Source organism: Canis lupus, chromosome 24, assembly GCF_011100685.1.
Source record: "Canis lupus familiaris isolate Mischka breed German Shepherd chromosome 24, alternate assembly UU_Cfam_GSD_1.0, whole genome shotgun sequence".
NCBI lineage: Eukaryota > Metazoa > Chordata > Mammalia > Carnivora > Canidae > Canis > Canis lupus.
The window spans coordinates 41,074,077-41,146,165 of NC_049245.1; the positions used below are offsets into that span (position 1 = coordinate 41,074,077).

Here is a 72,089-nt window from a genome sequence, read left to right on the forward strand (position 1 = left end):
TTCAGAGAGATTGGAAGCAAGAGGAGGAATGCATACGCTCTTGCTGGCTTGGGAGAAGGAGGAGGCTATGAGTCAAGGAATATGTGCAGAAGCTTCTAGAAGCTGAGAAATATCCCAGCCCAACAGTCAGCAAGGAAACAGGGACCTCAGTCATACAAACACGGGGGACTGAGCTCTGCCAGCAACCTGAATGAGCCTGGTGATGGACTGTCCCCCTCAGAGCCTCCAGATAATATCCCCATCTGGCTGAAGCTTAACTTGGAACCCTGAGCAGAGAAGCCAGTTGAGGCTGCCCAGACTTCTTACTTACAAAACTGTGGGATGATAATGTGAGTTGCGTTAGGCCCTGACTTTGTGGTAATTGGTTACAGTAGAAATCCCACACTGATATGAGGTTAGTGAGGGTGGATAGATGAAGTGAATATGCCATTAGTGATGCCCTTGCTTCCACTTATGACTCCTGAATAACTATCACATTTACACATTTTCCTTGTCTTTCCAACTGAATGTTTCAATCCCACAATGTATTGGTTGCTTACATCTCTAATGAAGCCCATGGTGTCTACAAAGTGTGGTGCAGAAGGGACAGCGCCAGTGTCTATCTTGGTTAGCTCGAGCTGATAGTTTTCTTACCCTGTTTTTCCCTTTTGAAGGAAACTTAAAAGAAATTTGTTTCTAAGAAAGAGCAGGGACATGTCTATGCAGATTCCTGCAAATGAAGAAAGAGAAAACAGAGATGAGGGGAATGAAAGACACAAAGAGAGCTGATTGGATAGTCCTGAAAAGAGGAAGAAGGGCAGAATTTGAACCCAAATGATCTAGTTTTCACCCCATTTCCTTCCACTTGCTAGTGGTATGACGTTAGGCAAACAACCTCATTACCTTGTCTTTGTTTCTTCTTCTGTAAAATGTGTAGCGAAGTGTTTTCCATGTTGTTTTAAGCTGATCTGTGTAAAGTGCCTGTTATGGAACAAATTGTTTCCTTCCCCCCACCTTTTACCGCCCCCCAAAGTCATAGGTTGAAGCCCTGAGCTCCCATGTTAATGAGGTCATAAGGTGGGGCCCTCATCTAACAGGGCAGGTGTCCTGATGGGGAGAAAAAGAGACACCAGGAGTGCATGCGCTCAGAGAAAACACCATGTAAGGGCACAGCACCTGCCAGCCAAGGAGAGAGGCCTCCTCGGAAACAGACCCTGTTGGCACTTTGACCTTGGACTTTCAGTTTCCCAAACTGTGAGAAAATGGATTTCTATTTTTTAAGTCGCCAGTCTGTGATATTTTATTGTGACAGCCCCAGCTGACCAATACAGCCCCTAATGAGCACATTTTTATGTTTTAGCTCACTTAACTCTTTGTAGCATCCTTGAAGGTGTTTCTATTCACTGCCACTTTAGAGATAGGTTGGCCAAGTCTAAGGGGACACAGCACAGTATAATGCAGGGTTGGGAAGCAAATGGGGGTCTCTATGAGCCCAGAAACCATGTAATGAACTGTTGCATGTTCTCTTTCCCATATGGAGGAGTTGTGGAATGAAACACCTAGAAGACCAGTCAGCTGATGGCCAATAGGGCTGCACATCAGAATGAAGGAAGCCACCACTGGGCTACAGCTGACTACTGTCTTTGGGAGTGTAGGAACCAGCTTGCCCTATCTTTTAATTTTTCAACAGCAGCTGAAAATTTGGATTTTCATGTGGGATTTTCTAACATTTACAACGAGCTATTATAAGTGATGTATAGTAAAGCTATTGATTACATATCAAGGTGCAGTTCAAGCCAATGTGCCTTCCAGATGGAAGGATCAAAGATGAGGATTAGCGGACACAACAGATATGCTTTACAGAGGTAAAGGAAACCTCTTAATATTGTCTTCAAAATTCATGCTCTTCTTACTTCATGAGGATGTTCTTACCATACCGTGAGCTCCCCAGTCTAGGTGGGCCAGAATGTAAAGATACAAATTACACTATAACATGAAAGCTGATTACTCTTTCCACTAGAGCAGATAATTGAAGACTGCTGCATTAGATAGCATGCATTCTATTTCCACATCAGAGCTTGTGATGGTATGGTCCACCAGGGCTGAGGTGGCTCCTGAGATATAATTCCTTGCCCTAGGTCTATAAGGGGGACTGATAGGTCCAAGTCACATTTGATGTTTTCATTACTTATTTATGTAAGTTTTCATATGGGAAAAAAAGGAGTCCAGGTCCAGAAGGCAAATGAAAAATGTTAATTGAATTAACCTGAAATTATATTCATACTGTATTTCCTTCCTGGTATTGGTCTCGAAGTATCAATGGTAGAGTAAGCACATGTTCCTCACATGGATTTCACTGGGGCTTGGGAAAAAAATGGCTGCCACGGCATGCTGATGCACTAATAACTTGTTATGAGCTCCCAAATGGGAATAAGCTTCAGAAATGCCTTCTGATGGCTGCATAATGACGGAATAATGTGTAATCAATCATCCAATATTCCACTTACTGATGGCAATGTACATTTATACACTTTAGGGAAATAAAATTTTTCCCATATTCTAAGTGGTTATCAGTTGTCTTGCCAGTGTTCAAGTGAGAAAATATATCTGGGGGACATTTTTACATATTAAATGGCATAACTGGTTTCCTGCTTTTAATCATGCCATGCAAATCTGCTGACTCATCTTACCAAGTTATCTTTGTACAAAATCAACTGTGATACATCATCCGCTTATAAAACCAAAACCAAAATGAGCAAACAAAAAAACTAAACACTGGTTCTTTGTTGCATAAAGCTTCTTTGAAGACCTATACAGCCTTGTGTGTCCTGGCCTCATCCTACTACCGGCCTTGTCTCCTTCATCTCTCCATTATCCACACCTTACATGCAACCTGAATGAGCCTGGAGATGGACTGTCCCCCTCAGAGCCTCCAGATAATAGCTCTCCATTATCCACACCTTACATGCCTACTCAGGTTCCTAGACACACTTTAAGGCATCTCTACTACTTCCTCTATACTCCAACAATACTATGTATTTAAATTTATCTACATTTGTATATATATTTGTATTTTAATTGTTGCCCATGTTTAAAGCACCAACTAAGCTGAGAAGTCTTTGACAATTAGATCATGTATAATTCTTTGTATATCCAATGCCCCATTTGGGGCATGCATTATAATAAATGATGAATGGATGGGTAGATGGCTCGTTGATCAAGTGGATCATAATCAAGTTTGTCTTGGGCACTCTAGCCTTACAGTAAGCCTTGAAGTCAAGTGATAGAAGCTCTCTAACTTGGTTAATTTTCTTTTTTTTTTTTTTTAAAGATTTTATTTATTTATTCATGGGAATACACATACACACACACACACACACACACACAGAGGCAGAGACACAGGCAGAGGGAGAAGCAGGATCCCAGGTCTCCAGGATCACGCCCTGGACTGACGGCAGTGCTAAACCCCTGAGCCACCCCGGCTGCCCTAACTTGGTTAATTTTCAAGACTTCTTTGGATATTCTAAATTTTTTGAATTTCCTATAAATTTTAGACTCAGCTCAATTTCTACAAAAAACCCCCACAAAAAACCCACAAAAGCAAAAACCAATAGAATTATGATTGGGGTTGTTGTTATACTGTTGTGTGATTCAACAAATAATAGTGGTATATATACCAATTTATCTAGTTCTTACTTGATTTCTCTCAGTAATCTTTTTTAGTGTTTAATGTAACCATCTTACATTATTTTACTCCCCTCCTTGATTTCAGTTCCTTTTGATGATATAATTCATTTAACCCTTGACTTCTTTCCTTCCCTTTCTCTCTTCCCACCTCTCTTTCTCCCTCTACCACTTTTCCTCTCCATCTTCCATCAGGCAAATATATAAGTTGTAAAGTTCAGCGTGCACATCGTGTGATTTCATGTTTGTTAGTGGAGTTTTTCCAGGGTCTTCTCCTAGCATATCCCAAGCAATAACTCTTTCACGGAAGGAGAATAGCTTTGTGAGGCTTCTTAAAACTACAGAAACTCGATGTACTCTCTTACAGAAATTTCTAGAGATTCTGGGTATTTGGATGACAAACTATCATTTCCAATTCTGAAGCTGCCTTTTGTTTCATGGGCTATTTCTGTGGGAGATCTTGCTGGATGATTGGTGATTGTCATTAGAATACATCCTTATCTGAAAGCCTGTCATCACTTTTTTTTTTTAAAGATTTCATTTATTTTTTCATGAGACACACACAGAGAGAGGCAGAGACATAGGCAGAGGGAGAAGCAGGCTCCCTCTGGGGAGCCTGATGTGGGACTTAATCCTAGAACCATGGGATCATGACTTGATCCAAAGGCAGAGACTCAACCACTGAGCCACCCAGGTGTCCCTGTTATTACTTTTTTAGGATATGTTTCAAAGAGTCTAAACAGGGGCCTCCAATTAAACTTAAATCTTTCTAATTTTTAAAAACTATTATATGGAAAAAAATGAACTGATAGGAGTCTGTATAATACTAATAAATGAAGAAACTGGTAGCAAGTAGAGCTTCCAAAGTTGTTCTTTGGTTAAAAAAATCTATATATGCTGTCACCGGGATTTTTCACTTCAAGCTCCATTCAAAATGATTTTAGGTTTGAGTGTATTTCATACTTGGGTCTTTCTAAAACATTAGGTTTGAGCATCAAATTATAGTTGTAATGATTAAAAATTGTCAAATACCAGTAATTTTCATATGTTCAACTAATAGTTGAGATTTTTGCTCTGTATACCTGTTAGTGAATGTATCATACATCTACTTATAATAGATACATTTTTACAAAGGAAAAAGGAAGCCTTATTATTAATTTTTTCCAGAATGTTGTTCAAAACAGATGATACATTCCTCAGATGGGCAGCTAGGTGACTCTTTTTCTCAGGAATAACTTGAGAATCTGGATCAATTTCCCCTCAAATGCCTTCTTTCTTCTTGCCATGAAAAAATATATTTGCAATCTGGAAGAAGTCTCTTATCAGAATGCATTTTCTCATGTTCTTACACTGAGAGATAAAGATTATATTCCTAACAAATACATTTTGGTTTTTAAAATTTCCACGTTAGCAAATCCTGAGCAGGCATTTTCCTTACTTTTTTTTTTTTTTTAATATCTTGAGGCTATAGAACTTTAGTGAACCAGACGTGTAATTCAAAAACTTTGCAACTTTCAATAAATACTATCAGTCCCTACACAGAAGGAAAGGACTAAATTCTGGTTTTGAAAGAGGGATTTCTGTTTCTCAGACTGTGAGATTAACCCAGGGCTTCCAGACTTTAACCGGTCTCTTAATCTCCTACTCAATCAGAGGTCTAAGATCACAATGGGCTGGGGGCTAAGTGAATAGCACGTTCGACTTTTAGCAATGTCTATGATGTCTGAAGAATTAGAGTGGAGGGCTGGTGTCACCTAAGTTCAATTCCCATATTTGCCTATACAAAATCAGATTTAAAAAGAGTAGAAATAAAATCACTTGAAAAGAGATTCTAAAACATACTGTCACTGAAAGAAGATAACCAGTTATTTAGATTTAATATATAATTACCTGGTCATGTGGGAAAGAAAGAACTGAAGAAGCCAATGTGTGTGGGCAGGTAGATTTCTGAAGTGTTCAGGAACATGAGCAGAGGAGGGAAGTAGTCACAGTTCTATAGGAAGAGGTTTAGGAAGACTAAGGTTGTGATGCATTAAACCTTGTAGAAATATTATCTAAAGGGGAAAATGCTTCATAGTGATGTGTCAGGCAAGAAAAATTGGAAGTGGCACATCTGCTTCGGGCATAGTGGGAAGTGAAATGATGGCACAGCCATTCATTCATTTTGTCTTCATCTTCTTTACCAAGAAATCTGACTTTCAATCTAAAAGTGTCAAGCAGGCATCATTAAGGGGAAGATTAAAGACATATTACAACATTAAAATAAGTCAAGGATTGGCAAAGTTTTTTTTGGAAAGGCCTAGAACCTTTAAATAGTTTTAGCTTTGGGAGCCTTGTCTCTGGCAACTACTTAACTCTGCTGTCACAGCACAAAGGCTGCCTATATGATATGTAAATCAGTAAGGTGGCTGTGTTCTAGTAGAACTTAATTTAGAGAAACTGAAATTTGAATTTCATGTAATTTTCACATGTCATGCAATGTCATTCTATTCTTAAATTCTTCAACATTTTAGAAATATTTAAAAAAAAAGGTTTTGTTGTTGTGCACTATAAAAATATGTGTTGGGCTAGAGTTGGCCCATGGGCCATAGTTTCCTGACCCCAAAAGAAGAGATCACTTGGTCACTTTAAATGTGAGATGACATTCTCTACTATTAAATTATAATAACATACTGAAAAACTTGGACACGTGGCTCAGGGATCACTCTGCCATCCATCTATAACAGATGGTATTGGCTGAGTGAAGGATCAAATTTGGAGACAGACGTGTAGTAATTTTCTAAAAGGTGGTAAATTGCCACTTCTGGGAACCATACACCAGAATGTTTGAGATCAATCACCGGAATATATTGGAATGCATTATTAAACAAGCAGGCATACTAAGAATTGATTACTCCCTAGTGTGAGTTAACAAAAATAAATGTCAAACTAAAAAAAAAAATGGTAAATCAAATTATTAAAACAGATGAGTGGCATAGATAGAAGATATATTGAGATTGAAGGAAATATTTGGCAAAGATTTTTCAACATATATTACTGGACAGAAGGAAGAAATCAGCTACATGATAGTACAATTATGTAGGATGTGATTATATTAACAATGGCCAGTGTATATTAACTGATGAGTCCACATTGGGTTGTTGGTATGAGATAACTTCTATTATCTTATGATACTACGTGCTAAATTAGATGCTTAAATGCCAGATCAGCATTCCAAATTGCCTTTTTACCTGAATGTCAACTTGAATTCTAAAGCCATGCTTCTCTCATTTTTAAATGACCCAAGTTTAGCAAGGGCTTCCAATGGAATCACATTGAAAAATACCTCAGATTATAAAATGATAGGTCAAAATCAAAGACAACATGAAATAGGCATAAAAGCAAAAGTTCAATTAGGTTAAAGCAAATCCCGTTATTAACACGTATAGATGACCAAGTTCTTAGCACAACTGCTTTTGTTTTCTCTTTGGTGTGTGGGTATGTGTGTGTGTGTTATTTTTCAAAACATGGTGAGGAGATCTTGGTTAATCACCAACCCACAAGAAGCCAACAGGTTGACATTTCTGCTTGAAGATGTGTCGTACATCTCCTTTTCTCTTTACAGTTCCTTGTGCTGCAATTTAGGAAACTACAGAGTAAAGGAAGAATTGAGTTCATTTGTAGTTTGGGAATTCCCTTATCAAGATGATAACTTGGAAACATTCTTGGTAGCCATTTTGTCTAGTGAGGTCATATTTTGGATGGCTTGGCTGGGTTAAATTTTCATAACGTGGTTGTTCATAATGGGCCATCTGCAGTTGTAAATGTTCAGTTGATTACATTTTTGATCCAACTCTCTATTAAATGTACCAGACCATCAATGTAGGAGGTAACACAGCTTGTCAGCAAATGCTCTACTGATGATGGTAAGAATATCATGAAACTTAGGATCTCATAAGAGAGTTTCTAGCCATTCACTTTGAAGTGTCATGAAAATTATTTAACATTTTTAAAGATAAGGGCTTCAATTTCTTTAGCTTTAACAGAAATATCTAAGTAGGATGAGGTGGAGCTGTCACTTCCCTGTATTCACAACTATAGTTTTTCTTCTTGAACCTTTGTGCAATAAGGATACATATATATACACACACACACACATATATCTTGGTCTAGTCTCCACCACCCTTCACCCCCCCCCACCCAGTTTCTGACACAGGTTCTTAAAATCCTTATAATCTGAGTGATAGGGCAACCCAGGTGGCTCAGCGGTTTAGCACTGCCTTTGGCTCAGGGTGTGATCCTGGAGACCCGGGATCGAGTCCCACGTCGGGCTCCCTACATGGAGCCTGTTTCTCCCTCTGCCTGTGTCTCTGCCTCTCTCTCTGTGTCTCTCATGAATAAATAAATAAAATCTTAAAAAAAAAATCTGAGTGATAGAGGTATGCTAGAAGCTTCTTTTGTTATTTGGTCTTTGACCATAGTTCCTGACACAGAGTTTCTAAAAGCCTTATAAATGTCTTGAGTGACAGAAGTCTTTTGTTTTAATTAGGTGATTCCTGGATAGCTTTAAGATGGAGCTGTTCATCAGAAAGACCAAGCATGATTAGAAGCTTGGAACTTTCAGCCTCTCTCCTCCTCCATCCTCCAGAATGGGAAAAGGGGCCAGAGACTGAGTTAATAATCGGTTATGCCTCCATGAATATCCCTGAAGTGCAGAGTTCAGAGAGTTTCCAGGTTGGCAAACACATCCAGCTGCTGGTAAGGTGATGCACCCCAATTCGACAGGGACAGAATTTGAAATGGGTACCCTTCTGGACCTTGCCCTATATATCTTTTTGTCTGTTCATCTGTAATCTTTATGATTTCCTGTATTATATAATATGCTGGTAAATATAACTGTTTCCTTTAGGTGTTTTTGAGCCATTACAGCAACCTGAGGAGGGGATGCTGGGGACTTCCAATTTATAGCTAGCTGGTCAGAAGCATGGGAGGCTCCACCTTGTAATTAACATCTGAAATAGAGGCAATCTTTTGTGACTAAGCCCTTAGCTTGAGATCTGGTGCTAACTCCAGGTAGATAATGTTGGAATTGAATTGGCACCCAGCTGGTGTTGAAGAATTGGTCAGAGGAAGAAAAAAAAATATGTTTGATATCAGAAGTGGTGTGAGGAAAGGAAAGCCAGCTCTTTTTCCATTTAGCCTCAGAATCCCTCTTAACACAGATAATGACTTGGAACTAGATCTGACATGGAATTTGAAGAATATCTCTCATGCCCAGGTGAGTAGAGTTTGTACTTTACTTTTGTAGAGTTCCTTCCCACATGAGTGGGATTTGTAGAGTTCCTTCCCACCTAAGTTTGTAGATGATTGCCAAAATCTGGTGTTTGATTCTGTTCTCGTTGCTCTTTTGTTTTTGGACATCGGTCCACCTGTCACTCTTTATCAAATATTAGATAGTAAATCCTTATGGTTTGCTAATGTTTTAGTATTATTATTTTTAAAAGATACTTCTAGACTTGCTAGCTTAAACTTTGGGAGTGTTGCAAAATATCCCTCAGAATCTTATCTTGTAACAGCCATTCTAAAATCTAAAGGCTGATATCTAGAAAGTTGTTGTTATCAATGCCATATGAAAATCTGTAATACAGAATTCCTCTTCCCAAAAGATGTTAGGGTCAATCAACATATCTAGGAGATGAGGGAAATTCTGTTATCTTAGAATGACAAATTGGAACATTAAATTTCTACTCTAAATTCAAACTAACTTTCTATCCAATATCCAATACCTCTGCAATTCAATATGGCAGTCATTCATTAATTTCAACTCAGTAGAGCGTGAGTCTCTGATCTGGAGGCATGCCAAACAACACTTAATAAAGCAAACTGATGACGCTGCCATTTTCCATTCATATCCTTTTCTCAGTCCTTCTGTTCTCCACATACTTCTTTTACATCTGCTCTCTTGTTTCTCTTCTTTCTTGCCCCCACTGTTTTGTGTTCCCTTCACTTCATATTCACCTGAGCCTCTTGGTGGCATATATCATTGTGGTGCACTTGTGGAAGTAAAGACGTATGCTGTGGCTCTCTGCCCAGATGCGTGCGGATGTGTGTATATAATATACGAGAGATGTTTAGTGATAGTTTGAAATTAGACAGTAGCTTTGATTTTTGGTTCTTGGTCCTACTCCAAAGAGGGTTTCCCTCCTCCATATATATTGGCTACTGGAGGACCTTCTTTTCTCCCTGGCAACATACTTGTGGTGTAGGGTGTATGTTTTATCTCCTTGTGTGCCTACAGAATTGTGCTGGAGGACAGGCCCAATGTCATTCTTAATTTTAATGTTTAAAACTCTCCCAAGTCAAATGACATTAACATCATTTGCGGATAATGAAACCAGTCGTTGGGGTTCACAGAGGTGACTGCATGAAGTGGAGAGATGGGGTAATCATATATATAGTCTGGTTGGAGGGAGCCATTGCAAGTGCATCCCCACTTTTAAGGAATATGATGTGTTCAACTGGGGAGTTTATGTGAACTGAGTTACTCTGAGTGCTCTAACCATCCACTTTGCTTGGTGTGGATTCTTTCTCTTCTCTCAGTCCTCCCCAGATCTATCTTCTTCTTCTTCCCCAAAAATCAGTCAGGTTTTGATTTGGGCCAATAAACTGTATCACATACAAGTCCCCCTCTGCTAATCAGACTATCCATATATTATATTTACTGACTGCTTGGAATTTCTTCCTTGGGAAGAAGTTATTCATTGGAAGGCATCTGTGTGATGCTGAAAATCATCTTTTACAATTTAGGCACCCAGTGGAAAGATTGACAATGTATTTTATTTTTGACTCCTTCCAGCTGCCTGGAGCAAACATTCATCTTCTGCTTCCTTTAATAGGATCTGACTTGTGACATCATGCTCTGAAAGGCTGCAGTTTAATGGGTGTGTTTTCTCTCTCACACACATATATTATGCAGAGACTACAGGCTTTCGTTTTTATTTTATTCTGTTTTACTTTTAAGTCTGTAGAGACCAACTGCTTTGGGGTTTCCTTCTCCTCGAGACCAGCAATGCCAAGGTAGCATTCTGGCTGGGTTGCAGTGCATCATAAATAAACATCCTCCCATAATGTACACTCAGGGCTTGGCTCATACAAGAATGGCTTGTCCTGCCACCTGAGTGCAACACTGAGTTGCTAACAATGACATTTATCTTCATTAAATTTCCAAAGCAACAGGCTAGATATGTGTGTACAATGTTGCATATTCATTTTTCCGGCAGGTATCCTTGATCTTGTAGTTGCTGGAATGGTAGCTTCAATATGTTTGAAGCCTTTTGCCCAAAATGTTGACCTCAGATAAGAGGATAACATGATGCTATGTTTTGTAGAGAACTGTAGTCTATTATAAACACTCAAGGAAGAATTGCAGAATCAATGACCATTTGAGGGGGGGCAAAATGGTCCTCAGAATGCCTCACATCTTGAGACATGGATGTGTTCAAGTCTGGTAAGTGAGATCCTTGTTATTTACTAGAGAGATGGCAATTTTGATCTGACATGGCTTCAAATAATTCAAGGTGATTTTTCAATGCACTTTAGCAACATTCCTAATGCCTAAACTTGTTTCATGACATGAATGTGTCATTATACAAATTTTTTTTTATCTTTTTTTAAATTTTTATTTATGATAGTCACAGAGAGAGAGGGAGAGAGAGGCAGAGACACAGGCAGAGGGAGAAGCAGGCTCCATGCACCGGGAGCCCGACGTGGGATTCGATCCCAGGTCTCCAGGATCGCGCCGTGGGCCAAAGGCAGGCGCTAAACCGCTGCGCCACCCAGGGATCCCTGAATGTGTCATTATTTTTTTCCTCGTTTCTAAGAAAGAGGGTGTCAGTGCAACAACTCAAAGTTTAACATCTCCATAATGTATGGTACCTATTAGATTGGTTAGAACTTTTTTCAGCTTTAAGAGAAAAATAACAACTCAAATTCACTTTGAGAATCATGTTACTTCCAGGCATGTTGCCAGATTCAGCATTCACATGATGTCAGTAGAACTTTCACTTGATCTCTCAGTATTTCATTCAGTAGGACTGAAATTATGGCCAGTGTCCATGGGGTGTACCATGCTGCCCACTACCCCATTCCAGGAACTCACTTAGTGATGGCAAGTTGGCTTCTGCACAACCTCATAGATTAAAGTCTACCCAGAAACAGCAAGCCTCTACTCATCCCTACAGAACTGCTGGGATCCACTCTGATTGGATTCATGTCTGAACCCATTACTGTGGCCTGCAGAACAAGGTGTGCTGAAGCCAGTGTGGGACCTCTACTCAATCCAGGTAGACCCAGCGGGGACAAACTGGACTCCAAACAAGAATCCATTCTTTCGCTACTAACAGGAGGCCAATGATGTGTTTGATGCTTATTTCATACCTACCCATTATGGGCTGAATTGTTGTCTCTCTCCCTCCACTTAAATCTAGATGTTGTAGACCTAACCCCCAGTACATCAGAATGTGACTGTACTTAAAACAGGGATTAAGTTAAAATGAGATCATTAGGTGGGTCCTAATCCAATCTGACTGGTACCCTTTTACAAGAGGAAATTTGGACACACAAAGAGAGAAATAAATAGGCAAGTAGTTAAGCCATTGCTATCTTGGGTGTTTTTTTTTTTTTCCACAAATTTAAGATCATCACCTCTGCAGCAATCATCACCTCCTTAAGTATCTTGACTTCCATATTAAGATTTTTGACATCCTCTTCAATTTCCCTCTAAATGATATTATTAGCTTGAGTTTTTCAAGGCCTATAGGATGAGCACAGAGGACTGCATCTCAAAGTAAAAAAAAACGGTCGAAAGTTTTTCTAATTCTTATTTGCTTTCCTTTCATTAGGACTTAGATCATGCAAATGTAGCACGGAGTACAATCTTTAGGTGCGATTTTGAAAGCTAGACACCATAATCAGATTTCTCTGTTCCCCTCTATCTTTGATTCTGTGAAGGATCATTTCTGTTGTAGTGCTTGTTGTTTTACCAGCAGTAAGAAGAAAATTTTTTTAGCTGACACAATAAAAAAAATACACCATTTAAAAAATAAATAATGCATAGTGTTTTCAATACTTCTTTCCAGACACATAAAAATACCCTATTTCAATTATTTTAGCAGCTCTTTTAGCTGCTGAATACCTGCTTCCAGGAGTTGTCTAATCTCCCCCCTCTTAGAAATTTGTCTGGTATGTGAAATTCATTCCTGGTATATGTGAACATTGCTATTGTGTTCTAGTAAGTGTAGGATATCATTATAGTATGTGTCAGTCACAAGAAAAAAATTAACTTCAAGACTCTATATATGTGTACGCAAGCTTAATAAATTCTAGACTACAGATGTAGCTGCCAGTTTCTCCTTCTGCCACTTTCCCCAGTTCAATAAAAAAGTACAGATGGTTATGTTCGCTCTGGTCTCTTGAATCTTGGCGTGCAGGCACTGACTTTGTTGATCTTTCTCTGGAAACTTCCTTTGACCCAAAGGACCATGACAAGCTAAGTACTGAACAAGACTGCCTTGCATGGCCATTTGGAATCCTGAAGCCTTTAACGGTTGAAGAGCCGCTCGGAGTACCTCTCGACATTCTGCATAGAGAGACTGTCAAGTTACATCTTCTCCTCTGCTTTTGATTTCTTATGTGCATGGCCTGGAGAAGCCTAGGGCTAGGAGAAAGGTCATCTGGATCTTAGCTGTGCCTTAGGAAGAGCCAGAGCTAATCCATCAGGAAAGCAAGAGAATCGAGGCATGGTTTCTCCTTTTTCAGCTCAACCCAGAGAAACGAGACAATTTATTTTTGGTGTTAACACAAATGTTTAAGGGTGTTAAAAACCAAATAAAAGGTCCTAACGTATATATGCTACCAGATAAACGCAGGTTTGGTTCTTCTCTATAGAAAATGCTTGTTCTTGGAGGCCTGGTATCAGTGGTTTGTACTACTCATGGGTTCATAGAAAGGAGTCTGTGACATGTTGAGAATCTGTTATGCCGGCATGGTCCTTATCCACAAAACACCTGGCAGGGTTCCTAGGTCATAGCCAGATTTTGAGCGGAGGGACTATGACACCCAGCCCTCTCTACCTGGATTGGAGGTTGATGTTTGATCCAAAAGTAAATGTAACATGGGCATAGGTAAGATGCCCAAAATGACACATGGTCAAAATTATGCCAGTATTGAGGGAGAAAGAGGCTTCACTAATACTACGCTGTGACAAGCCTCGACAACCTGTTCAGGTATAGGACAGAGCCTATACTACCTGAACATGCTACTGAATACCTCCCCATGTATCATTTCTTTTATTTATTTATTTTTTAAAGATTTTACTTAATCATGAGAGACAGAGAGAGAGTCAGAGACACAGGCAGGGGCAGAAGCAGGCTCCATGCAGGGAGCTGACGTGGGACTCCATCCCGGGTCTCCAGGATCACACCCCGGGCTGAAGGCCGGGGCTAGACCGCTGAGCCACCCGGGCTGCCCCCCATGTATCATTTCATTGAAAACATACGCTGTGATAACTCCTGGAGGTTAAGGAACTTCCTAAGGCCACGTACACCCGGAAGCGGCCCAGTCCCTAGAGAGGCCGGGAGCTGGAGGGGTCCTGCTGGGGAGGATGCTCTGCGTCTGGGGGAGCTGGTGACTGGTCCCATCAGATTTTCTCTCAGAAGATCTAGCAGGGCAGAGGCGTGCAGAGAATACAGGTGGGGCTAGAATCGCAGCTGAGGCCCCTGGCAAGAAGGCGCACGGACGAGCTTGGGAAAAGGGGAGAGAGCGTCGCAGGGGAGAGTCATGAGAACATGAGCCGCCGCAGCATCTTCTCAGGGGGTGGGGGCCACAGCGGTCCCGGGGTGCAGGCGCTCTGCTTTCCGGCTAGGAGAGTCCCAGCTTCCCTTCCTCCCCAGGGGCCTCTGCTTCACTTGGTGTAACCGGATGTTGGCTCCACCCGCGGGATTGTGGTGACGTCAGAAACCAGCCATGGACCCCCCCAGGCGAAAGGTAGGAGGAGGCCGCATCACCTGCGCCGCCAGGGAACGTGCACGCGAGGCCGGTGTTGGGCCAGAGAGCAGATCTCAGCTCCTCCCTGACCCCCTCAGCATTAAAGAGTTTCTAGAGGCTTCCACGGGGCCCAGCCACGAGCACTGAACAGGGGGCCACACCCCCGGGGAGCTCACTCCAGGCTTGCGATCGGGGAAAATGGCTGCAAAGACCGGAAGCCGCGAGCGCGCACTCCCCGGATGGGGCGGGGCCAACACGGAGGGGCCGTGACCTCTTAGCCCCGCCCAGCACACCGCTTCCGGGCCGGTGAAGAGGCCTGGTTGGTACGGGGAGCTGTCACCGCACCGGGGCCTGGTGCGCCTCCGGGGCTGCTTCCGGGAGGCGGGACCTGCGCTTGGACGGACCGCGGCCTGCGGTGGTCGGAGGGAGCCCGGCGTCCGGAGGGCCTGCGGGTTCGCGGGCTGTGCTGGCCTCGGTGCGGTGGTCGTGGGCTTGCAGCCGCGCAGTGCCCGGGGCTTGGACTTTCTGGAACATGGCCAGCCCGTGTTCAACCCCGGGTACACTCCTAAGCCCTGATGTCTTTGACCCGGGGCGGGGAGGGGGGTAGGAGGAGAGGGGAGATGGGGAGGGGGAGAGGGGGTATCAGGAGGAGGAATGGGGAGGGGGTGGAGGGGGGATAGGGAAGGAGCTAGGGAGGGGGATGGGGAGCGGGGAGGGGGTATCAGGAGGAGGGATGGGGAGGGGGGAGGGGGTATCAGGAGGAGGGATGGGGAGGGGGGAGGGGGGTATCAGGAGGAGGGATGGGGAGGGGGGAGGGGGGTATCAGGAGGGATGGGGAGGGATGGGGAGGGGGGTGGAGGGAGGGGGGATGGGGAGAGATGGGGAGGGGGGTGGAGGGAGGGGGGATAAGGGGGAATGGGGTAGAGGGGGAGGGGAGGAGGATGGAGGGAGGGGGGATAAGAAGAAGGGATAGGGTGGAGGAAGGAGGGAGTGGGGGGGAGGAGGAGGGAATGGGGGGTGCGGGAGGCACGTGCTCTGTGCTGATTGCTATTCTTGAAAATGGGGTTCAGGGAGGTCTCCTGGTTTACACCTGCCCAATAGCAAAGATTCCTGCCATGAGTGGTAATATTTTTTTGTCAGTGCTGCTAAGGGGGTATTGTGAAAACTTGCTGTTTTTTTAATTTAATTTTGATTTTAATATTTTTAAATTTTTTTAGATTTTTATTTTTTAAGATTTTATTTTTAAGCAACCTCTACGACCAATTGTGGGGCTCGAACTTATAAGGCGAGGTTAAGAGTCCCTTTGCTCTACTGACTGAGCCAGCCTGGCAGCCCCCCTACCCCCCATATTTTATTTTTAAAACTTGCCTAAAATGGTTTGAAAACACCAGTGAAAGTGAGTGAAGCTGCCAAGGGAACTCTTTAGTTAGGAATCTTGACTTTGGGGCCAGAGCACCTGGCTCAGATGCTGCCCGGGTGCTTTTTTTTTTTTTAACCTGTGTGGTATGGCAAGTGGCTTGGTGTTCTTTGTGATTCAGCTCCTCATCTGGGAAATGGGCACGGTAATAACACCTGAGTCACCCAGCTGTGTAGGACGCAAATGAACTTAAGTAGGTAAGGCCCTTGGAACAGGCTGGTGCAGGGAGACACCAGGTCAGTGTCAGGTCTTATTGTTACTGCGGCTGCTGCTGTGCAGAGCTCAGAATTAACCTGACATCTCATTCACCCACGTGAACTCTTTGTCAATCCATCATTCATTTGGAAAGTTTGCAGCTCTGCCCTGGCCCTGTCCATATGGTACTGTATATAGTATTAGTTACTGGTGCAAGGGCAGGAGATAACAAGAAGTGTATAGCATCTAGCAGAATGCCATCATCTCATTTCGGGGGTGTTTCCTGTTTGTTTCTCATTTGATAGTAACATATGGTATGTACTGTGTTCTGTCATTCTCTTTTAATTTTTTTAATTCCGATATAATTAACATACGGCGTTATATTAGTTTCAGGTGTATAATATACTGATGCAACAATGCTATACATTACTCAGTGCTGGTCACGATGAGTGTACTCAAAAATTTGAAAAGCTTCATGAGTTTGAGGTCATTCCTACTCAGGGGGTGTGCTAAATCTTCTCTGTATCATAGTATATGCATTACTGAAGTGAGCACTGTAATTTTCCCGTTTTGAATTATATATTTATTGAATACACTATATATTCTATATATCTTTTATATGTAAAGTATCTTTCATAAGTATCTCTGTTTTGTATGTACAAATACATGAACATTTGCAATATAGTAATAGTTTTATATAAACATACATATCATTAGAGATACATGTATTTTATATATGTATATATTACATAAAATCATTTTTATCTCACAAATAGATAAAAATACAGATAATAGTAAAATAGTATAATACCTATGTATAACCCAGATATAATAAATATTAACTTTTTAAATGTTTAATTTTTTAAAGAAACAAAACACTACAGATGCAATTATCTCTACACTATTCCATTTCCTCTCCTATCAGCCTCTTTTCCCCACCTCTAGTTAGTGCTATTTTGAAGCTGCTGTGTATCTACATCACTGATTTTAATATTTTAACATAAATGTATGGTCCACAGGACAATATTTAAAATGTAGTATCATATTTTTGTTGTTAAGTAAGGTAAATAATATTTTGCTAAATATATCTTTCTGCAACATCCTCTGATCATTTCCTTTTTTCACTGAACTTTTTTTTTTAGATTTATTCAGGCTGATAAATTATCCCTATTTCATTTATTTAATCACTGTGCAGTAATCCTCTTGTAAGAATATATCCCAATGGATTTATCTTTCAATTGATGTATATATAAGTTGTTTACAGTTTTCATTCTTGCAAAGACTGGTACAGTGTGTATGGTTGCGCACATCTCCTTAGGCAAATGTGTGAGAGCTGCTCCAGGGCACACATGTAAGAATGGAATCGTTGGACTATACTTCCTTGTCTCACTTTTATATTTATTTTTACATCAAGCATTTATTATTCAACCAGAAGAAGGAAGAGTGCTGGAAACAATAGGGAAAGCAATTTCTGAGTAATCATTTATTATTCTTAATTTTCAACTTTGAAACAAATATTACGACCTCATTCTCATGCTTTTGAATGAGTCGACTGAAGACTAAAGTTTGAAAGGAAATTGGAAAATGCTTAGCATTTGGATTTGCTTATCTGTATAAACCAGGAATGACTTGATACTGTAGGGTATGCAATGCAAAAACCAAAAATAAATTGGATGATGAGAATCATAGGAGACTAGAGCCTACTATTTCTTCCTTTTTTTTTTTTATACTTTAAAAAAAACTAATTAATTCATTTATTTAGAGAGAGAGCAGGGAGAGGGGCAGAAGGAAGGAGGAAGAGAGAATCTGAGCATGGAGCCTGATGAGGGGCTCACTCTCACAACCCCAAAAATCACACCCCTAGTTGAAATCAAGAGTCAGACTCAACCAGCTGAGCCACCCAGGCACACCTAGAGCTACCTTTCCTAATCACCAATGTGAATGTGTTGTGCTCTTCAAAGCCATTGCATTACATATAACATACTTAACTCTTTTACTTTAAATGTGTCTATACTAGATTTTTATTTTGATAATCCATGATTATACTTGAAAAGCGTAAAAAGGAAGAGGACTTCATATCTCCTCCACTCAATTTTAATCTACGATAGCCACTACTTGTAACAGTTTGATATTTCCTAAGTATTTATAAGAGAGTGTGTATGCGTACTTTCTAATAAATGGTATTTTAGTATATCTTCAAACTGTAATTTAATAATTTGAATCTGCATTTCACTCTGAGTTTATAAGTAAAATAATGTAACTAGTTGAAGGGCAGTAACTAGATTTATACCGTTAAGTACTGCATTATTGTTTTGCATATTGAGGCTTTGATTAAATTGTAAAGTGAGTGCAGAATCTAAGGTCTTAGTGTCAAGATTTCCTGATTACTTCAAGGATACAAGTGATCACCAAGTGTCAGCAAAGCAAGGAGAAGCCAAGGACTGTCAGTGAGGCTCCCCAGGTCCTTTCTTGCTATATTTGGACATGCTTCAGCCAAATTTAACATGCAAGGTGTGTAAGAAGTGTATGCAGGTACATGACTTGTACAAACATCTCCATTTTACACTCAGGATAGCTAATAGCTCATTCGGCATTTTTCAGAGAACCATGCCCCATAGAGCCTTTGAGTCCAGATTGAGTCAGACCACTGACTACCCCCAAACAGACCAGGTACACTCTACTGAAAGCATTTTATCGATAAGGATTCTTCTACTAGTGAATGTCAATCATGGATTTGCTGGTTGATCCATCTTTAGTGTATTTTCAAGGAGATTTGACTGAGGTGCTTTACTTTGTTTTCTAGACATCCACAATAAAGGCAAGAAAAGATTGCAGGCTTGCTATGCCACGGACACTTGACAATGACCATGAAATAATCCGAGGCCCATGGATAAAGCCACTTTAAAAATCTTGGCCTATAGTTTCTGTAGCAATAGCAATAAAGCTACATCTTTGGTACATACTTTTCATTTTCTTTATGTTTGAGATAAAGTTTCTGTTTTCCTTTAAACATTCCAGGCAAGCTTTAGTCCTAGCTTCCAGATCCTTTTCCTCCTAGAGCTTGTCACCAATCCTAAATTCTGACCTTCAGTGAAACCACTAAGTGGCAAGTTGGATTTCCTCTATTTAATCCAACAAGAAATCAAAGCTAATATTTTTTAAAGATGTACCTTAGTAAGGGTCATAGCATATGCTGGTTCCTGGATGTAACTCTGCATTTGTTCATTTTCTGCATAAACATAAACTGCTCTAAATGGAAGGAGAACTTTGTTGATGGCCACATAGAAATGGAGGTGAGAGGTGGGACATGTTACATCATTGGGCCATTTGCTTTTCAGATATGGAATTCTTCCACTGGAGCTCTACCCTGCTCCTGTTGGTCCATCTGTTCCCCTCTAGAGTTTCCCACCTCACAGAAGGCCACCTGTGATTAAACAGTTGGAGGCAGATGATTACTAAATGGTAGGAATGGAGATGGTATTCATATTTATATAGTGTCCAAGCAGAGGAGTTTGCACATTAAGAATGCATATTGCACTGTGCCAAACCCAAGAAAGGAATTGTGTTTTGAAACAGTATGGGAAGAGAAAGCAAATAGTTAATTGGAAAGAGATAAAGCAAATGAGCTTCAGAATAGATCTCTGAAATGATTATCACTGGTTTCATTTAGAAAATATCCTCTCCTGGACCACACATTTCACTTTAATTAGGGAATGTGCTGGAGTGTAAAGCAGCAAAATGTCACTGTGTACCTGCCACATGACCTCACACCTGGTTTTCAGAGTAACAGTGGAAACTATACAAGTATTAACCACAAGACATGAGTGAATGATACAGGGAAATGCAGGAAAGCTGTCTTGTAAAGTTTGAACATGGTCAACAGCATTTGGAGGCTACAGTCTCTAAAATTATGTATTTTCTCTGCTCTGGGAGTTACTGCCCTAAGGTCAGTTTTGTAGGTCCCAAGGGCAACTTGAACCAAGTGTCAGTATTGTCTCTTAAAAAGCTGAGTGGTTTTAGGTTTCCTGCTTTCAGGTCTCAAACATTACACCCCATAAAACCAGCATGTTTTCCTAATCAGTTGCTTAAGAAATAACAATGACCCGTCAGTAACTTTAAGGGCAAGAGGCATTCTCAAAAGGAGACACAAGAAAGCCCATTTAGTTCCACATCAAGTCCTCTAGAATTTCTCGGTGGTATGAGAGTACATTGTTAGGAATCCAGGATTTGAGGGGGTAAGAAATAAGATATGTATGAAAAGGGAGCTCAGAAATGAGAGCCTTTGGTCTTAAATGTTTAGATCACAAATAAGCATGACTATAAGTGTTAAATTAATTGTAAACACTGTGGGTAAGTGGATACGAGTGGATTCACAGCAGGAGAGGGACACACTTTACTACCTGAATCTAACAGCTACCATGAAGAGTTGGATGTGCTGGGGGGGGTTCCTAACAGGGCCGATGGTGATGATGACTCACATTTATGAGTGCGTACTCTCTGCTGGGGGGCTTCTCCAGGAACTTTCAAAACATTATCACATATGATCTTTATAACAACCTTATGAAAGGAAAATTATTCTGTTCATTCATTCTATTCATTTACCTCCATGAGCCTCATGCTCAGAGTAGGTAAGCAACTTAGTCAAGGTCCTACAGCCCTAAAGGAGCAGCGTGATCAGTCTCTCATCCATCTGGTGCCAGAGAACTATGTTCTTACCTTCACAGCAGTTGTGGTTACCTTAGATTTTTTGAGCACATTATCTAATATGGAAGTAAGTATTCAGTCAAGAATCTGGACCATTTAGGGACGCTGGGGGTTGAGCCTCTGCTTTTGGCTCAGGGTGTGATCCTGAGCCCAGACTCCTGGGATCAAGTCCCACATCAGGCTCCCTGCATGGAGCCTGCTTCTTCCTCTGTCTGTGTCTCTGCCTCTCTCTCTCTGTGTTTCTCATGAATAAATAAATAAAATCTTTAAAAAATCTGAACCATTTAATGACTGAAAGAGCAGTGTAGGCTGCTAAGACAACTTTGCATTTTCGCTAGGGAAACCACGTCTCTCCTGTGATGTCCCTATAACATCATAGGGACCAGAGACAGGGTCTCACAGGGCAGTGGGCCATAGGACTTTTGTGGCAACGTGGATCCCACATTTCAGATTGCTGACTTATTGGGTCTTGATGCTATAAATTTTATGACTCTTACATGGTCAGCTAGACCCAGTGTCACCTCTTAGTCCTAATCTATGACTCTGAGGCTACCCAAACACTTCTGTCTCAGTGGACCAATGCAAGCAGACATAAAATTGGTCTATTTTATGAAAGAAGGGTCATTAAGAGGTATGGCCAATTTAGATACCAAAGTAAATTGTAGGGTGTTTGATTTTTTTTATGTTATCTTTGTTGACTGAATTGCCAGTATAGATATGTTAGCATTTTATTTATGATGAGTAGCCTCCACTGAGCGATTAGCCTCATTGCTATTTTTGTTATAATAACTTTGATTCTTGCTTTCTGTAATTTTTGGTTCCAACAGAAACCTCATGCAACTTGATTAAGTTCCAGAAACAAAAAATATTTGCACGTGTTTGTGTATGTATAACTATGTTGGGAGGATCAGAGTGTATTAAGATCTCAGGGGGAGAAAATATACACAGATTTGAGAGAATGGAACCAAAAACTATAAAGTTAAAAATTAAAGTTAATCTTTTTATCTTTCATGACTCAAATGGAATCTCTGCTTGTCTGTGTAGATATAATTTGTTCTCTGTCTCTGTAGCTAAGCCATCCCAACCTACCAGTACATAGCTTTTCAAGTTCAGAGCCCAAGTGAATCTTTTAAATACAGTTTGAAAATTTCTGGGGTAGAGATCCTCAAGGGCCTAACTGGGGTTGTTGGTGATTGTGGGGCAGTGAGATCGGACAAGACTGCCTACTTGTCAGGGCTTGTTGGGGATAAGCCTTTGAGAGGATGGAAAAGGTTCTCCCCATGGGGAGTGAGGAAGCGGGGGCAGTTATTAGTGCAGGAGATTATGGCAGCCTCTAATCCATCTGTCTGGATGTTACTTTGCATGAATTTGCTTTTTAGTCATCTGATGTACTACCAAGACTCACCTTCCACATGATTCCCTATTGTTTGATGAATAATGCTATTTGGAATTTTCTTATGTATTTGAATTAAGGAATTTAATATATGGAATGTAAGTATTGTACTTAAGGGTGTGAATTTTACGTTCAAAATGCCTGCATTTGCAGCCCAACACCAGAGTTTACCAGCAGTGAGAACTTGAGAGAGTGACTTAGCCTCTCTGTGCCTCTTTATTCAATTTTATACAACAAAGGTAGTAGTAGTAACTACCCATGAGAGTTTTATAAGAAGTAATTGAATACATGGGTGCTTTTAAAATAGTTCTTGTAGAGTTTTTTTATTTGGTACAAGATTTTATAAATTACGAGATTTTTGTATGCTTAGGGATTTTTATACACATTAATTGATTGAAATAAAAGGAAATTTAAGGAGAATGTACATGCTGAGAGAAAAATGAGCAAGGTGGAAAAGGAGAGACTGCAAAGTCATTACAGTCTTGTGATAACAAGGTTTGGGGGCACTTGGGTGGCTCAGTTGGTTGAGCGTCTGCCTTTGGCTCAGGTCGTGATCCCAGGGTCCTGGGATGGGGTCCTGCATCAGGCTTCCTGTGCTTCTCCCTCTACCTGTGTCTCTGCCCCTCTCTGTATGTCTCATGAATAAATAATAAAATCTTAAAAAAAAAAAAAAAACGAGTGTGTTTGGCCGAGTGGAATGGTCCAGTTAAGCTGAGCCTGTGTAGCCCATTCCTTGTTTGTTTCCATTATGGGATGCCCCTCCACCAGCCCTTTATGCCAGGATGGTTCAGAGAAGAGCTACATGCAAATTAAATAAATTAAATTGTAATTGGGTAGAGCAGAGGGCATTTTGGCTCCAATGGTGGTGGAGGAAATCTGGGAGAAGTTTGAGTAGATGACACAGGATGAGATCCAGAGGGAACGGGTTTAGTTTTAAATATAAGAGTGAGATCCTCTATTGCAGCAAGGGTGGGGTGGAGTGGGGTGGGGGCGGGGGGGGCGCTTTCTTATGTGGGGGAAATCCTGGTGTGGAAGGTGGTGTGCTTTTGTATCTTGGTGGCTTTTCAGGTTGGTCTGAGCCCTTTGCACCATGGCCACTTCTAGCTTAATTGATTGCTCCCAAGGAGAGCTAAGCCTTCCTAAAAAATATAGAAAATCCAACTATAGTAATTGCAAAAATGGTAGATCATCTTTAAGTAAAAATGGAAGCTAAAGATGTTACATTTTTTATGCAAAGACATGGCCAACATTTTTGATCTGTCAAGCAGTTTCGTTGTAAGGTGGAATAATAGCTGTTGAGCCTGGGATAGGGCAGGGGTTTCTAACATGTTGGTCTTCCCAATCTCCCCCTCCAGAACACCCAGCCCAGTTATATACCACATGCAGGCTGGGGAGCAAGGTGAAGTATCTGAAATGTGAGCATTTCTATTCTGAATCAGAGCAGACCATATCATGCTTTCCCCTGGGGTTGACTTCTCCAATTTGATAAAAAAATTATTTAAGATGGACTGATTACTGATCCTTCTAGAAGCAAGTGATGTATGCTTTCTACCATTCTGTTACTTTTGTGCTTTCAACACTGTGGATTGACCCAATGATATTGAAACCCTCAGTTCGAATGACTCACTGAACAATAATTGTAGGTTTTTTTCTTTGAATATTTTATTTATTTATTTATTCATGAGAGACACACAATGAAAGGCAGAGACGTAGGCATAGGGTGAATCAGGCTTCCTGCAGGGAGCCCGATGCAGGTCTTGATCCCAGGACCTAAGAGTCCTGACCTGAGGCAAAGACAGACACTCAACCACTGAGCTACCCAGGTGCCCAATAACTGTGTAGGTTTTATTTTTAAATAAGTACTTGAAAAAAATTTTTTAACTAGCTGTAGAATTGAACTTTGAATTATTTCTGTGAAATCAAATAATGGGCAAAATCACCTTCAGATGTCCTGTTTCTTAGTAAAAGTTAATTCAAATATCAAGTTTTTTTTTTTTTTTTCAGTCTGATGAAAGCACCTAAAAATGTTTTTGTTCACTTGGCTTTAATGATTTTGAGAAGATAAGCTTTGATAACAGAGTATGTTTCGTTTTTGTGGTTATTAAAGCTTTGCTTAAAATGCAGCTAAGCAACTCTTTACTTTTTGAATTGATCAATATTATTGCACTGTTGTTATATGGGTAATATATTACAGTGGTTTTTACTGACAGTCTTTCTGAAAGAGAAGAAACCGTAGACATAAAATGTACCATCACCCATCATGGCAGAAGTTTTTAAAGAATACAGTGTTAAAGAGAATCTTTAAGAAAACAGGCATTGTATCTTCTTCATGTCCATATCACGAATACCTAGCATATTGCCTTGCACATAGTAGATCCTCAACAAATCTGTCTGGTGTTGAATTGAATGGAATTGGAACTTACATCTTCCAATATACTGGAACAGAAACATAAAATTGAAATATGCAGGTACAATGACAAATTAGAGGAGCTATATTTTAGGGAAGACTGTAGTAGGCTTATTAATGATGACCATAAATATAACAGAAGTAACAACAGTAGCAAATACACACCGGATCTTTCTACATGCCAGCTGCAAAGCTTATAATTTTACCTGAATGCCCTTATTTTGTCCTTATGGCAAGGCCCTGGCCTGTCCCCTTTACAGATGAGAGATCTGAGATCAGGTGAGCTCTAGTACTTTGCTGAAGATCTCCCTTGTGGGAAGTGTCAGAATTGGAATTTAAATTCAGGCACTTTGGTCTTAAAAAATGCCTTCTTAGTCACTGCTACTTTTCTTTCCTTTCCATCATATATTGGCCTCTACTAAAGGTCCAGTTAAAATTGATTAACTAAGATCCAGCAGATTCTAGAGCCTGCCTCTTAAAGAAGACCACAGGACATAAGACTAATTGGAAATAGGAACCAGATTCCTAACAGATTTTCAGGCACAGGATTTTGTTCTTCTTTCATTTATAATTCCTTGTTGGGTCGCCCAAACCTCACTTAAGAAGTACTTGTTTCCTGGACTTACAAGTCCATGTTTTTTCAGTTGAACTGTGAAACTAGTTTCTCTGGGGGCAGCCACTCCCTGAAGGACTGAGGGAAAATAAATATTCAGTGAGGTGTGTGTGTGTGTGTGTGTGTGTACTTTATTTTAGAAAACTTAGAACTTCTAAGCCTTTGGTTGGATTTGGGAACATGTGCTTTGAATTATTGATCTTACTGTTTCATGATATTGAAAGGTACTTTCAGACAATGGGGATGCATGCTTTTTCTGCATGAATATTAGTTGGTTATGAATCCCAAGTTCATTCTACCATTTTGAGTAACAGAAGACACAAAATACAAGATAGGATACCAATGGTGACTTTTTAAAATTTTTATAAAAAATTTATTTATTTGAGAGAGAGTGTAAGCAGGAGCAAGGCCCGAGGGAGAGGGTGAGAAACAGACTTCCCACTGAGCAGGGAGCCCAACTTGGGGGCTCGATCCCAGGATGCTGAGATCATGACCTGAGTCAAAGACACTTAACCAACTGAACCACCCAAGTGCCCCAGGATACCAATGGTGACTTTTATAAGTGTGGTGATAGACTAGAGAAAAAAAATGCTTTTGAAGAATTAGAAGCTAATAAGGGCTTATCATTCATTGGAAGGCTAGTTTTGTGATTTTTGAGCACTTTGATTGTAATTTATAATGAGATACATTTTGTAATGTGACTTACTATATCCAGATGTGTGTATAGATGTGCATGTATGTATGTGCATACATGTGTACCTATGAAGGATAGACCCATGTCTATTCTGTATAAAACATTTTTTGAAAAGATTTTATGTATTTATTCATGAGAGACACACACACACAGAGGCAGAGACATAGGCAGAGGGAGAAGCAGGCTCCCCATAGGGAGCCCGATGTGGGACTTGATCCCAGGACCAGGATTACACCTTGAGCCAAAGGCAGGCACTCAACTGCTGAGCCACACAGGTGTCCCTATATAAAACATTTGTATATGAGATAACATCCACCTTACTATATACTGTACCTTCTGATACTTTCAGTTATATTTTCTTTCCTAACATATTACAATTTATAATTTTGTATTAATATAATTAGCAGAAAATTGAAAAGAAATTATAGTATATGTAAATATATATATGACTTACACAAATATGCCAATCTCTCATTACCACTAAAAACAAATGCTAGAGAGTCATTGGAATCCATGGATCAAAAATATGGAAATATCTAAAACATTTTTGGTTCCAAGGGGAAGATAATTCACTTCTCTAGAAGTTCCAATTTATTTTACTAATTCTTTGAAGAAACTTGTTAAATACCTGCTATATGCCAGGACCATTAGTTTGTTGTAAAACAAACATTTTCTTTGGCCTTATAGCTTAAAGACCAGTGAGCAAACAAACATTGAAAGATGTATACACTAACTAAATAATGAAAGATTATGGGAAATGTAAAGAATATGTGGCAAGTCCAATTAACATTTACATGAGCAGTTTTAATTGTTTTAGTAATGCCAAAGAACAATTCTAAATAAATTAACTGTAAGCCAAGATTGTAGGAGGAATTGGAATTGTCCAGGTGAAAGAGATTAAGGAGAATAAAGTAAACAGGCCTGAGTCTGGAAGGAACTCATTTCAGAAAATGAGAAAAAACAGTCAGTAAGGCAGTAGGGGGAGTCTAGGCAGATGAAGAGAATAGGTGGGCATGAATTAGAATGTGAATCATCTGCTAGACCAAGTTAAGGGTTTTTATGTTATCCCAAGCATAGTGGGGAAATGTTGGAGATTTTTCAATTTTTCAATTGTTGTATTGTTCTATTTATTTCACCTAAGGTATCTCTGCTGATGAAGGAAAAATGGGCTGTAGGGAGCCAAAGTGGAATGAAGCCATTGAGCTAGATGGTCCCAGAGGCCATTGAGGCTTAGACAATCTATGACTCTTATAACCTTTGTATCACCAAAGATCTGTATGATTACCCCCAGACAGCTGGTTTCTTTTTAAATTTTTCTCATCATTTGGCTTTCAATGGTTGGCTTGGTTGACTAGAGAAAACCAATGGCAGATCCTTTTCGACAACCTCAGGTGACTGGTGCTACGTCGTCTTCCAATTTCTTTTTCACCAAAATAGATAGGATACTAGCCACTCTAACTTTTGGGAAGTTAGGCCATGGAAAGAAGCATTCTTCTCAGATGACAAATCAGGTTAGATGTAAGCCAACCTTGCCAAAGTAGAAGATAGGCTTTCAAGATCTAATAAAATTGCCTCTGTCTCTACCAATCAGAAAAGTCATTTATCAATTACATATATATTACAAATAAACATTTTTTAATGCTTCCTTTGATTTTTCAAGAAAAAGGAAAATAAATGAGTACCAGCTACTTCTTTTATAATCCCTTACTTCCAGGGTGGCTTCAGAGCCAAAACTTACTATAGCCAGTCTCTTCCCCTGATAAGATTGAAATTGGATGTTCAGCCTAAGACCCTAACTTAGCAAGAAAGCTTATGATACCTTCCTGTATTTATTATGGCAGGAAAATAGAACTCTTCATTTTAAAAATAGCCTTTAAAAGAAAGATAAAAGCTAAGATTATTTTTAGAGTTATTAATCAGAACTTTTCTGCTTATAAGTGAATAGAATTCCTCCTTAATCTAGCCCAGGAAGAAAAAAAGAAACAAGGAAAATTCATTATCTTATAACTTATGAGGCCCTGAGATAGACACAACTTAAGCTGGATCTATGGGATCAAATAGCATTATAGGAATTTTTCTACTTCTCTTTACTCTGTGTGTGTTGGATTCTTCTCTCTCAGGCACTTTCTTTCCTTATAGTGGTAAGATGGTTACCAGCTGCTCCAGGATTTAGCAGCCATGCTTTCAAATTTCCAGAAAAAAGTTCTGAAATAAGTCTCATTTGCCCCACTTGGGTCATAGCCCATCTTGGAGTTCATCAATATGGCTAGTGGAATGGATGGTGCCAATTGGCCAGGACTGAGTCATGTGTTTCATCCTTTTTTTACACACTACCCTTCTTCAGCAGCCAGGATTGGGCCAGATTAACCCAAATCATGTGGACTCCGGCAGAGCAGTGGTTCCTCAAATGACAGTTTTCATTAATGAGAAGATGATGTAAAGGGGATTGGTGTATATACAGGAGATACCCTCAAGCATGCCATCTCCCTGTGAACAGAAAACTTGCGGTTTTTCCTTACACAGCATCTGGCACATGCTTTGGCACTTTTTTAACAATAAATTTAACGCATGAGATTCCTCTTACATAAAATACAGTTTCTTCCTTTCCCAAATCATTTTATTTAATTGAAACTTGATTATAGCAGACATTGGATGGGAAGTAGTATTGAATCTTTGAGTCCTTAGGCCTAACATGAAGAATTTTATCTGAAGAACCACAATGTTAAACAAATAGTGGGAGTGATTAGTGAAAGAGCAAAGAGCAGTGAGCCAAATAGTCTCAACTACAGGGTGGTCAGAGCCCATGACTCAGTGCCATTGACCTTCTCAGGCTTTAGTAAATCCAGTTGGAAATTCTGGTAAAGATCAGGATGTCACCATCAAGAAGACATTGAGCTTGAAATGACCTTTTTTGAATAAATAGGTTAGAAAAGACAACAAAATTAAGCAGCAACTTTGAAACAGCCAACATAGAAATCTGCAGGGTAGATGACATGACCTTCAGGCTTCTGGCCTTTATCGTTCTCTGGCCACTAGAGATTTTTCCATCTTCTGTTTCTCTGCTTTGCAAGGACTCCAAACTTCAATCGTATTTGAGGATGTAAGTGATTTAGTTTAACTTTAACTGATCCTACTGAGCATTTCCGGCTTGTGATTGTTAGTGCTGTAGTGTCCATGGATCTGGAAATGGCAAAGAATGTGGAAGAAGCTGGGCATTGAAGTCAGGCATACCTGGGTTCATGCCAAGCCTCTGCTACTTTCTCACTATGTCTTTGGATGAGGGACTTAATATTTTTGAGTATGTTTCTCCACTTGTAAAAGGAGGATACCGACAGTTCCTACCTTACAGTGTTACATAACACAATTCATTTTATCAATGCTTAGCAAAGTGTCTACCACATAGTTAATTCTCAGAAAATGAAAGTTGTTTTAATTCGCCTACAATGTGTTCTTCTAGTTAAGGTCATCATCAGTTTGTCTTCCATTAGAATCACTAGATGGACAAGCCAACTACTGATTAATTTGTGAACTATAAACTCATATCATCAAATGAGATGCATCTTCTTTTGCTCTTATTTTCTGTGGGAAAGAGGTGAGGAGAAATAGGAGTCAGAAATGGTATGATTTCTCTAATTAGATGATAAATAAAGACAGAATGACAAATTGGATTTATGAACATCACAGACCGAGACGTTTCCTCTGGATATACAAATACTTTCTCAACACTCTTTTCTAAATGAATACCTAGGGTGAAAAGGGCAGATGTGAGAATCAAGCACTTTGTTCCTCCTTTTTCATATAGACTCAAGTATAAAGTGAAGATAAAATGTAATTTTCATTTATCTATGCCAATGGATGGCAGCTCAGAGGCTTATATTATCTACTGTAGTCGATACTTGGTCTTGGAATGCATTATTTAGTTTGGCTGTGTTTTGTTTCAGCAGACTCACCTAATTATGGTTTGCTGAGGCTCATGCTGAAACCACTGTGAATTTTCTAAGTATATCCCAATCAGCAGTGGGGAAAATTGGCCTAGAAAACTCTTCTTGGCAGAAGGATAATGGCAGACTGGGATAACGAACACATTGGAAATTATTTGCATATGGATATTTGAGTCTTGACTGTAAGCAACAGTCATTTATGTTCTTTTGCTGGAATGCTCAAACAGTTAGTCATTTTACCAAACAAAAAAGAGATCAGTAAAATCTCTGGGGGAATACCATCCCCCACAAAAGGACAAAATTATTGCTTGATGAGGTCTATAGATGGCAGCCGGTTATTTGAATTGTTCTCTTTTTGCCTGGGAGATTTAAAGCATTACTGAAGATTTTTGATATGACTAATATATGTAACCTATTTCAAAATTTTCTGAAATTTAAATAAATTTATATGTGATTATATCTATAGACATGAATATTGATGAGCGCTTAAATTAGAATTTTGTAAGTTCTGTTGCCATTTTATTTCCCTTTTAGCACTAACCAAGACCATTTTTATGGTTTTTCTTGTTTATGATACTATACTCATTTTCTGATGTGCTTTTCTTTTTTCTGAAATAGTACTTTTAGTGATGTCTGGTCTGAAGTTCTATGATTTGGTCCCAAACTTTGACCTGGCTTATTTTTAGGATTGTAATACTATATTGCAGGTATAGCATATACCAGTCTCTCTCTCTTTCTCTATCTGTGGCAGTTAGATAGACAGCTGTACATTTGGATATCTACCTGTCTCTCTATATATGTCTTTCTCTTTATATATTTATCTACCTATGTCTCTATATAGATATATCTGTATATATGTGTATATTGACATTAAATGATACAGATGTAAATTTACATTTAGATATCTCTATCTCTCTGTTTCTCTTCTCATATGTACAGTTGATCCTTGAACAACACAAAGGTTAGAGGTGCCTTTCCCTTCCTTACCTCCCCCAACAGTCAAAAATCCATGTATAACTTGACTTCCCCAAAACTTGACTGGAAGCCTTACTGATAACATAAACAGTTAACACATGCTTTGTATGTTACATGTTTTATATACTCTAATCTTACAACAAAATAAGCTAGAAAAAATCATAAGGAAGATAAAAAACATTACAGTACCGTACTATATTTTTTGAAAAAAGAATTCACATGTAAGTGGATCTGCACAGTTCCAACCTGTGTTGTTCAAGGGTCAATTATATATATCTATCTCTATATATCAATGTTTATATATGCTTACATAGGACATAGGTTATATATAATTGGTATATTTATAATGCTGTATGTAATTCTATGTGATGATATATGTTATATACATTACACACACATTTATGACAGAGACATAGAGAAGGGGGGAAGAGAGAGAGGACAGGCACCTTTTCAACAAAGCTTAACACATAGGATTGCTGGTTATTTTATTGAGAGTTGTGATTTGAAACCAAGGTTGATTTTCCTGTAGGTTGATTTTCCCAAAATACGCCACTTACCTCTTTGGTAAATATGAGCTGTGTTTTTGTGGAACTCAGACATAACACTAAGCTGCATTCAATGATGAGACATTGGTTTTCTTTTCTTCTGGTTCCGTTTCCTACGTTGTGTCCAGGAGAAACTCTTGGTTTGGTTCTAGTAGGTACTAATCCCTTCCTGACTCTCAGTAATCTGCATTCTTAACCTTGACAACAGACCTCTAGCAACCAACAAGGCCTAAAGAAATTTTGCATTATTTTCAGTTAAATTTTATGTATGTTTACTTTGTATTTATGCCAAATGATACTGATTTTTTTGTATGTTTGTAATTTTTTAAAAAAGATTTGATTTATTTATTCATGAGAGAGACAGAGAGAGAGAGAGAGGCAGAGACATAGGCAGGGGGAGAAGCAGGCTCCATGCAGTGAGCCTGATGTGGGACTTGATCCCGGGACTCTAGGATGATGACCTGACCCAAAGGCAGACGCCCAACCACTGAGCCACCCAGGAGTCCCAGTAATGTTTTTAAGTACAATGTATTGTTAAGAAAATAAATAAATCATTTTAACAAAAAAATACTAAGTCAGTGAAAGTGAGTTGACATGCAAACTTCATATCGGCAGTACAGATATAACTGAATAATAAGAAAGAGAATCCTAGGACATGATTTCACTTCCTGATTTTGATGAATGCTGCTCTCCAGACATATTCTTACCTTTCTCCATGAACAATACATTTTTCCATTATAATGCCTTAGCTGACTGTTTCCTTTCTCTTGCTCCTATGTCATCATAACTAAATTCTGAACAGTCATAAAGGTCAAGTTCACACACTGTGTCCATAAAGTTTTTCTTTATTTCATAGATGAAAATGTTCCCATACTGGTTTCCCAGATTATTTTATATCATTGAAGTTATCACCTACTTTTTACATTTTCTTATAAATATGCTTATTTTCTCTTTCTAACATATCTTATATGTGCTGAGGGCAAAATCTATGTTTAGGACACTTGCCTGTATGGATCAGCACCTGGAAGATTGCTTTGGGTATAGGAGGTACAAGATAGATGGTCGTGGAATCAATAAATTCATATGTGAGTGAATAAAGGCAATTCAAGTAGGTGCTTAATTCATCAGACACTTGGCCATTTTGCAATGACCCAGCCTCGCCTTAGGAATATTAAGATTTTGCTGTCTAGAACACCACATAACCCAGATTTTCCATGTTAGTTGCCAAGGTATTAGAAATAATCTGGGACCTGAGACGTGAATTAAAAACAACCAAAACCTCCCAACACAGCATTTTAAAAAAGTCATTCCATAGAGTGATACAGAATTTATAAAAGAGAAGAGAAATGAACTTACTGACTTGAGTTTTCTGGTACCACGAGCTGTTCGGTACCATTGACTTAGAAGCGTTTTCTGTCCATGTGTATGAATGGAACCTTCCTGGGCGGGTGTGATGGTCTTACAGTGCTCTCTGCAAGGAGATGGAGCTGATGGAAGAGAATGAAACAGGATGGGGGTCAGCTTTGTGGGATTGTAACTGGTTCTCTGGTTGATTTAGCATTCCAGATGCTAAAGGCCATACAGCAGAATTCAAGTGAATTCTGTTCTTTAATAAGCCTTGTGTAGATGTGGCTGCCGATTGGTAATAGAGTTCTTTTCCTTACCCATCCGCTGCTCTTTCTTGTAACCTCTCCCTCTTTGTTTCACCACCGCTAAGATTTCTTTCTGCTACTTTATCTCCTTTTTTCTGTCAGTAAGACGATTGCCCAAATACCTCGGGGTGTAGTCGCACTTCTGGATGTTCATTATCTCTAGATTCCCTCAGCTACGGATATTTATTTTCTGCAGACCTCAGTCTGCAAACAAAACAATAAACTCCGGTGCTTGTTATGGCAGCAGAGCAATCTAAACTGTTTTTCTCTTTCTAAGGCAGTTCAGAGACCTTAGCGTCTGTATTTTTTTTTTTTTTCCTCCCTGTAGGTTTTCTGTTTCTCAAAAGTGAAATTATATGCCAGGGACCATTTTTCATGCCACCTCTCTCCTCAAATAATCTGGGCCATTGGATTTTCTGATCTTCTTTCCTTAATCATTGCTACAAAACCACTTACAGATGAAGATTGCATTTCTGGAAGCAGCGGGTTTTGAGGCAAACAAAGGTGCTTGAAGAGTAGTGAGTGGGCTTTCAGAATGAAGTCAGAATATACTTGAATGTGTTCTCTTTTGAAAACCTCACAGTCCTTTTCACAAAGACTGAATTTAAGGACCTGTTTAAATTCTTTAAATTCAGGCCAGATTATATCTGAGATTGAGGCTGCACGATTTGCATTGTATCCCATCGATGTTTCAGAATATGAATCTCTAACCCCTCCATTTTAATTTTTCTAGGGTTACCATTATTCCAAGTAACTGGTCAATACCAGAGGGCCTGAATTCAAAATGCAACTTTTATTTCTGTAGCAGTCATATGTTGAAATAACCAGAAGAAGAAGAGTGCTAGAAACAATAGGGAAAGCAATTTCTGAGTAATATCTCTCTTTTTTTGCTTGTTGTTGCTTAAAATTATGTACCTCACTTTATTGAATAAAGTTTTGTCAGTGGTAATATTTACTGTAAGCACTTAATAGTTATAGTGAGATGTTCACCAAGGATGAGAAAATCACATCAATAATTTCCCTTTCAAAGTGCGTGTATTATTTGTGCTTGTTTTCAGGTGCATGAGACAAATTCTACTGCAGTGGATTAATCAAATGAGCATTTATTTTTTTCACAAAGTAAGTGAGCTAAAGAAGAAATCTAAGATGAGATGGTAGCTCCATGATGCAGGCATGGATCCAAATTGCATTTGTGGTTCTGCTTTGCTTTTCTCAACTGTGGGGCCTCCACCCACAACCTCAGCATGGCTACGGAAGCCATGGCCATGATCCGTGCATTCTAGGCAGGGAGAGAAGAAGAGAAGAGGCCACAGGGAAGTGCAGGCAGATCTACCACCATTTTAGGAATGTAAGAGTTTTCCATGCAATAGATTCCCACTTAAATTTTATAGATGAGAACTCCATCACAGGTCCACCCCTCCTAAAAGGAGATTTGGGGAAGTGAACCTTTTATCTGAGTATATTGCTGTTTAGAAAAAGATAAGTGAAAAGATGCTTGTACACAGCCAATAGTGCCTTCTTAACATATAAAATCGACATATTGTTAGGCAGGGCAGAACGAATGCCAACTCATTTCAGATTAGGTTCCTGATTTATTTTAGTTCATAAAATGTCAGTAAGCAGAGAAAACAGAGTAAAAGTATTGTTCATGAGAAGTGTTGGCAATTCCCATCCCAAGTACTGCCTAGGAGAGGAAATCTGATTTAAAGAGCTTAATGCATATGAAGATGATGTAGAGCACGTGTGTGCACATGTGTGTTGTCAAGACAAAATATACAGTTTTATTCGTAAAGCAGCATTAATAGTAATTTCCTGGCTCCATTATCTACGGGCTGTATGCTATTAACCAGTCTACCTAACCACATTTTGCCTTGGTTTCCTTTTTCATAAAATGCGGATTAAAGTAATACCTACTAGTAGAGATTCTGTCCCTGACCAACCTTTAGTAGAGCTCCTCTGAGCCCTCTGCCTGACCTTGGGCTTATGTCCCTACCTTTGGCAAGAATCCTGATAAGTCAGTTTGGCCAGAATCTCCCACCCATGGTACATGATCTCCATTGATATCTGACCAAATTCCTCATCCCCCAGGGAATATCTTGGTATCTCATCACCCTGGCTTGTCTTCACCTGTTAGGTTACTTAGCAAGAATGACCTTAACCCCCTTGTAATCTTCTGTTTGCTACTAACCCTCTCCACTCTATAAATCCCCGTTTCTCCTTGTTGCATTCAAAACTGAACCTAATCCCTCTTCCCTGCTGATAAACCACAGTACACTAGTTACCCTGAAAAAAAGTCTGCCTTATCCTTTTAATAAGTATCATGAATAATTTTTTTCTTTCACACTGCCTCATGGGATGGTTGTGATAAACAAATTAATATTTGCCAAAACATTTAGTTGCAATGTCTTTTACATAAATGGTTATTAAATAAGCAAAACAGACTGTAGTGTGGAAGGAATTCCTTATGTCTTTGTCAGACATCAGGTTAGGTCTTTATCAGCTTTGGTATGTCCTATTCACTGGTCCCTGTCTCTGGCATATTGTTGGAGTTCAGTCAGTGCTTAAGGAATTAACATGTGAATCTCAGCTGATACAAAAGCATTTTTGCTGCAGCCAGTGCTACTTGTTTGTTGCATTTTATCAACAGTATTATAATTTCTATGTAATCCTTTGAAGGACTCAACAAATGGACTTTGAATAATTCCGGTCTATATGGTAAGAGTTTTTTACTGCATATTCTTCAAATGTCTTCTGATTATGACTTAATTTTACATGAAGCTTGATTTTTACATAACAACAAAAGAAATATATTCTTGTCTTGTCAACCCAAACATTCATCATTCCTTTGACAGTTGGACTTTTTTCTCAAATTAATAATTTGCCATTATATCTACCTTGTTTTTTTTGGAATTTAATAATGTTCAGTTTGTCTCAGGGCCTGATCACTTTTGGAAGCAAGAAAAACAGATCTCTGAGGGAATTGTGGTGACAAATGTCTGGACAGTCTTTAAATCGTTATACTAAACTCATTTTAATTTTGTTTTCAGCTCTTCTCAACTGATTTACGAATTAAGGAAGTAATTTACTTGGAATAATTTTGTTTCAAATCTAATCCCAGCTCCACAATTTATTATTTGTATAATTTGGGCAAATTATTTAAGCTCTCTGTAGGTCAGTTTCCTTGACTTTATAATAGTGTCTGCTCTCTAATAGGGTTACACTGTAGGTTAAATGGAATAGTCCTCTATAATATTAGGATAGTTCCTGGCATGTAATAATTGCTCAGGAAGAAAGAAATAGTATCCATGTTTGCTGGTTAATTTATCATTTGAAACAATTGTTTCTGTTGTGTAGTTGACCACAAATGAGTAAACAAATGGTCAGTTCAGTAAGGAGAATGATCCATCACTCTAAGTCTTTGTTTTTGTTTAAGATCAAAAGTGGAATTTTAACTGAATTCTACCACCAGGTATTATAAAACCATAAACAGAGAAACTGCAGTTTAGGATAGGCCAAGGGACTGTTACTGAATTGTTTCAAGATGTCATTTTAGCTACACTGTCGTATTTAGCTAGATGTTATTGATACATCTATAGGACATAGGACATATGCTATGGCCCCACCATTGATTCTTGAACCACATGGTTTGAACTGTGTGGGTCCACTTATGTGCAGATTTTTTTCCAATAAATACGGTACAGTCCTCTAAATGTATTTTCTCTTCCTTATGATGTCTTAATAAAGTTCTTTTCTCTAGCTTACCTTAAGAATACAGTGTATGAGATGTGTAGTGTACAAAATATGTGTTGATCTACTGTTGCTGTTATCAGTAAGGCTTCTGGTCAACAGACTATTGGTAGTTGAGTTTTAGAGCAGTCAAAAGTTAAATGCAGATTTTTGACTGTGTGGAGGGTCAGTGCCTCTAACATCCTTGTTGCTCAAGGGTCAGCTGTGTATGGTATACCGTAGCTATATTTTGGTTTATTTAGTGGGTATTGATCACTTACTAGGTATTTTGCAGATGATACTGCATTCCATGTATTTTTAAAACATTTTTAAAATTTAAATTAAATTCAATTAACATACAGAGTATTATTAGTTTCAGAGATAGAATTTAGAGATTCATCAGTTATATGTAACACCCAGTGCTCATTACATTTAGTGCCCTCCTTAACGCCCATCACCCAGTTACCCCATCCCCTCCCACCTTCCCCCTCTAGCAACTCTCAGTCTCTTATAGTTAAGAGACTCTTATAGTTTTCTCCCTCTGATTTCATCTTATTTTTCTTACCCTTCCCTTATGTTCATCTGTTTTGTTTCTTAAATTCCACATAGGAGCAAAATCATATGGTATTTATCTTTCTCTGACTGACATATTTCACTTAGCATAATACCCTCTAGTTCCATCTGTGTCCTTGCAAATAGCAAGATTTCTACTGCATTTCATATTAATTTGGAAATCATACTTTTGAAAATTGCCATGTTTCAGGCCTGGTGTGGTAAAATGTATCATTGCACAATTTTTAAAAAGGGGTTTGTAAAGGAAATGAGTAATGAACTAAGATAAATAATTGAAAGTAAATTTTAATCAACTTTCCAATGCAACAGTTTTTATGTTCCTGGAATGTAACTTTTCGTTTCACTTACAATGTTCACTTTCTTTATTCCATTTCCTTGATAATATTAGTAGAGATTGTTGAAAGTTATGAAACTGTAAGCATTTTTAAAAAAAGATTTTATTTATTTATTCATGAGAGACAGAGAGAGAGAGAGAGAGAGAGAGAGAGAGGCTGAGACACAGTCAGAGGGAAAAGCAGGCTCCATGCAGGGAGCCCAGTGTGGGATTCAATCCTGGGACTCCAGGATCACTCCCTGGGCCGAAGGGAGGTGCTAAACCGCTGAGCCACCCAGGGATCCCCCTGTAAGCATTTTACTAAGTTCAAAGAAATATAAATTTAAATTAATTCATATTTATCTTTATTTCTCTCATAATTTAAGTAATTCAGTGAGATTTTAGTATATCTATTTTAAAGTACTGGTTGAATTTTTCCCTATATGTTTTCTTTCTTTCTTTCTTTCTTTCTTTCTTTCTTTCTTTCTTTCTTTCTTTCTTTCTTTTCTTTCTTTTTTTTTTTTTAAGATTTTATTTATTTATTCGTGAGAGACACAGAGAGGCAGAGACATAGGCAGAGGAAGAAGCAGGCCCCCTGTGGGGAGCCCAGTGCGGATCTAGATCCCAGGACTCTGGGATCATCACCTGAGCCAAAGGCAGACACTCAACCACTGAGCCACCCAAGTGCCCTCCTATATGTTTTCTTAATGAAATTCATTCTTGGTTTTCTAGTGGGCTGTAAACATTAGGAAATCAGAAACTTTTTGTTCTTTTCTGAGCACCCAGTATTCACTCACTGAACAGCAGGTAACACAGATGTTATGTTAACTGAGTGAGTGAAAATGTGTATAGAAAACTGAAAAAAATATATATATGGAAAGGTAAAATGAGAAATCATTGTTAACAGCAGCCTGCTAACAATTTAGTATATCTTTCAGTCATTTTTTTTTATTGTGGGTATACTTGTAGACTTAGGTGATATTAGTTTTTTTTTTAATATTTTATTTATTTATTCATGAGAGACCGAGAGAGAGAGAGAGAGAGAGAGAGAGAGAGAGAGAGAGAGAGGCAGAGACATAGGCAGAGAGAGAAGCAGGCGTGGGACTCGATCCCAGGCCTCTAGGATCAGGCCCTGGGCTGAAGGTGGCGCTAAACTACTGAGCCACCAGGGCTGCCCGATATTAGTTTTTTTATATATAAAAATGTAAGCAGTTTTCTTTACTCCTAAGCAAAGTTTTTAAAGAAAAAAAATGCTTTCAAGTTTTTACTTAAAAAAATTATTTGATAATGAGATCCCCCCCAACCGCCCAAATTCATGTTACTTCAGGTGCTTCAAATTTAAGATAGGATAGGGCTGTCTCAGGGCTGTGGAAGCTCAGAGTCCGAGTGTATACAGTAGCAATGTCTCTAAAGGAGGCTGTGGTTTGCAGAAGAGTCAACTTAGGCAGAATGGATAACGTAATGTGTCGTGAGCCTTTGGATGAACTCCATGCAATGCTAAGTTGGCAACTTACTACTTATTTGTAATTCTCAAGTACACAAGGTTCTGAACATCAGACTTTTTGTTTTTGGAAAAATCATAGGCAAAATTCATGTGTTGGTAAAACATAACCTAAGCCGAGTTGAGGCAGGTGTAACCCTCATTCATACATTCGACTGCAGAAACAGTAAGATGATTGGTTACCAGACAAGTATATTACCCTTCTAAAATTGAAAAGTTCTCAACACAGAATCAAATTCCGCCCCTCGGGCTTCAGATAAAGGATTGTAGACTTGTGTTTGCTTGGAAAACACTTAAATTTTTAATAAGGAGACAGTATGGTGTGGTTGTTAAAGAGTTGAGCTCTAAAGACAAAAAGCCCACTTTCCATTTACTAAGTATGACCTCTTGAGAAAGCTTCTGATACTCTTTATGCTTCAAATTCCTCCTCTTAAAATGAAGTACCTAATTTCCATTCATACAGGATTTTTGTATAAATATATACATAGTGCTTAAATGTTAGTAAGTTTTCTACAAGCATTGGCAACATGCATACTTCCAGGTATATATAAATTTGTTGAATATAAGCATGAAAAGGGGGCAGTCAAGATTAATGCTTAATATGGGTTTTGCTTATCAAATAGCAAATAATATTTGACAGGGGGAACAACATCTACATCTCAAAATGTAGATGTTTAAAAGACATACCCTAGGACAATACCACTTTGCCTCACTGAACAAATATTGAATCTCCAGGTCAGCAAATATCCAAGGATTATCCCAGAATAATTATTCTGATAATTGGTACTTTATAAACTGATGTTCAGTTTAACTGAGTGTAATAATTTATTAATAACTATTTGAAGAGAAAAAAAGCAAAGCAATGTAGGATAACATTTTATAACGTATCCAGATATGCTCGTTCCTTATTAAACATGCAACACCCAATGTTCTTTGTTAAAATAAAAAATTTCATTCAACATCATTGTGTATAAATTATTGATAGGATCATTTGAACAGTTTCCTAGTGGAATTCTAGTCTGGTTTTCATTTTTAGGGCATAGTATCCTTCTTCTAGATAAAACCATCTGCAGGTAGTCCATTTCTCATCTAACTATTGGCTCTTTATGTCTCTTACATGGAACTAACATCATTCTCTGTTTCCCAAGTAGTGAGAAGAGATGGGCTGCAATGTTTTTTCATTGATGATTCAAGATGATTCTTCTGAGGAAAAGCAATTTTAAAGGCTAATTTTCTAAATGTATTTTTCGAACATCCACTTTCCATTACTTTTAGTGTTGAAATTCTTAAATATATATTCTTTGAAAATAAGTGAATTTTTTGAAACATCAGTTTGTTACTCATTTAAGGAACCTAAGGAATATTGTTTCTCTGGAGACTTTCATAAATTGGTCTTGGAATATAATTTTTTTTATTGGTCAGGTTTCATTTGTAATAGGTGTTTTTCCATTTCAAGATGATATGTTTTTTTTTTATGAGAGAAATGTTTTGTTTTGTTTTTTCACTTCATACAAACCTTTTATCAAAAGATGGCCTAATGAATAGTAAAAAGATTTGTCGTGTGAAAAAGTTCAGGTTTTAATAAGAATGTCTCAGTGGTATTTCAATTATAACTAAAATATCTGTACTCACTATACTGGCTTCATAGTGTCCTGCGTAGTCACCATTAATGACATTCCTTATGATTCACTGAAGAAGACTGACATTTATACTGGGTGAATCCTCCTGTTGAATGGTAGGATGATATTACATCAGACTTAGGGATTTGTGTATATAAATAGTAATGTGACGTATTTGGTAGTGAGGCTTAGAATGGATACTTTGAATATGGATACTATTTATGACTGCTTCCCTTATAACTGTATGTTGTGTTTACTTCATCTCTGTGATCCTAAGCCAAGTAAGTATATGACGAATCCATGTTAATATTTCAGTTTATCTTTTCCAAATAATTATTTTTTCAATATATAAATTATATATTCTTATGTATAAATTAAAAATACCTGTGAATTTCATAAAAATTTAAAATGTCCTTCAAAAGATAGAAACCAAGAAAGTGAAGTAAAACAAATCACAGCCTAGAAGAAAATATTTGTAGATCAGGTAAGTACGGGACTCATATCCAAAATATGCAAAGAACTCTTACAGCTCAGTAGTAAGAAGATAGGTAACCCGTTTAAAAAGTGGACAAATGACTTGACTAGGTATTTCTCCGAAGAAAGTGTCTGAATGACCAGAGTCAGTATGTGACAATGTGCTCAACCTCATTAGTCATCAGGAAAATGTAGACTAAAACCACAGTGAGAAGCTTTACACTCACATTTTAGAAATACCTAAAATCAAAAGGCAATGAAAAGATTTGGTGAGGATTTGTAGAAATTGAAACCCTAATACAGTGCTGGTTAGAATGTAAAATTGTACTGTTCACTTTTGAGAGCAGTTTGATAGTTGCTCAAAATTTCAGAAATAGGATTACCATATGACCCCATAATTCTGCTCTTGGGTTTGCATGCAAGAGAATTTTAAAAATATGCCCATGCAGAGACTTTAACACAGATATTTTTAGCAGCATTGTTTATAATAGCAACAAAGGGGAAAAGAAGAAGATATGTAGATAGAAAATAAGCATATGAAGAGATGTTCCACATTAGCTCTCAGGGAAATGCAAATTAGAACCACAGTGAGATACTACTATGCGCCTACTAGAATGGTACAATTAGAAAAACAATCATGGTAATCCCAAATATTGGTAAGGATGGGGAGAATCTGGATTACTCCTACATTGCTGAGAAAAACAGAAAATGGAACAACCACTCTGGAAAGCAAGGTGGCAGTTTCTTAAATAAATAAATAAACATGTGACCAGGCTATGACCCAGCAATTATCCTCCTGGGCATTTATCTCAAATAAATGAAGACCTATATTCAATTTAAAAACCTATATATTTACATTTATAGCAGCTTTATTCACAGCAGCACCAAATTGGAAAAAAAAAAAAAAGACAACCCAAATGTTCAATAACCTCAAGCAAACTAATGTATACATACCATGGAATACAATTCAGCAATAAAAGTAACAAACTATCAATACCAACCACAACCTAGATGAATCTCCAGGGAATTTTACTATGTCTGAAAAGCCAGTCCCCAAAGCATACTGACCATATGTGTCCATTTTTAAACAATTCTTAGAAGGAGCACATTATAGAGATGGGGGAGAGATTAGTGGTCAGTGGAGGGTCAGAGTGCCAGGGATTGGGAAGAGGTGTGGCTATGAAAGGTCAATGAGCAGCATTGTGCTGATGAAGTTCTGTATCGGTGCCAGGTGCATCAGTGCCAACAGCCTGGCTGTAGTCCTGTGCTATGGTTTTGCAAGCTATTACCACTAGATGAAACTGGATAAAGTGTGTGAGACATGTCTCCACATTATTTCTTACAAGTAAATGCAAATCTATAATTATCTCAAAATAAAAGTGTTAATCAAAAATCCTGCAAAAATAGAATAAAGAATTTTCATAACCCCTTCACCTGGATTCCTCAAATGTCAGCATTTTACTACTTTGCCTTATAACCTAGAGCTACACTGTGTGTGTGTGTGTGTGTGTGTGTGTGTGTGTATACATATATTTATTTTCTCAAATGATTGACAGTAAGTTGTAGAAATGATGCCATTTCGCTTATAAATATTTCAATGTGTATTTTCTAAGAAACGATATTTTCATATAACCAGATTACAAATAACAAAACCAGGAAATTAACAACAATAACACTTTAGCTTTAATCAACATATCTTCTTAGATTCTTCTGTTTGGCCCACCAATGTCCTTTCTTGGTCTGGGATTCAATCTAGAATTCTGCATTGCATTTATTTGTTGAGTCTTTTAGTGTCCTTTAATCTGAAGAGTTCTTCAGTATTTGTTTTTCATGACCTTGCTGTTTTTGAAGAGTGATGGCAGGACAGAGAATATCCCTGTTTAGGTTTGATGGTGTTTCCTCATAATTAGCTTCAGGTTATGCATCTTGGCAGGAATACTATAGAAGTAATGTTGTGTTCTTTTTAATCTATACCCTGAGGAAGATTTGCCCCCTTGATTGAGGAAATGTTTGCCGGCTTCTGTACTATAAAGTTACAGTTTTTTTCCCTTTTTAATAAATGTGTATGTTATAGGGTGATACTTTGAAACCATGCAAATATCCAGGAAGACCCATTTGAAAGATGAGGAGTGATTGGTTATTTATGAGAATTCTGTGGGGAGACATTCCAGGAGGATGGAAATGGCATGTGGGAAGTCCCTAAAGCAAAGAGTCTTGAGCTCTCTGAGAAGAGAACAATCCCATTGCAATTGGGGTAGAGAGAGAGAACAAGATGAATGGGAGTGGTTGGCAGGTACTGTACCATGAAGGGCCTCAAGGCTGTGCTGAGTATTTTTTACATTTTAAGCTTTAATACCCAGGTAGTGGGAAAGCCTTCCAAGTTCTTAAACAGATGAGTGAGATGCCCAAAAGTGTGTTGTAGAAAGATCGCTCAGACTGTATCAGGAATAGATTGGAGGTAGACAAGAGACTTACATTTTATATTCGAGCCTTATATCTATTTGCAATTTATTTTTGGTACACGGTATATTTTAGGTACCCAGTTCTTTTACTTTACAGATGATTAATTTTCTCAGTATCATTTGAAAAAATAGCCTTTAAAATTATATAATAAAAGAATATATATTTATTCCTTCAAAAATTATATATTGAGTACCTATGACGTTTCTGGGAGCACTCTAGAGAATGGGTTACAGGCAGAAATTCCTGCCCTTGTGGAGTCACATCCTATAATATTTATTTTAGAGTAATTAGATAATACAGATAAGTATTTGGAATTTTCTTCCAGGTATCATCAATGTATACAATTGTACATATTTTTGTATATGTTTATGTAGGTTTTTTAAAAAGCCTATAATCCCACAATGCAGAAAAAACTATGATTAAAAAAAATAAAAATAAAACAAAACTATGATTAAAAATTGTGATGTATATCGTTATAAACACAAATGCAACTTCAATTTTTCCTTTGATGTGGTGTAATATATTTTATTCTTTTTGTAACCTTAATGTATGTATTCACTCAATATTTTTTAAATGTCTTGCCAGATTTTTAACTGTCCTTGTACAACATAATTTTTATTTGTTCTATAGTATTCTATTGTATTACTATACTGTAAATTATTTAACCAATCCCAGAGTCTAGTCTAAAATGGAGCAATTGAGTTGAAGGAGGTCAATTGTTCTGCATAATGAAGGAATTCAGTATATTTTCCCCTGGTGGCTGTAGAGTAGAAAGTATGGACTAATTCATTGAAAGCCAATTCACTAAATGGTCTATTTACCATAAGTGGAGGTCTGTAGATGTGAATATAAAAACAAATGAGAAGAGTGACTTGGTATAGAGGAAGCTTATTCTAGAAATATAATGGCATGGCAATCCAAGAAGAGAGACAGCCAGTAGGGGGTCTGCAATGTGGAGCACCAAAAGATTTTAACAGATATGGTAACTGATGTTTAATTTTAAGCTGCCTTATTACCCCCCAGATTCTCCAAACTATTGAGTGGAAATGACATTTTTGCAAAGAAATGTGAACCAGAGCCTCAAGTAATATAATTTTAGTAAGACACAAAATGACATAGCAAGAACGTTAAGCAAAACTTATACTTTGACTGGATTTTGAAGCACAGACTTAATTATTCTCATATAATTAGTAGAAATGACACAGCACAATAAAAAAATGCATTATATTATCTATTTAGGGACAATGTACCATAGCGTTGAGATGCTTTGAGCCTCACATCAGAAGTGGCTGTGTTAGAATTTTGGTTGAGCCACTTGCTTGCTCTGTAACTTGACACGTCTCTTTTCAAGAATGCTTCCATACGTGTAAGCCTGGAGTTACTATGAATATCTAGCACATAAGCTGTGATGAGGATTAAATGAACGCATACATATTAAGTACTTGGCATAGTGCCTGACATGTCAGCTAAAAGGTATTGAGCTTACATGATGATGATGATGATGATGATGATGATGAAGCACATGTTCAAAGCTTTTGATACAGACTGCCAATTTGCTCTCTTCAAACCTCTAAAGTTCACATCAAATTATATTTCCACCATGGCATTTGAAAGATCATTTTCCCCTTTCATTCTGGAAATTATAGTGTGTAAATCTTCAGTAATTTGGATTTAAAATCAAGTATCTATATAGAGACTGTTTATTGCACACCTTGTCTGTGCTGGTCACTTGGTTCAGCATGGAGGACACATGGCACATTAGACATACCTGGGTCCTGTTCTCCTGGAGCTTATATTCTGGGAATGTTCTTTCTTTCCTCATTGATTTATAAGGATGCCCAGCCCTTTTCTGCAAACACATAACCTTGTGTTGTGATAAATCTTTAATTTTGTTTATGGAGCATGTGCTATACGGAGTTCTTAGATTTCATCTAATTTTCTGCCCTTGGCAATACTTAGCCCCTAGAGGAAGTCCTGTGGCCTTTTCTTTCTGCTCATTGAGGTTGCCTTCTTTGGAGGAGAGCTGACATCTACTCATCTGAGTGGGTCTTTTCGCCAAGTTATATAAAGATGGCTTCTCAGTAGATAAAATTTACACTCCTGGGGATAGGAAGAATACAGTGGCGCTCTCCATGTTAAGCTGAGTTTTATTTATGAAGTACCATGCTAAACATTGGGGACCCAGTCATGGTTAGGCTTCCTTTTAGTCTGAGAACACTCAAAATCTTCCTAAACCACCTGTCCCCAGAGAGCATCCTATTAAGAAACTATCACAGAATTTGGACAACCCTTCTAGCCAACCTCCTCTCCAGAGACATCATTAATTGCTTGCATCCCCTGTGTGCCACAGTAGTGCATTACATTTGGCTTTACCGTCTTACATATGTCACAGGCACGTGGCTCTGAGTTCTCCAAGGGTACGATTTATGTGAGAATTCATCTTTGTATCACCAGCATTTAATATAGCTCCTAGGAGGGAATTGGAACATAGTTACTGAGATATATTATCACATTGCTTTTATATTATTTTGGTTTTGTCTTCTCCACTAGAGTGGGAACTCCACGAGGAGGATTATATACCATAGTTTTTGTAACTCCACCGTCTCTCCCGCAAGTAGATGCTTAGAATTGTTGTGATATAGGAGGATTAATGAAAGACTCTGCTAATTAAGTTCCTTAACTAGAAATGTCTCTTTGGGGATCGTGGATCCAAGTAGACCCTAAAAAAGGTGACCATGTAAGCCGAAGTATTTCTTGTATTCAGGTAACTTTCCTCTGTCACATAGTAACTGCTCCATGAGCCTATTTCAGATCCCTCAGGCTCTAATATTAGTGACCTATTCTTCTGTTAGGGCATGTTCTTCATTTTGAAACAGGTGGATTATACATACAGATAGAGTAAGGTCAATGCATTAATTATAACCAAGTATTTTCACAGGCATGTGAACCAGTTTATAAGTGCCTTTCTAAGTTTAATTTGTTTGGGAAAAAGCAGAGGAACAATTTCTATAACCTTCTTTTAGATGTAAATTTGGGATGGTGGACCACGGGGAGCAAAATGGCTGTGGGTAGCTAGTAGGGAAGAGTTGGTATTAGACGAGGAAGTAAATTTAAAAATTTTAAAAATTGGTATCCATGGTTTATATATTCATGTCAATTGATATAGAACATTTATTATAAATATGACAACTCTCAGGTGAATGAGATTTTAAGACTGACATTTTATTCATTTACATTAAGAGAGTGCCAGATACTGTTCCATGGTTCTCATAAATTTTCCCATTCTTGCCTTATAATACCCTTAGGAGGAATATGCTTTTATTATAGATGTGGATACTGGAGCCCAGAGGGGGTAAGAAGGGGCTTGCTGGTTTCATGGTGGTTAATGAAACAAGAATTGAATCAGCTGGTCTGGCTGCCTAGTCTGAGCTCTTAGCTCACACTCTATGGGTCACATGGAGTCAATAGAAGAAATGGTTAGAACGTAGAGTTGGGAGACTCGGAAAGAAAGTGCTTCCAGCCATGCCTATCAGATGTGTAGTGGGGCCTCTTTTTGTTTGTATGCTTTAATCAAAATGAACAAGGAAATTATCTGTATTCATTTAACAACTATCAGAAATTATATCTTTTTGCTCTCCTTTAATGGCAAGTGTCAAAATATCCATTCCCATTTGTGCTGGCAGAAAAATTAAATTTACTGGCTCAAACAATTGAACAGAATAGGGCAAGATCTAGTTCAGGTCGGGCTGGAAACAGGGACTCACACTGTTAAAAGTTACTTTCTTTTCTTTCTTCATTGCTCAACTCTGCATCTTTTCTTGATTCCATTCCCAGACAACCTTTCTTTTCTATTTGTAGCGTGGTTGCCAGGACAACCTCAGGCTAAATCCTACCAAAGTCAAATCCAGGGAAGAAAAGCGAGCCCTTTCTCCCTAATATTTCTAGGGAAAGCCTCACTGTTCACTTTTGCTGATCGGGCTTAGATAACATGCCCAAATCTGAGTGTGCTCAGGACTCTTTGGTTCAGTTCTAGGATTGATGAGGTTATGTTGAGAATGGAAAGGGGAAGATGCCTTAAAAATCCATGGGTGGCTGGCCAAAAAAAAAAAAAAAAATAGATGCTGAGGCAAGATGCGAACATTGACTGCAAATTCTGAATATAAGTTCTGTGAAAAGGTAATCCAGCTTCTTTTTAAACTATTCCATCCAGTATGATCAGTGGAATTTAATACCTGAATGTCCTACCTTTAATGAACTACATCTAGGTTTACAAAATTAATAAGCCACTGGATTGGTTTGAGGGCAGGTTGGAGAGAGAATTCAATGAAATTCTGCAATGTAACACCTGTAGATTGTTTTCCTCATCCTCCAACAGCAGAATATACATAATAGAACTAAGGCTATGATTATGTGTCCAACCAGAGACAGTGCCACATCAATTAAGATTGCCAAAGGATTATGGAGAACAGACACAATATGCCTTGACAGAGCAGGTGAATCAGTTTTCCACCTTGATGGGTGAGAGCAGAAGGAAATATTTCTGGCCTATATGAAACTCATGACTAATGTATGTTTACCTGGACCAGACTCTCCCTCTACTCCTATTCATAATCATTGTATTTTAGTCTTCCTGACTTCAGGGTTTTGCATTTTTGTTTGTTCCTCAAAGTTCATTGAAGAGTAATCTGTTTATTCAAATGCAAATAGAGGATGGGGATGAAATCTCTAAGATTCTTCTTCCTACTCTGTGTGGGTGAACTAGAGCGGGTGGGACTGGGTGAAGAAAGAGGGGGGTCTCCTTCAGGGCATTATGCGTTTGTGTGAAGAAAGGCAACAATCCTCCTGGAGTGCCCAGTGACTCCACTAATTGATATTTGGATATTTTGAAGAGTCCATCAGATGAAATGAACTGTGTGTCCAACCGGAGACACTCAGTGCTACATCAATTAAGATCGCCAACAGATTATGGAGAACAGACACAGTGCACCTTGGCGGGGCAGGTGCATCATTTGCAAGGTTCATCTGATGAGCTGAACAGGAAGTAAAATTGAGAAGAAGCCCAAATCTCTCCCTTTAAAAAGAAAAGGATTTTTTTTCCCTAAAAGCTAAGGAGATGTAAGCGTGACTTCTAGCAAAGCAATCTCAAAGGACAACTTGAGACATTTCCTTGTATCATTACCTGTTAATACGGGGCATGTAATATTAGCAAATAGGCTTCAAAAAAAGAAAGTTCAGGGAAATCAAATCTTGGCTAAAGATCAGCAGTTAACAGTGGAGAGTATGGAGGAGAGGGGAGCCTGGTGGAGTCGGCTCTGAAATTAAACTGCTTCCTTTTGGTTCACTAATGATCTATAGAATGCTGGGTTGAGTCCCTTGCTCCCTCTAGGGATTAGTGTTGCCATCTGTAAAATGGGTCATGATACAACTACGTTTGTAATAAGAGTGTAACGGACTAGGGGAAGTAGAACTTTGGTTCAGTATCTCACACGGAAGTGGCATTTGTTAAATGTTTTCTGTCATCGTCCTCTCTTGGCTGCGGGTTCTGTGCCAAGTGCTGTGCCGAGAACGCTACTGGTACTATGTCCTGAAGGCCTTTGGATGTGCCAGTTATTATTGGGCTCTGCGTTTTTCAGATAAGGAACAGGAGGCTAGGAGAAACATAATTTTCTCAAGTCCTACACCTTGTGAATTATGGAGCAGCTCGAATTAAACCCAAGTTTCTCTGACTGCAGATCTTCTGAAATTTTTATATTAAAAAAAAAAAAAAAGCACCTGGAAATTCAGCCTGTTGTGGCTTGCATCCTGATCACCGCTAAATTCTTTCCTCGAACGCTGGTTTTTACCAGGAGCTGCCAGAGACGGCAAGAAATAAAGAGGAGGTACTTTCTTGGGCTGTTAGATGCTTGTAAAAATGGATACAGACAGAACCCAGGGATTACTGGTATTATTTTTTTAAACTCTGCTTTTTATAAAATAGAATTAGGTCAAAACTACAAAGCACTAAATATTCTTAATCACTGTGCTTAACACCTCATAAGGGAGGGGGAGCAGTAGTGCTAGTTTAGTTAGTTGAACCAAATAGGCGAGATATGACTCGGTTCTGTTAAATCCTCCTCCCAAACTCTGTAGCTGCCAAAATATGTTAAGTCAAGGAGGGAACCAGGGTGAGACAAGGAAGCTGCCTGAAATGCCTACTGTTTGCATGATGCAAATGCCAACATGTAGGGTAGCTTGCATTGCTGCATGACAAATGCTTACAAGTATAGGGGTTTAAAACAACACCTCTTCCTTTTCCCACAGTTTCTGTGGGTCAGGAGTCTTGGCATGACTTAGCTGGGTCCTCTGTAAGACCACCTTTAAGGTGCCAGCTGGGACTTATCCAGAAGGTTGGCTGTGGGAGAGCCCACCTCCAAACTCACAGTTAGCAGAATTCACTTTCTTGTGGCTGTAGGACTGAGGGCTTCAGCTTGTTGGTTGTCTGCTGGAGGTCACCCTGCACATCTGGAGGACTCTTAAAGCTCCTTGTTGCTGGGGGTTCCCCAATGTGGTTGCTTGCTCATCAAGGTTGTCATGGGAATAAAGGAGTCCAGCAAGATGGGCGTGCTGTAGGCTTTTTTTTTTTTTTTTTTGAGATTTTATTTATTTATTCATGAGAGAGAGAGACACACACACAGGCAGAGGGAAAAACAGGTTCCCTGCAGGGAGCCTGATGTGGAACTTGATCTCAGGATCCTAGGATCATGATTGAAGCCACCAGGTGTCAAATAATCATGTGTTAGGTTGGGTGGCTGCCTTCTTTTATTTTTGTAGGAAAAAAAATATTTTAGTGAATAACAGACCATTATGGCTTACAGGATAGGAGGAGTCAAAGTGAGGAGAAGAGGCATAGAATGTCAGTCAGTGGGTATCTCATTTACTGGAATTCTCACAAATGTGCAGTGAAATATTATGAGTATCTTAAAAAATGTCTGACTTCAAGACTCACCAGATCCAAGTCACAATGTTCAATAAATAAAGGGATTTATTTTTCAAATATTAAATCTCAAGTTGAAATAGCTTCTAGGTTGGCCACTGCAGAGTTTCAATGATGCTATTAGGAGCCCAGATTTTTTATTTTTATTTTTTTACTTTCTGCTTTGTCATCCTTGGCATAACGTCTCACTGCCCTCAGGATCACACAATGGCTGTGGTGGGTCCTGAGCTTACATCACTGTTCAGAAGCAGAAAAAAGAGCCTTTCTCTTCCTTGCATCTCTTCCTTTTTAAAGAGGTAAGAAAAATTTTCAGGAAGCTCTGGCCATGTATTCTCACTGTATCTCCTTTGACAGAATTGGGTCATAGACCACTTTCTAAACAAATTAAAGAAGGGGGATGAAATTGCCATGATTGGCTCAACTGGATCAATACTTAATGCTTCAGGCTGTGTCTGGGGTCTCCTCCTTAGAACACAAAATGCTGGGGTTGAGGATAAACAAAACGAGCTATTGGAGCGGGAAGTGGGTGTGCACACACGTGTGTGCCTGTGTTGAGTGCATAGAGGTCTGTGTAGAAGGTGATGCTGTGAATTAGGAAAATAGCAGTTGTATACTATACATTTCATGTGTGGATGGAATCCTCCCCCACCCCCACCCAGGCACACAGACTAGCTACCTGATAGAATACTGTAAGTGTAAGTACTCTAACCTGCCTGAAACTCACCAAGGGGAAATACTATTATTCACTTTGCATATTTTTTTAAGATTTTTAAAATTTATTTATTCATGATAGAGAGAGAGGCAGGCTCCATGCAGGGAGCCTGACACAGGACTAGATCCCGGGACCCCAGGCTCATACCCTGGGGCCAAAGGCAGGCGCTAAACCGCTGAGCCACCAGGGATCCCCCACTTTGCATATTTAAAAAAAATATTTTGTTTATTTATTCATGAGAAACACACAGCGAGAGGGAGAGGCAGGTTCTCTGTAGGGAGCCTGATGTAGGACTCGATGCCAGGACCCTGGGATCACAACTTGAGCCAAAGGCACTCAACCTCTGAGCCACCCAGGTGCCCCTACCTTGCAGAGGCCTGAATGTAAAGTGTGTAGCCCAATGCCTACCACCAATCAAGTGCCCAGTAAGTGGTGGTGAAAGCTTATCATGATTACGCTTGATCTTGTTTACTAATGGCAGCACACACTTGTGCAACAGGTTTGACTCTGCCCCAATAGAGTGAATAAAATAATGAGTTAAGATTCATAGCAACTTGGGACACCTGGTGGCTCAGTCAGTTAAGCGTCCACCTCTTGATTTCAGCTCAGGTCATGATCTCAGGGTCGTGAGATGTGCCCCTGTCTCTGCTTGAGATTCTCTCTCTCTCCCTCTCGCTCTGCCCCTCTCCACCCTCCGCATGCACTTACACATGTGTGTTTGTGTGTGCGCATGTGTGTGCGTGCATGCATACTCTCTCAAATCTTAGGAAAAAAAATATTCATAGCAACTTTCTCAGGCTCACCAGGGTGCAGGAACTCATTTAAAAGAAGCAGCGCATCTACAGAGATGATTTCTTGGACAGTGTGGCATTTCTCCCCCATTTAAAGCTTCTGTAGAGCTTTTCCAAATCTCCAATATAAGTGCCACACAAACACCCTTGCATGGACACCAAAGTCGTTTTTTACTTTTATATGTACTATTTCTCCCCTGACAGTCTCATCTCCCAAACCGAGGGCCCCGGGCGATTGTTTGTTTACGGCATCTCTACATCTTCCTTTCTCCTGCACTTCTGGCCCGGAAAGATCATAAACTATTTGACCATGAGAGCTGGCTAAATTTCCCTAGAAGAAGTAGTTCATGAACTTTAATTAAAGCCATTAGGAAACTTTTATCTGGTTATTATTTGTCCAGAATAATGGAGAGATGACTTAGGAAAGACAATGCCGCATTAAAAAAAAAAAATGAATAAAAAAAATGTAGAAAGCTCCATCAGCCTGAAACCAAACATTAAACAGGGTGCGAATATAATGCTGCATTTGTGAACCAGACGTTTCAGCGAGTCAGATGTGATAAGGGTAGTTGAGGGAAGGTGCTTGTGGTAGAACTGGGGCTGATTGGGTGAGGAGGCCAGAGGAATTCTCTGGGAACAAACCATACTGCTTTGACAGAATTTTTTCCATGTAAGTGCTAAAAACCCAACTCAAAGAGGATTGAGTGGAAAAAAAAAAATGCATTCATTAGCTCTGGTCTAAAAAGATGGAGGGCAGCCCCGGTGGCCTAGTGGTTCAGCCCAGGGCGTGATCCTGGGGACCCAGGATCGAGTCCCACATCATGCTCCCTACATGGAGCCTGCTTCTCCCTCTGCCTGTGTCTCTGCCTCTCCCTCCTTCTCTCTCTCTCTCTCTGTCATGAATAAATAAATAAAATCTATAAAAAAAAATAAAAATAAAAAGATGGAATCCAGGTTCAAGGTCTTGTTGCCACGCCCTCTCCCACCCCCCACCATGCTCCCTATTGACTCCTCCTTTCTCAGTCTGGCTTCCTTCTCAGGCAGGGTCTCCCAGAGAGTAACAGTGACCTGCAAACTGTTGAGGCCTTCAGGGAGCCTTGCAGTAGCCCCAGGGGGAGGACCCCCAAGAGCTTCTCAGTCTTACTCAGTTCAGGCTGCTATAGCAAATTATACCACAGATGAGGGGGGTGGGCCTTAAACAATTTACTTCTCATGGTTCTGGGGGCTGGGAAGTCCACCATCAAGGTCCTAGCACACTCAGTATTGGTTAAGAATCCATTTCCTGTTCTGTGGATGGTGGGCACCTTCTTGCTATGTGCACACAAGGGAGAGAAGCCTCTCTCTTCTTAGGAGGGTGCTACCCCCATCATGGGCCCCCACCCTCATGACCTCATCTGAACCTAATCACTTCCCACCAAAGACCCACCTCCAAATACTATCACACTGCGGGGAGGGGTTGGGGGGTAGGGCTTCCATATATGAATTTGGGAGGACACAGACTTGCTGTCCCTAACATTCTTTTGCTCACATTGTTGCACAGAAATCAGGGAGCTGGTGTCTGGCTCTGACATCCTGATGCTGTGGTTAGGGTGAGAGAGGAGAGAGAAAAGAAGTAGGAGGTAGTGTTCTCTCAGGTTCTCCATCAGGCTCAGGACTGAGGTTTGTGGAAAGACAGAGTTGAAAGTTAAGGGGGCCAGGGCTGTTTTCCCCAGGAGGCTGGCTGCTTTCAGGCACAGGCAGTACTGCTCAGGTCCTGGGGGCAGAAGGATTCAGAGATTTATGAGAAATTTCTCCCCAGTTCTGTGAGATGCCCAGAGACTGGCCCCTGGGGAGCACTGCAGGAAGCTGGCCTGGTTCCTCCTGGAAGGCTCTGCTCTGCATGCAGCAGGACGGCTTGAGCACAGAGATGTTCTCAAGGAGGATGCCTTCTGAAGCTGACTATGCTGGGCCCCTCCCTTAACTCACTGTGGCTCAGGGACTGTATTCCCTTTCTGTGGGGCATAATAAATTGTCACAAATTTAGCAGCTCAATACAACACCCATTTATGATCTCACAGTCCTTTTTTTTTTTTTTTTTTTTTTTAATTATTCACGACAGAGAAAGAACAAGCAGGGGGAGTTGCAGAGGGAGAGGGAGAAGCAGGCAACCCAGTGAGTAGGGAGTGCAATGTGGGGCTCGATCCCAGGACCCTGGGATCATAACCTGAGCTGAAGGCAGACCGTTCACCAACAACTCCCCAGGCACCCCATGATCTCATAATTCTGTAGTGAAAGGTCCACGTGGGCTTGTTTGGGTTCTTGGCTTAGGATCTCGTAAGGCTGAAATCAAGGTGTTGGCCAGGCTGGTTTGATCTGGAGGCCAGATTATTGAGGGGAGAGTCCACTTTCAGGATCATTCAGGATCTTGAGGTCCCAATTTTTTTAGTCTGGGGGGTCAGTCTCCACTCCTGGTGGTGGTCCTCATTTCCTATCCTCATTTCTGAGCATCCCCCTGTCACCTCCCTGCTTTTATAGGACTCACCTGATTAGGTCAGGCCCATGGGGGGTCATCTCCATATCTTAAAGTCATCTGTGCCATATATCAAGTATATAATGTAACCTCACCAGACAGTAAAAGCCATCTACCATATTTAGCCAAGGGATTATGCAAGATGTGTATACCAGGGAGGTGAGAAATCTCAGGAAATGTTTTAGAATTCTGACTACCTCAAGGACATCAACAAGGAGCCTTATCTAGAAGATCCTTGGAGGACAGGCCTGAACCAATGTGAAATACCCCTCGGGTCTCACCAAAACACTTGTAAACACTTGATAAAGGAGAGAGGTGGACATTCCTATAGGTCCTCATACAATTATATTTTAGGTACTGATATTAGTAACAGCATCACTAACATTGTACTCTTAATCACTATATTTCCAAGCATTTTATTCCCTTCACCCAATTGATTAATCAACAGTTGTCTTATTTCTATCCAAGTAGCATATAGAATTGTGATTATGGGGCCAGATTGATTAATTGATTAATTGGTTGATTAATTTCCAATTCTTGTTGTGTCATGAACTAGCCCTCAGAATTCAGGCCAGTTTCTAACTTCTAATGCCAGTGAAGGGGCGCCTGGGTGGCTCAGTCGTTAAGCATCTGCCTTCGGCTCAGGTCATGATCCTGAGGTCTTGGGATCCAGCGTCGTGTTAGGCTCCCTGCTCAGCAGGGAGTCTGCTTCTCCCTCTGCTCCTCACCCTAGTTGTGCTCTCTCTCACACAAATAAATGCAATCTTTAAAAACAAATAAATGCCAGTAAAGCCTGGGAAGAATTATGTTATATGGACAACTAGACTCTTCTCCTTTTGCAAGCCATTTTCTGGGAGCAGGAAACATTTTTTCTGCTGGTCCACTCCATAATTTGGAGGTGAGAGAGGTCAAGTTCCCCTGTGATGGAGTGGAACCAGTGGAATGCTAATTAAGTGACATCTATTATAAGGGGTCTCTGGGAAGCAAAAGATTTGCTGCCTCAAAAGCGATGATTTTATTTTGTCCCATGAGTTCTGGTCTGTTCATTTTCTTCAACAGGCAACATGTGTTTAAGTAGGTTATCCTTTATGTGTTACCACACTCATTATAACTATTTATGTCTGAGGAACATATCCTATCCTCTATTATTTCTAGAACCTTAACTCTGTAAGCAAAGCGACACCAGCCCACCCCCCATCACTCCCTGCCCATCTTCATTATTTTGCCAGTTAGTCACTTTATCCTGCACTATTCATAAATCTAGTTCTGGGTAGAATATTTTGCCAACACTTGTCTAAAAGAGAGTACTTGAAGCTTGGTATATGGCCACCAAGAAAATGTTGGGGTTTTAACGAACTATTTTAAATTTAACACTCCTGGATTTATGGCCCTTTGGCCAGGTGCTGAGATGGTGATTCTCTTAAGGAAAGGTTGAAGGGAAGGGTAGAAGAAGAGTCTACATTTAAAAACAGCAGCAGGGGTACCTGGGTGGCTCAGTCAGTGAAGCATCCAACTCTTGATTTTGACTCAGGTCATGATCTCAGGGTCAGGAGATCAAGCTCCCACATCCCTGCTCAGCATGGAGTCTGCTTGTCCCTCTCCCTCTGTTCCTCTCTCTGCTCACACCTTCTCTTGCATAAATAAAAATGTAAAATGTTAAAAAGAATAAATATAAAAAAATATAAAAACATGAAAAAAAATCTCAAAAAAATGATTTTTCACACTGTAGAAATATCCAAATTAGAAAGAAAAAAATGTCCAAATTGGAAGGGTTTTCACTCATCCTTTTATATGAAATGCGATAGGTGGATTGCCTGGGTGCTCAGTGGTTGAGCGTCTGCCTTTGGCTCAGGGTGTGGTCCTGGGATCGAGTCCCACATCGGGTTCCCTGCAGAGCCTGCTTCTCCCTCTGCCTGTGTCTCTGCCCCTCTCTCTCGGTGTCTCTCATGAATAAATAAATAAAATCTTAAAAAAAAATGCAATAGGTTTACTAATTATCACCAGTCTTCTTTAAAGGCCACTTGAGAAGCTGTCTATAGAACATACTTTGGAATTTGCTGTTTTTCAATAGAGTTCTAGACCTCGTGCTGAGTCAGCAGAACTGGGGCGATGGTAAGATGATTGGTATCTCTATGACTCTCTTTTCCTCTAAATTGTTTTTTTTCTATGTTAAGTTTTCCAATTAATTTATTTCTCTCGATAAAATTTTCCTTTTGCTTTTAAGATATGTTATATCTAGGCCTCTGAGCTGGGGTTACAAAGTGGCTAATAAAAGAACGAGTTGGAACATTTTGTCTTGTCAAGATGCAGTGGCTGGATGTCACAGCGGGAGAATCGTAGACTGAAACGTCATGGGTTTTTTTTGGGTGTTGTCAAAGACTCAGTGGGGCAGCATGATTTATAAAACGGGAAGACCAGCTTATAATAAAACCATATTTCATCAGCTCTAAAATGCCACTTATTAAAATATGCCACCAGATTTTATGTACCACCAAGAAAGAAAGAAAGTTTTGTCAAATGGGCTTTATCTTATTGGGTACTACATATTTTTGTATTTCTGTGTAGATTCTTGAGCTCTGCTTTCGGGTCAAGTTAGATTACTTAGAAATAGTTTGATCCTTTCAAGTCTTATTTTTAAGATTTGTAAGGTGGGACCTAACTAAGTATTAGCTTTTTGCCTAGGGCTAATTATTCACAACTCCTGAATCAAGACCCTCTGGGTACCCTCCAACAAAAGACCCCATGATGAGAAGGGTTTTTCAGCCTGGCTCATGGGAGTGGCCAACAGTGTCTGACCCTGTGTAAGTACTCTTCACTGTTCCCTCTAATTCTTCTAAGTGGTTCTTGCCTCAGCCTTGGAGGGTTTCCTCACAAGCATGCCTGCCTTGGTTCTCACTGGGCCCCTCTGCAGGTCTCTGCGATTCTCTCTCTTTTTCAAGGTTCTGTGTTGTGAACTCTGACCTCCATTGTGTCTTTCTCTTGTCTCTGTTTCCTCAATTCAAGGAGTCCACGCGCCTCCACCAAGCTACCTCTCCCTTTTCCAAGGCTGGAAAACTCAATTTTGTAAACTGGGGAAATCATAGGGATTACTTCATTGGCTTCCCATATTTACTGAGAACCAGCATCCTCTGTGGCTGAAGTCCAGTGTCTTGTAGACCATTGTTTTCATACGTTTTAGTAGTTTCATTTTTTTTTAAGATTTTATTCATTTATTCATGAGAGAGACACAGAGAGGCAGAGACATAGGCAGAGAGAGAAACAGGCTCCTCACAGGGAGCCTGATGTGGGACTCCATCCCTGGACTGGGATCATGCCCTGAGCCAAAGGCAGACGCTCACTGCGGAGCCACCCAGATGTCCCTTATTTTTGTTGTTGTGATTGTGGTTGTATTTTAGACAAAGAGAGAAAGAGAGTGAGTGGGTGAGAGAGCAGGGTGGGGAGGAGTAGCGGGAGAGGGAGAAGCAGAGTCCTCACTGAGCAGAGAGCCCAATGTGGGGTCAATCCCAGCGTGCTGAGATCATGACCTGAGCTGAAGGCAGATGCTTCCCCAACTGAGCCACCCAGGTTCCCCAATCAGCACTTTAGAAACACTTCTTTGGGCTGTGTTTTTTCTGTAACTGCCCCCTTGCTTTCCCAGTGGAACTGACAGTCACATCCCTATGGTTTTTTGGCAACAAAATGATGTGACTCAGGCTGGTAAGTATAACCCATCCCACAGCGGCTGGTGTAAAGATGGTTCATACATTATAAACTACACAAATCCTAGTTATTTCTAGGAAAAATTACTAAAGTTTTTAAGAAACCACTAATCTTTTATCTAGTCTCACCACAAAGACAAGACTGTCATGGAGTTACAGGCGTTAACTTTAATGCCTGTGTAGGCGAGTGCCGACATATCCTGCCATACTGGGATGAATGGGGGGAAGACACAGCCTTTGGATTCAGCTGTGATAGGAGACAGAACTTTCAGGTTTTCAATTGTGTGAACCAACATGTATTTCTCTCCTATGATTTTGGGCTTTTTTCTCCCCCTCTGGTTTTGAATGAAGATTCCATCTCTTAAAACCAAAGGAATCCTGCTAACACATTCTCTAAGCTTCATCTTTTACATTCTAAGAACAGAGCATGTCCCTCTTTGTGTATCTATAGTGTCATCTACATCTCTTTTTCAGTGTCGTGAGGATCAAATGGAATGGTAGTCCACTCTAGATCGGGTTTTCTCTTCTGATAACAGTTCTTTCTTTTGCTTTTTGGCATTTAGTAGATTTAACACTGCCACCCTGACTCCTGCCTGAGTTGTGAGTTGATCATGTGACCCAGGCCCATGGGCACTTTCCATCCACCAGCCAAACCGATTGGTTCAGGGATGGACATATAATCCAGGATGTCCCAATGAGACCCGATGTTCCTATAAGCCTCTACGTGGAGAGGGTCTGCCTATGAGAGATACCAACACTGAAAAGTAGGACAAAGAAATAGAACAACAGAAGGAGGGAGAAAGCAAGATATAGTGTTAGTGATTTAAGGCGCTTTAATCCACATATGCATTTTGAAATTACATAAGTAGATAAATTACTCTTTTTTTTCCTTAAGCCAGTTTGAGTTGGGGTTTTATCACTTCTAACTTCCATGGCATGATGGTGGTGGTGATAAAGATGATGATGATTGCTGTTACTTCTGGTATTATGTTGTAATTAATCTCTTATTATTGCTGCTATGTCATCCCTGGAAATGGGGGCCGCACAGGTGGGGAACTAGATTGCTTTCCTCCACCCTGCTTCTCTAACCCCTGCACAGTAGGCGGGCAAAGTCTTATATCAGCATGCCTCCAGCCATGCGATTTCAGCCCTTGCTGCATACAGTTGACAAAAGACCTTGCATGCTTCCATTCCAGAGGTGCTTCTCTACTTCACATGAAATTCACCCCTTGCCAATACGTCTTCGCAATTTTTAGGTTTAACTAATGACTACACCAGTCAGTGGCAAAGCTCTTCAGATAAGGCACTAGAGTCCCAGCTCCTTGAAGATTTGTTAATGAAGCCTTGGGATGAATAAAATATCATGTCTTCCATCACCTCTTTATAGGATGTCAGGGATTACTTGTTCTTTGAAAGTGGTCATCACTCTTTAATGACAACTTGTTAACATTTAGATTATCATTTTGTGTTCTAGCAAGTAACCATGCTGGCAAGCACAGAGGGAACTTTGGTATTACAGACAGGGAGCAGTCCTGCCTGCCTGCAATGAATAACCTGGTTTTATCTGGTTCATTTGAAACACCCATCAAAGCAAAAAACTCTGTATGTTCTCCTTAGCGGTCCAGGATGCTCCTATCCTACAAAGCGGTTTTGGTCCTCAAACCGGTGAAGTGCATTGTTTCTAGTTTTACTACAATTAGGCCCAAAATGTATACTGAAAATAAATATTAAACCAATTGATGCATAGCCTTGTACTCAAAAGTGCTGCCAAGATCAGCAGCAGCAGCTGGCTGGAATTGTAGGCTCTCAGGCCTGAGCTCAGGTTTACTGAACCAGAAGCTGCATCTTAATAAGATTGTCAGGTAACTTTAAGGCACTTTTGAGGGTCAATAAAGAGCATTTGTTCCCAAACTTAGCGGAGAATTACAAATACCTAAAGAGCTCATTTAAAAAGTACGTATTCCCAAAGCTTGTTAAAAATTATAGTTGCATGGGCCCAACCCTGAAGATAGTTTTTTCAGTAGGTTAGGGACGGTTTCAGGTATTTGAATTATTAACAAGCCCCTCCAGTAATTTAGAAGCGTATGGTTGAGAACCAGTGTAGAACAAATGATCTGGTTACCATGGAATATGCAGAAAAGTTAAGCAAAAGAAACAGAAGTAGAAATTGAAATGATTTCCATTCCTGAGTTAAGACCACTAATGTGTGTATGCATGTGTGCATCTACATACATGCATGTTTGTACATACATGTATGTCTATATAATTGGAGTTGTCTTATGCATACACACAAGTATATGGTCTATTTTGATTTATGCACATGTGTCTGACACAATGAAGTGACAGATTTGTAGAACCTAAGCTAGGCTTACAAGTGGGTTGGCACCACTTCTCAGTTGTTCTGCTTCTTCCTTCTCTAGTGTGATTAGCAACATCACCATTAACTCTGCTGAAGATATTCAGTACACTTCCATTTAGTAGGAGGCTGGGTGGTGTCAGAGCCTAGACTATGGAGCCAGACTGTCCATGCTTGAGTCCTGGAACTTTGACTTTTCCAGCTGTGTGACCTCGGGCAATGTTCTTACTTCCACAGCCTCAGCTAATTCGTAAAATGGGAATAATTCCTAATTCTCATGTAATTCTTAATTGTCATTAATGACAACGCAGTGGTTAAAATCAGGCTTGGCATATGATAGAGTCTCAAAAAGTATTAGCTATTGCTGCTGTGTTATTTGTAAGGACTAATGGCTAAGTAGAAATATAACAGTTAAATGTTCATATATATGCATATATTATATATACAAATGTATATTATATATACACATATATGCACACACATATATGTACATATTAAGCATATGTATGTGGGTATGTATATGTAGCTATGATATTATATGTATAATTAAGCTCCAGTGAAATTTTTTGAAGATTTATTTATTTGAGAGAGAGAAAGAGCACAAGCAGGAAGGGCAGAGGGAGAGGGAGAGAGAATCTCAAGCAGATTCTCTGCTGAGCGCAGAGTCTGATGTGGAGCATGACCTGAGCCAAAACCAAGAGTCAGACGCTCCATTAACTGGCACCCCTCCAGTGAAATTTTTAAAATAATTTTCCTCTATGCTAGCATTAGTGGTCCATTTTTTATTTTAATTTTTGATATTAAATGAATTTTAGTTAGCCTTGTGAGTCTGATGAATGTTTTGGAGCTTTACACATGAAAAATGTGCATCTGTTCCCTCATACATGTACAATGCAAAATGTATGTGATGGAAAGGGCAGGCTGCCAGTGGTGGGGGAAGCAAATGCATAGACCCCAGGTTAAGAACTGCACTGACCTCTGGGCTCCTTAAAGAGAGGAATTCGGGGACGGCTGGGTGGCTCACGGTTGAGTGTCTGCCTTTGGCTCAGGGCGTGGTCCTGGAGTCCCGGGATTGAGTCCCACATTGGACTTCCTGCATGGAGCCTGCTTCTCCCTCTACTCTCTCTCTGCCTCTCTCTGTGTGTCTCTCATAAATAAATAAATAAAGTCTTTAAAAAAGAGAGAGAGGAACTGTCCTTCTTGATATTTGTACCTCTGGTCCGTCATACAGAGTCTGGCACAGGGGAGATTACCATAGCTGGCTATTTTTGTCATTTAAATGTTTTCTTGTTAGCAATTGATTCTTGATTTCTACTTCTGTTGGAAAAGAGTGAGATGTCAGTAAATCATGAGAGTTCTTACAGATTTTGGACGTATCCCATGAAACATGTCCTCTAGCAGTGCTTCTCAAGCTACTGTGCATACAGAGATCACCTGGGATTTTTGTGAAATGCAGACTCTAATTCAGTAGTTCTGAGGGTGGAAGGATGAGACTTTGTTTCTAGTAAACTCCCATTAAAAGTGCTGACCACTATGCCCCAAGGTGCAAAACTACAGAAGATGCAGCATGACATAATGGGAGGAGGAGAGGAACCTCAGTTTACATCCTAGCTCCTGTGTTACTAACTTCATAGCCTCAGGCAAGTTCATTCATCCACTGCATATTTACTGGGCACTTACTATCTATAATACGGTGTTCCAGGACTAAGGATTAAGTGGACAAGGTTGGCATTGTTCTTCTATTACTATGAAGTCTAGTTATCTAAGAACCTACACCTTAATTATAATACTAGAATCTTCCCAAGGACTTGCTGAGGATGAAACAAGCTTATGTAATAAACCACCCAACACAATGCCTAGCATACAGTAGGTGTTAAATAAATTGTAGTTTTTGAGGACATGAGCTTAGACACTCTCCTACTTTTTCTGTATGGAGGCTCTTTGGTAGTGGCCTTGATGTTGGCAATATGATAACCAGCTGGGAATTGGTGATGGAGAGTAAATCAAGGTTCATAAATAATTCATTAGGTTAATATTGTAAGGTATAATGAGGAGCTGACTATATATAATTTAAAGAGACCTAGTGACTTTTTGGATTAAATTCTTGGTCATGAATCAAAAGCCGTGATCTCTAATCTTCAGTTTTTCACTGGAGCTTTTTGAAATTCTGGACAGATTCCCCATAACTTACATTCCACTTCCTGTAAAATAAGGTAGTGTGGAATTAACTCATGTGGAAATTGACTGTTAAAACACTTAATATTTCAATTCAGCAACTATTTATTGAGCATCTACAAGCCACTGTTCCCTACTGGGGACAAAGGAAAATTTAAGCCATAAGTCTACATGTGAAATTTTTTGAAATATCAGGAAAGCAAGAGTTACATTTGTTTATTTGTCTTATTCATTTACTCATCTGACACATACTTAGCAAGTGCATTTTAGAGGGAACAGAGATTAATATGGTATAGTCCTTGACCTCATCAGAGAGGGGATAAACCTAGAATTTACAAAAGTGTTAAGCGGCAGAGTGGAAAAGCTCAGGAGAAATGGCAGAATGAGTGTTATAGATTACAAGAACTCCAGAATTTTAAACTTATGCAGAAGAGAAAAATTTGCATATATTTGAAAGTTTTAGGAAACAATATTCATATCAGGAGGTGGACTTAGGGATAATTGTTAGGATTTAATCATGTTGGGAGGTGATGGAAAACATTTTTGAAGAGAGAAATAATACAACATTCCCACTGTTATTGGCTATTTGCTATGTAGTGAGGACAGTGGGGGGTGAGTACAGTTTTTGTCAACAAAGAATTTCCTGTCCAATAGCAAAGGCAAGTAAACAAATTAAAACCAAATGTGCTAGATATCAGGTAGATCTATGAACAAGGTGGAAATAAAGCATAGAGATGGAGTGATTAAACCTTTGTAAAAATGAGGGATTTCTTTTTTTGGTTGAGAGTGATGATTTACAAAACTCATGACAGGTTTTTTAAGGTTGTGTGTTACCATTGAAATAGGAGTTCTCCAGGAGGACCGGGGAGGGAGAGGCTCTTTGTGCAGAGTAATTGGCGCAGGAGAAATGTGGACACATAAATCTTCTGTGTCTTCAGTGACTATAGTTTAGTGTCACTAGATTCTAAAGGGTGAGGCAGGGATTGAAGAGGAAAGAAAGCAGAGTGGTGGACCCCAATCAGGTTAATAAAGGCCTTGTATGACGGAGGTTGTCATGCAGAAGGGAAAGGTGACATGAGGAAATAGGCATCCTGAAGAAAAAGAGTTTGCATAGGGCAGTGCTATGGCTTCCTCTCCTGTCTGGTTCCTCAGAAGCAGATCCTGAGATGAGGATCCATGAGAAATTTATTATGTGGAGGATGTGCTTCCAGGAGAAATAGCTAAAAAGTGAGGGAAGCAGAACAGCAAAGGAGGAGAAATTAAATCCCACAAAGGGCAGACAGCCTAACCCTGCTTGGGACTCTGGAGTCACATCTGGGAGTCATGCTAGCCTCGGGCAAGGATGCTGGGCTTTTATACTCATGCATCTGTTGGCTCAAGGATGCCCTTGGAAAGACAAAATGTGTCTGGGGCACAGTGGCTTCAGAAGGCAAGGGGAGTTTTCTGAAGGGAAACACAAGAGTAGTATTTGTAGGCAGAAGCACACTGAAGCTGGCTAGGTGTGGTGAATGACTCAGAGGATCTAAGTGCAGTACAGCGAGCTTATTGGAGTTGAGGTATAGTGGGTATCAGTATCAGTCCAGAGACGCAGAGCTAAATCCTTTTTTTCCCCTAAAAATTTAATTCTTATATGGCAAGGCAGGGGGGCCTGGATGGTTTAGTTGGTAAAGCGTCCAACTCTTGATCTCAGCTCAGGTCTCAATCTCAGGGTCATGGGTTCAAGCCCTGCGTTGGGCTTCATGCTGGATGTGGGGCCTACTTAGAAAAAAAGCAAAGGCCTTGGGAGGAGGGACAGACATCCTGTTCTCAGTGTATGCTGAGTCCTGCCCCCTCTTCAGGTGATCAGCCTTCTACACAGGTTACCATGGAGATGCCCTAATTCCTTCCAGAGCCAGGAATCCTCTGCTGTCTCAGTACCTTTTAGGTGATAGAACCTCTCCGTTGTTCTACTCCATACTGTTTGTATAGAATACTTATAGGAATTTGCTTAAATCCCCTTTCTAGAGATATATGCTCTTGTTTTCTTTCTCTGGAGTCATCCTGCCTCCCTGGGACCTAACCTAAGAAATAAGGCCCAGGACACCGCTGTCCTTGCATGCTTCACATTGTTTTGGGAGCTGACCAATCTTTAGTCTCCAAGAATGTTGTCCATGGCTTTTTTCTCTTAACTATGTTTATTCTCAAATGTCTATACTACAGGTGTGTACACTTAAATTATTCAACCTCCAATATTTACCCCTCTGCCTGTATTGGGAGTTTTTTCTACTAGGGAGAGATGGACAAGTTTTGCTCCCCAGTTTCTTAAAAAATAGAGAATCCAATGGAGCCTCCTTTTATTCTTGCTTTCTGCCATTACATACTTTCTCTGAATTGGCAGAGAAGTACAGTAGTGCACAGAGATTAAGCACAAGGAGAAAAGAGAAATACTAGCAAGAAGCACAAGGTTAATATATCAAGAATATTCTGCTAATCCCGAGAGAGAGAGAGAGAGAGAGAGAGAGAGAGAGAAAGAGAAAGAGAGAGAGAGAGCAGAAAGGATATTTTCTCCTGTTTTGCCAATTATTTAAATTTCATCCTTTTTCTTACTATTTCATTTAGTATCTGTAAATGATAACTAAGGATGCAGGTGAGAATCACTTGGGGGAGCTTCAAAAACATATGAACGCTTGGATCCTACCTCAGACCAATCAAATATGAGTTCCTAGGCATAGAGTTCAGATATTTGTCTTTTTTTAAGCCCATTAGATTATCCCAGAATGGACCAAAAGGAGTGGGAACAATGATACTACAGGTTTTTACTGGTTATAAATGTAGCAATGCCAGTGGGGGTTCAACCATTAACCAGAAAGGACTCATACTTCACCTGGTCATCTCCAAGAATGGTTATATTAGATACAGAATTTTAGCATCTTTGCATCAACTCCTTGTGTGTTTCTACATAGAGTCCCATCTGGGTCCCAGTGTTTCCAGGAAACAATCTTATTTTAAGCTGTATTCTTGGCCTGAATGTATCATTTGTCAACTTCGGAACCATTTAATGGCCATGTGACAGTATATTAAAGATAAAGTTATAAAGATGAAACAAATTTAAGTTGTTTTAGATTATATTACTAAATATAAAGGGGAGATAGGTAGGTAGGTAGATAGAGATATAGAGATACAGATATAGCCAGGTAATTCACCATGTGCTTTACTTTGTGTTTGGTTATTACCATGGAAAATGGCTTTTTGTTCTAGAAAATACCCAATGATTCCATATAATGCACTGAGTGAAGCCATAAGCTTTGAGACAGGCCCAAGTCTGCCATCTGTGGCCAGAGTCTTTAGTCCTCTCACACCTTGGTTGTTTGCCCATCTACTAAATGGAAAGAGAAAGCCCTACCTCATAGGACTGTTGGAAGGATGAAATGTGGTGAATTAGGTTGATGGAGCATTTGACATACAGTGAATGCTCAAAGAATGGCTCGTTTTTTGTTTTTTGTTTTTTTATTTTTTTTATTTTCCCTCTGTAATACATGCAAACAGACACCATTTGAAGGAGTCATGATTTTTATGAGGCAGCAGGGCAGGGGGCACAGAATTCTTCTGTCCAAATGTCTGATCTTTCCATCTGAAGCACTCCCACGCATCTTCTAAGGAAAGGACATATATATGTCGCATACACTCACAGACAACTGACACCCATGAATTTCTTACGTCGACTATAATCTGCAAATGACAGTCTGTTTCTGGGATTCCAGATTGCATTTAACATTGATTGATAATTATCATATTTCAGAGTTGGGTGCTCACTGTCGAGCTGCTAAAACCTGACAGACATATTTCATCCGAGGCTCATTTGTCATCTCTGTTAAGTAAAAGGTACTGAGTTTTCAGCATGTAGTCAGCACGGCACGCTGCTGAGGACCGTCTTCCTTCTGACGCTGGCTTCAAGATTGATTTTCCATCCTGAGTGCTCTCTGAGGCAGCCACAAGCCTGAGTCCCTTCTCATTAATATTTGGTGGCCTGTATGATGACAGCCTCATCGTGAGTAAGTGGCAACGATTATGCCAGGTCAGGTATGGACTTTATCAGCTGCTGTGTCTAAATGGGAAGGCTGTGATTTAGTGAGAACTGTGCTCATTGGGTAAAAATGAGATGATAATAACAAGTTTTGCATTAATTTCAAGAGTCATAAACATATCCGGTATAATGTGAGATCAAGTGAAAACCAGCTAAAACTCCATCCCAGATGTGTTCCATGGTTTTAAAAAAAATGTTTAAGTGCTTTCGTGTTTTGGTTGTGTCTGATAAGGGTTTCAAAAAAGTGAAAGGGTCAAAATGGGGAGGAAAGGGAGTCCCTGGCTGGAATTTTATTTCATTTATTTGTCAGATATTAACAAAGTGCTTACTTAAATGCTGGGCTTGGTGTGCCAATATAGCGTGACGGAATTAATGATAGCGACACCAACAACGTTGCTACCACTACTATTAGAAAAATAATAATGTTAATAATTACTGAGTGTTTAATGCATGCTAGACTCTGTCTGAATATGCTTTATCTTGTATAATTAGCCGGGGCCCCTGCTCGCTGCAAGGCTTCTGTCTACTGGGACAAATACATGATAATATTAAGTGTGGAAATTTTGTGAAAGCAAAGTAGAGCATCATGGGCATCCAGCAAGGTCAAGGTCAGATCCAAACCCAAAAGTTCTCTTACATATAATCATGGGCATTGGCTTCATTTGCAAACCTGAGCTATGGAGCAATTGACATATATTTTGGGAATTCTCTTTCCCTTTGCTCTGTTTATAGTGTTTGTTTTTTAAAAAGCAACATCTAAAATTCTGTGGATTTAAGATAAGAAAGGCAACACCAAGCTCCTCCATGGATCCTGTCTTGCCTTGCGGTCCTTCCTTCTGCTCTGAGTCTGGGGAAGATGGCCAACTGAGAATGCTTCATCAGGGCCCACACCAAAACTGATGATTTTTTTCTATCTTGGCTCTTTTCACTCAATATTTATATATTTGAAGGGCCAACTATGTCCACGCATTGTGCTACAGCAGGACCCCTCAGATTTCTGTTTTGTTTTCATTACCATCTACCTAAACTCTTGGACATTTTTAATTGCCTTCCTGCCCCATGAAATTTTAATACCACAAAATATATGGTCTGTTTTTGAGCTATATGTAGATCGGTGCTTTATGCATGAAAGAAGTAAGACTTTTCTTTTCATTTTTCCTCCCCAAAGAATGGACTTCTCTCTCTTGGAGGTGAGAGTGCTCCCACAGAGAATATGTGTGTTAGACACTGCTGCCCTGTGATACAGGTACAAAGACAGACCTGGTTCTGCCCACAGAGGACTAAAATTCAGGGGAGATGAGAAACTCTAAACATGTGAGCAAATAACTCTGATTATAGTGTACAAAAGTCCTGGTGGAGAGAAGTGTGCTGCCAGAGGGTGCCCCAGGGCCATAGGGAAGATCCCTTTGGAAAGAGGAGTGTGTAAGGCTGAGATACAAGAGTGAATGGAGGTTGTCAGCAGAGGAAGAGTGTGGGTGTTATAAGCAGAGATGCATCACATGCATGGGCTCTGGGGAGCAGGACCGAACTACGAACTCCTGGGCCGTAGAGGAGGGCCGTTCTGTAACTGGAGTGGCTGTAAATAGGTGGGCATGGGGATTGCAGGAGACTGGGGAGCTGTGCAGCCATATTCATTTTAGAGTTTAAGGTCCCATGGGAAGCCTTTGTGGGGTTTTCAACAAGGGAGTGCTAAGAGAAAGCATGCTGTGTCCTCTCGACCTCACATGGGTGATTCAGATGGATTTGAACTGCAGAGGTTTGGCACCAGCGCGGGCGAGCATTCCTTGACATCTGCCCGCCACACTGTTCTTTAGCCTCCTTCTCTCCAATGGACTTCATGCCATCCAGCCCACTCACTCAGATGACTGCTCATTCAACTGCATAATCCAATGCAAACTGCTCCCCTGTGATTCTGAAACTGAAAATCCCCCCTCCCAGCAATAGCAATGCACTCTCAGGCTGCCTCTCCCACTTCTGAGTTGGCTACCCACATGCTTATGTGGTGATTTCCCTCCGTTTCCAGCCCTTTCTGCATCCCGACCTCATTGTGATATACAAATTGTGGTTTGGCATTTGAACAGTGTACTTGCTCCCAGTGGAGACTGGGCTGGTACACAAACGTCTAGAGGTGATGGAATAGATCCAATCTGTGGAAATGTGTTGCCAGTTTCAATTATGCCAGTCCGAGGTGCATGGGATGGAATTGATCCCTAAAATAGAACAACCTTGCTCTTTTTCCCTTCTTTTCTTTACCAAATATTTACTAGACAAGTATTTATCAGGCTCTACAAGATGCAGATATGCAAAAATGAATTAAATAGTGCTCTTGTCTCAAAAAGCTGGAAATAGTTCATGAGAAAGGGGTAGGGAGGAGATATCTGCAGACTTGCCCATAGCACAATGAGCTGCTTCACCCTTGGCCCCTGTGACCCTCAGTCTGCATTTACCTAAAACATCCCCTCTCTCAATTAATTTCATCTCTGTCTTGAAATGGCTGCCAACCCACTCTCCACTGCACTTACACATTTACTCTTCTCCATTTTTCTCTGCATTAGGTTTGAAAGAGAAATAAATTTGTTCTATTTTAAGCCGAATTCCTTTCGTGTCCTCTTGGTCACGTCTCCTCAAGGATGTTTCCACCTCAGGGCTTCATCTGCTGAATAATAGTAGCTGTAATCATGAACTTTTACTGAGCGTCTGTTGGGTGTCAGACTTCTTACATACATTATTTCTTTTACTCTTGGCATATTATTAGTGCTATTGGCAGATTGAGTACTGAATCTGATTCAGTACTGATTCAGTAAACCAAAGTTCAATTGTACCTCCCCTAAGGTCACCTGGCTAATAAGTGGTGGAGTCATGATTTGAATCCACATTTCTGAGTCTATGGCTAGATTAAATTTTTCCCCTGATCATGCTATACCCTGTGTCTTCAGTGTCTCTCTCTGTAACAAATCTTTTTCTCAGTCAAGCATGGGCTTGTTTTCACTGAACCATCATTTTTCCCTATATCTGTCCCCTCCAAAAAAAAAACGTTAAAAAATTCTATAGAGTTCATTGGCTTCACTTCTAACCTCTTTGCTCACCCCTATCATGCTCAGCATCTTAAATCTAGTTTTGTTTCTCCTTCTCCCTTTCACCCCAATGAGATCTTCCGTCTTTCAATGATTTATGATGGCATATTGGTCACATCCCGTTAACTTTTCTAAACACAATTGCTAAAAATGTCTGCACTAATTTTTATTATTAGCTTTTCCTCATCACTTGCTGAAATCATCTCCTTCTCTTGTTTGCATGACTGTTTATTCCCTTGGTTCTTTTAACCCCTCTGTCCACTCCTGCATTTAGAGTTTGTTTGTTTGTTTGTTTTTTAATATGGAAATAATAAATGCATGTTAGGATATTCTATGATATTCTTTTTTGGGTGGTATTCCTTTAAATTTTTGGGGTTATCTCCTTGAGTATTTTCTTTTCTTTCTTTCTTTTTTTAAATGTAGGATGGCATTCAAAAGATAAAAAGTTCTAGTTATCAGGTAAATAAGTTATGAGATGTAATGTACAGCATGCTGACCATAGTTAACAATACCATATGGCATATTTGAAAGTTGCTAAGAGAGGGAAGTACTCAGCAAGAAAAAAAAAACAACATAACTATGTGAGAGAGCTGATGTTAACTTATTATGATAACCATTTTGTGATATATGCATATATCAAATCCCTGGGTGGCTCAGCGGTTTAGCGCCTGCCTTTGGCCCAGGGCGTGATCCTGGAGTCCCAGGATCGAGTCCCACATCAGGCTCCCGGCATGGAGCCTGCTTCTCCCTCCTCCTGTATCTCTGCCTCTCTCTCTCTCTCTGTGTGCGACTATCATTAAAAAAAAAAAATTTAAAAAAGTCTTTAAAAAAATGTTGTACATCTTCGTCTAATTCAACATTATAAGGCAATTATATTTCAATAAAACTGGAAGATATATATAGAGTGCATTGATAGTAAGTTTTTAAAGATTCTTACATGTCTAGTATCATCTTTCCTTTGGCTTCATTCCTGATTGGAAATTTAATTGATTATACATTTCTATTATTGATTTGAAGATTATGGAATTCTGAGTTCAACGTCTTTTCCTGTTATAACTTTGGGGCATTGAACTTTGTTGTCTCCCAGGATCTGAGTTTCTGAGTGAATTCTGATACTCAGTCTTATTTGTTCCTTGGTAGGAAGAATGTCTTTTTTTGTGGTTTGTTTCTTTGTTTTCCATTTTCTGTTAGTATTTTTGAATCTTCTTCATTATTATTAGCATTCTGAATTTATCCTATTTCTTTCTATCTAGTCTGAGGATAGATACTTTTCTTCAGCAAGGGAGATTGTATTCTATTATTCTTTGATTATTTTCCCTCTCTCATTATTTCTGTTCTCTTTCCAACTCCTGTTAGCCGAATTCTGGGCCTCTTGGATCTTTTGATTCATATCTTTTTAATTTCTGTCTTATTTTCTCCCATAGTTTTCTCATGGAGGAAACGTGCTCAGCTTCGTCTGACATGTTACTATGACTCTGCCCTTTTTCTTAGTCTCTCCATAGAATTGTTTATTTCTGTGTCATATTCTAAACTTCCAAACTCTCCTTTATTTATTTATATTTATGTATTTATGCATTTATTTAAGAGAGAAAGATTGGGGGATGGAGGGACATAGGGAGCAGGTGAGAGAGAATTGTAAGCAGGCTCTGTGCTGAGTGTGGAGCCCAACGCAGGCCTCTTGTCTCATGACCTTGAGGTTATGACCTGAGCTGAAATCAAGAGTCAGATGCTTTATTGACTAAACCATGCAGGCACCCTTGAAGCCCTCCTTTAAAAATTTTTCTCATTGCTCCTTTTTAATAGTAGCCTGTTCTTTTTAGTAGATACAATATTTCTCCTGAAGACAAA

The 72,089-nt window shown here is 39.6% G+C and overlaps 1 long non-coding RNA gene across 1 annotated transcript; it reads left to right on the top strand.

The window, feature by feature from the left end:
* Positions 1 to 15,097: 15,097 nt before the first annotated feature.
* On the top strand, positions 15,098 to 44,291 carry LOC111092192. The gene is made up of 3 exons (XR_005378004.1): positions 15,098 to 15,242; positions 19,101 to 19,252; positions 40,483 to 44,291. It is a non-coding gene; the product is annotated as an uncharacterized LOC111092192 (long non-coding RNA).
* Positions 44,292 to 72,089: the final 27,798 nt, after the last annotated feature.